Source organism: Lissotriton helveticus, chromosome 5_1 (genome assembly GCF_964261635.1).
Source record: "Lissotriton helveticus chromosome 5_1, aLisHel1.1, whole genome shotgun sequence".
Lineage (NCBI taxonomy): Eukaryota > Metazoa > Chordata > Amphibia > Caudata > Salamandridae > Lissotriton > Lissotriton helveticus.
In genome coordinates this window covers 1,773,177,044-1,773,249,132 of record NC_136065.1, presented here as the reverse complement: position 1 = coordinate 1,773,249,132, position 72,089 = coordinate 1,773,177,044, and the positions used below count along the sequence as shown (strand labels likewise).

At 45.6% G+C, this 72,089-nt stretch overlaps 1 protein-coding gene across 1 annotated transcript; it reads left to right on the top strand.

The window, feature by feature from the left end:
* Window positions 1–34,024: 34,024 nt before the first annotated feature.
* MYL4 (myosin light chain 4) lies at window positions 34,025–70,135 on the top strand. Its single transcript, XM_078645043.1, has 7 exons — window positions 34,025–34,172; window positions 56,963–56,990; window positions 59,729–59,878; window positions 62,963–63,136; window positions 63,923–64,000; window positions 65,672–65,721; window positions 69,845–70,135. The coding sequence occupies exons 1-6, from the start codon at window positions 34,056–34,058 to the stop codon at window positions 65,698–65,700; spliced, it is 576 nt and encodes a 191-aa protein (XP_078501169.1). The 5' UTR covers window positions 34,025–34,055; the 3' UTR covers window positions 65,701–65,721; window positions 69,845–70,135.
* Window positions 70,136–72,089: the final 1,954 nt, after the last annotated feature.

Genomic DNA, 72,089 nt, shown 5'->3' with positions numbered 1-72,089 from the left:
AACCTCCGCCAAATAAAGCGTATAATATTTTAAATACATAAAATAAATCGTGAAATGTGAACTTGAACGGATGCAGGAGTAGGTGAGATGCAAGGGGTGTTGCGCTTACACCATGCCATGCAAGCTGCAGCAGTTTAAACTTAACTACTAAAGAGGGCGGTCTCACAGAGACTACCATAGTTGCCATCAGATCCTCTTTCGAGTCAGAAAACAAAACTACGCAGAGTATTTTCAGAAAATAGACTGACCTTTGGGATTTGCTACCGGTTAAAGCGTTGAAAGAGGATACCTCCCTTACTGCACAGGGAGAGTTGGAACGCAATTCGATTGCTCCGCTTTGCCTGGGGTATTTCCTGCTTCCCCTAAGGGCTCCATCCCTAAGACCCTTCATGGGGGTAACTGCACACATGTGGCCGAGGCCCAGCTTAAAGATCGAAAGCAGAAGTAGGCGCACTTGTAATCATCAGGTGACAAGAGAAGGGAAGGAGAAAGAGAATTGGAGACAGGGCAAGGGGGCAGGAACCGGGAGACAGGGTGAGGGAAAGGAACAGAGAGTGAGGCAGACAAAGGCAGCGACAGAAAAGATAGAGAGAAGGGACAATGGGGCAGGAAATGGTGGGCAGAAGGACAGGGGAAAGACAGGGAGAGGGACAAGCGCAGGTGGATGGATTACTGTAAAAATGTCACCAGTGGTGGCAGTGGGACCAGGCAAGGACACAGAACAGGACAGGAAAAGACAGATAGGGACCGGGAAATAGGAGGACAGGAACAGAGAGACCGGCCGGGGCATATGGATAGAGAGAGAACGACGGGCCCGACGGGGACACATACAGAAAGAAAAGAGAGAAATATGGACAGAGACGTGCGGGGCTGGAACGGAGGGACAGGTATTGGGAAAGGGCCAGGGAGAGACAGACAGAGGCATGGGCGACAGGGGCACATGCAGAAGGAAGGGAGGAAGTGATGGACAGGGGGACATGGAGAGGTACAAGCTCTGGGAAACAGGGATGGAAGACGGGACGGGGGAGGGTCAAGGGGAGAGAGAGAGAGAGAGAGGAAGGGCAAAGGGCACGTCCTATTACTGGGGGGGGGGGTCAGGGGTGCTCTTCTGAGGGTTGTGGCAGCAGCAGGTGGTGCGTGGGCAGGCCATGTGACACGGGGGGCAGAATCACCGATGGCAAGGGTGGGGACTGAGCCTGTGAGTGCAGATGCGGTGGGAACGCGGCAGACCGGGTGGACCCGGGGGACCTTATTTGCTAAGGGTGGTCGCCCTGGGAGAGGCGCGCTTCCTGTCTGCTGGAGCTCGGCTCTGGAGACAGGCCTGTGTTTGTCGGGGGTCTGCCTCGAAGGGCGTGGTGTATGCTCAGGAAGCAGGAGGTGGTCTGCTGGTGGTGGTGTGAGGGAAAGGAGGCAGGCGGAGGGAGGTTTAGCAGTAAGTCAGCGGATGGAGGCACGTTACAGACGGACTGAAGGGAGCTCCCCGGGCACAGCACGCAGCAGCAACAGCGCCTCCTCCCCTGACACATCACAGGCCGTCAGTGTGCAGCCCGAACCGGCGAGAGGTAGATGGTCAGGACTCTGGAGCCCGCAGTCCCGGTAAGGATGGAGCAGGTACTGCAGGATTGGGACTGGTACCGGGTGGAGAGAAGGGCCGCTGTCGCGCACACTAAACTTGCTGTCAGCTGCCTGTATCTTAGCCCTTGAAGTGAAGGTGCTCTCTGGATCGGTGACCCTGTGTGTCGACTCCCATCCCTGTCCCCCTGCGCTTGCCATGTCTGATATCACATGGTGCATCAGCCTTTTCAATATAACTCTTTTTGTAACGCCAACCCAGGGATGTATTCTTGGCGAGGCTTCGAAGAAGTTTGTTAGTTCGTCTCACATCTTTGTGCTGAGTCAGGTAGTTGGTATGCCGTGTGCAGTGCACTGCAAGTGGCACAAGAGCTGCCCTCTCACCCCAGTTACAAGTGGGGCCGGAGACACAGACGGCGGGAAGGGGGGGTGGGAACGGACAGCGGGAGGGGGGCGGGAACGGACAGCGGGGGGGGGCGGGAATGGGCACACGGAGGCAAAGACGAAGACGGATACGGAAAACAATGCTGCTTACCTGATCACAAATGGAAAGTACTTCCTGGCAACTTCAATCTCGCAGCCCACCCCTGCAAAAGACACTTCGTAACTGACCAAAACATGACGAAAAAAAAAAAAAAAGCAACCGCCGCATGACACATGAAAATGGGCGGGATGAGTAAAAATCGCCGGAACGCCCACGAATCTGCTCGGGGAATGAGTGACGCATTTCTGTTCCAATGGCTAGCCTCCATTTATGGAGCTAGCCAATGGAACAGAGAGGCGGGACAACACACACATACTGTTAACATAAGATTTCGCCTGCGCGAAACGCTGCTGCGCAGCTGTTTGTTTGCCAGGCGAAACCGAAAAATGAGGACCTCACCCTTCCAGTCACACACCCCACACAGCGCAGGCACTTTAGTGCCCCATATTGCGGTAGTAAGCGCTATATAAATGCTGCAATACAATACAATACAGTGTTTGTGAGGCACAGAGATTGAAGATGGGCTACCAAAGCAGACACCAGCCAGAGCTGTCCTGAACAAAAGAGAAAGCCAGCACTACGGGTTCTCATCGTAGCCTTCTCATCACTAATAATAGAAAAGCAAGCAAATGCATGATGTCGGAATTCACAAATGGGCGCTGACACCCACTGGTTTGGCCAGAGCTTGCTTATACTGTCCTGCTGCACTCTCGCATTAAGCCTCTGAGTCAGCGAGCTCTGCCAGCGCTGACAGAGCCCAGGACTGGTGGGGGCCCTTTCACTCAGAAGCGAAGCTGCTTCCCAAAGCTTATCTACAGGACACGGACGGTGAAATGGTCAGGTAATAGTAGCAGATGGTCAACTCTTGAGGAATCAGCTACAATTCCCATTGATATGGCTCCCAGTTCTGTGAAACCGCAGTGATCACGCCTAGTTTATCATCCACGTGATGCATTGTGGTACTCGTAGTCCTGCATTCCCTGTTGACGATGAAGGTACACGTACACAAATATATTATTCACGAATGGAAAATGAGGCGCTAAAACCGCACTGTTTATATGATGCTCATGTGCTCAAATCATGACTCATCTGTACAAAGGATGGGATAGAGGATTTATTTTTTAAACTGCCTGGGAGATTTCAGCTGGATTCGTTGCAGGATACGGTATCTTGGGTGTGCAGAAATGATAAATACAAGGCCCTATGCAAATGTGTATATAGGTCCCTCCCAACAGACCGAGTGTTCTATGAGCACTGTGACCGAGTCAGTAAAAGTCAAAGATTGGGTAGGGATGTCGTTTCGTCAATAATGTGAGAGGTTGTGCGAGTCTGAGATTTCCCACAATATGTCCCCAGATAAAACGGCTTCAAGCAAAGGGGTTTTTCGGGGAAGGGGGGTGTTGTCAGACAGTAGATGGGAGAATTCATTTTCCTTGCAATTTATGGATCACAGATTAAGAAGGGGTCCAGGCCTGGCGAGCACTGGAGCAACTCTGCGCATGTTCATTCCCTGCCAGCCCTACTCGCAGGGAGTGCGGGTTTGGGGGCTCATGTGTGAGAGGAGTGCAGGGCAAGGGAACGGTCTGGCCCTGCTCTCACTGCTGGGGGAGGCTCCCTAATCCCGGGGTTGTGGGGAAGGGTGGGAAAACCAGCACTAGAACCCCTTGTGTGGGGGGTGCTGTCCAGGGATTGCTTCCTATGTGTGTAAGGGGGTGCTGTCCAGGGATTGCTTCCTATGGGTGTATGGGGGGGCTGTCCAGAGATTGCTTTGTATGGGGGTACTATCCAGGGATTGCTTCTTATGGGTGTATGGGGGAGGCTGTCCAGGGATTGCTTTGTATGGGGGTACTATCCAGGGATTGCTTCTTATGGGTGTATGGGGGAGGCTGTCCAGGGATTGCTTTGTATGGGGGTACTGTCCAGGGATTGCTTCCTATGTGTGTAAGGGGGTGCTGTCCAGGGATTGCTTCCTATGGGTGTATGGGGGGGCTGTCCAGAGATTGCTTTGTATGGGGGTACTATCCAGGGATTGCTTCTTATGGGTGTATGGGGGAGGCTGTCCAGGGATTGCTTTGTATGGGGGTACTGTCCAGGGATTGCTTCCTATGGGTGTATGGGGGATTCTGTCCAGGGATTGCTTCCTATGGGTGTATGGGGGATGCTGTCCATGGATTGCTTCCTATGGGTGTATGGGGGATTACGCGCAAGTGAATCTCTGGTATTTTTGACCGGCATTGATCTTGACCCACAACTTGATCATGTGTCGAGGTCTTCTGTAGTTATGGTTTGTGACCCAGAGAATGGTCTGCAATGGTACACCGTGTGTGCCTTCCATAGTAAGCGTGGCTCCTGGTCTAAAGGAGCAGTGGTGGCAGCATTGATATTATCATCAGTGAGGCAGGCCTATTTCCCGATACTGGCGGAGTGCGAGTATCCTACTGGCGTATAAGTGGGGCGCAGTGTGTGCATGGCAAGATGCATAAGGAGCATGACTGTAATGGATGACTATAGGCACAGTTTGGTGTCTCCACAGTGTAGATGATATGAAAAATGGAGGTTGGAGGAAGCCTGACAGGCCAGCAATGAATTCCACGAGCATTCTTGACGTTTTCTGAAGTGTGCTTCAGTGTGTGAGAGGAGTCTCTATTGAAGTGCATGGAGAGCCTTTGGCCATGACCGGCTCTTGTGTTCCATTCAGGGGTCACCCCCATCAGGTTAGTAGGTGTTGTGGAAGGACTGGGGAGAGCGGTCTTTTCAGAAGTGCAGGGACAGCATTTTACCAAGCCCTGTTCTTTTCTTCCCCGAGATATGCTGCTCGTAAATGACTGATGAGTGTAATTTAAAGTGTGGAGGCTTCCCTCCCTTTATGCCTCTGTTTTGAGTCTCTGAGAGTAGCAGCCTCTCAGATCTACTCCTCCTTCCTGCTGGCACAAAAAGACACAGTCTGCCAGTAGAATCCACAATCTCTGCCTGAAATAGGGGCTTAATAAGTCATCTGAATTGCTAAATCATTGTCCTAGGACTTCTCACTGACTAGTGCTAGCTACACTGATACCTGGTGAGGGAACATCACCTGGGAAGTCTGCAACTTTCTGTTGGAGAGGCTGAGGATTGTCGGAGGAGCTTCGCTTGCTGCTGAGAAAGGGAGCTGGCCCTGCAGGATGGGGCTGGACAGTTGAGAGCCCAGCAGTAGCATCTCTTTGAAAGGTCTTCCCACAGATGAGGACCTGTTATGAAATCACGAGTGACATTGACACTACTGCGCCTTTTTTGGAGATCAAGGCTCCAAGAGACTTTGGTGAACCTGTGCAACCTGCCTGTGTTATGCATGTCCCTGCATACCCCCTACTAAGTCTCTGGTTTGCTCAGCTTTCTTACAGCCACCATAGTGGACACCAAAGACTTATTGACAGATCAGAGGGTAACAAAAGCCAAACCATTTGCTCATTCAAGACAGTGTGAGCATTACCTGCTTATTTTCCAGTTGTTGATTATGGCATTCCTGTATCGCTGTTGTGTATTTGTGTTTTCCTACCTAAGATAAAGCATTGGCTCCACAATTGATTTACTAAAATCAATATTGGGTGTTTCTGAGTTCTGAGTCTCTAACCACACACCACCTTTCTGAGTACGCATTGGACTACCTGACCCACTGCCCTGAGAGCCAAGTGCTAAAAGATATTACATGGTGCTCAGTTTTCAAACCTGATAGAAGGACTGCCCATGGGCACTAGAGATAAATTAACTCAAGCCCCAGTGCGTGAGGTGCAGGAGAGGCCGCAGAGTTTTCAAGGTGCCGGAGAAATTGACAGGATGTTCAGTTCACAGGAGGGACCCACAGGAGTCAGGGTGCAGGAGGCAGCAGTCACAGGAGAGACCTGCAAGAGGAAGGCGCGGATCCAGTCGAGGGCCTTGAATCCCTGCGTCGTGGAGTCTGTGTATTAGGGTGCGGTGAGAGACTGTGTCGAACGCAGCTGAGAGGTCGAGGAGCATGAGGGCTGCTGTTTCTCCTTTGTCCAGTAGGGTGCGGATGTCGTCTGTTGCGGCGAGAAGGGCGGTTTCCATGGTGGTTTTTTTTTTAAGCCGGATTGGGAGGAGTCGAGGATGTTGTGCTCTTCGATGAATGTGGCGAGTTGGCTGTTGATGGCTTTCTCAATGACTTTCACTGGGAAGGGGAGCAGGGAGATGGGTCTGTAGTTTTTGAGGTCGGTGGGGTCCGCCGAGGTTTCTTGAGGAGGTGGTTGATCTCAGCGTGTTTCCAGTCATCGGGGAATGATGCGGTTGGCAGGGAGCGGTTGAAGGTGTGGCAGAGCATGGGTGCGATGGTGTCGGTGGCTCTGTTGAAAATTTGGTGGGGGCAGGGGTCCGTGGGGGCCCCGGAGTGGATTGAGTTCATCGTCTTCAGTGTGTCTACGGTGGTGAGGGCTGTCCAGTTGTTGATCATTGGCTTCATGGTGTCAGGGGTGGTTGGTGAGGGCTCAGTGTGTTGGTTGTGTTCATCGAAGTTGTCTTAGATGCTCTTGATTTTGTGGCGGAAAAAGATGCTGAGTTTGTTGCAGAGGTCTTGTGAGGGTGGGATGTCGGTGGACTCGCTGGAAGTTTGGGCGAACTCCTTCATGATGTTGAATGTTGAAGAGTTCTTTGCTGTTGTGTGCGTGGGTGGAGATTCTGTCTTCGATTGCTTGGGATCAACTATTCAGGTCAAAGGAAATATAATAGATTTGGACCAGTTGACTTTTAGTCCAGTCAATTCCCCATAGCTTACCACTTCTGTAATCACTGGCAAAATATTAGTTTCCGGGTCCCTTATATACAATAGTGTGTCATCTGCATAAGTAGATATGATGAAGTTATTTCTCAGGAATCAGATCTCCCTTTGGCTATGATATTCCCGTAGTGCGCAAGCCAGAGGTTCTGCCACTAATGCATATTGTAGCGGCGATAGGGGATATCCCTGACGCGTTCCTCTGGATATTTTGATGGGGGCAGTTACTATGTCATCAATTCTCACTCTGGCAGAAGGCATATTATATAGGATTCCCACTAACTGCAAAAAGATTTCCCCTAACCCCATTCTGTGCAACACCGACTCATAAAGGCCCACTCCACCAAATTAAATACCTTCTCTATATCTAGAAAGACAGCTACTGCCTTAGTTTCTGGTCTAGTATGTTGTACAGCTCCGAATACCATCCTTAAATTATAAATCAGATGTCGCCCTGGTACAAAGCCTGCCTGTTCTGGTTTCACCAACAACGGTACCAAAGGGGCCATGCGGTTGGACAGTATCTTGGCAAACAGCTTCGTGTCCATATTAAGGAGCGATCTAGTAATTATCAATACCTCCCTCATAGGCATCTGACCCTCCTCACTCATCTCTTCAAAGAGCGTCTTTAGATGTGGGATAAGCTGCTCTACAAACGCTTTGTAAAACGTAATTGTTAGTCCATCCTATCCTGAGGGACTCCCTGCTCTCATTGTTTTTTTAGCGTCGCTAGCAGCTCAGTTGTTTCCAGGGGCCTCTTTAAATACTCTCTGTGTGCGTCTTCCAACCATGGAAGCTTTATATATTCTAAATATTGTAGTATCTCTTCCTCAGCGTGTGGAGAAGCGTGGCTCAGTGGTGTGGAGAAGCGTGGCTCAGTGGTTAGAGGCGGCAGACCCGGAAGCTGAGATCGGCTGTGGACCAGGGTTCGATTCCCCGCCTCGGCGGGTCTCGGGCTCAAAAATTCCACGGACTCGATAATTCTCGCTCCGGTGCCTACTTGACTCACGGGGTCACACTCTGCAACTCTGGGCAATAGCTTGCTTAATCTCCACTACGGCCCCTCGTGGCGGGATGCCTGGCTTTCACCTTGTGGATACCCTGCCGGGGTATCTCACAGGGGAATACCAGGACGGGTTCCCTAAGCAAGCGCCTTGATACCTTCGGGTGATACGTGCGCTATATAAGTCGCAATACTCTTGAACTATATAACTGCGACTAGTACTGACTGAATCTGGTGGCTACTTCTGCTGGTTCCCTCGGCTCTTTCCCGCTATCTGTGTTTATTTCAGTCATCCCTGACCAATCTCGCCTACTCTTTAGTAGTCACGCCAGGACCGCGCTTGGCCTCTCACCCTCGCTGTTGGTCTGTGCTGTAGCATATTTCCTCATGTGTTTCACTTCTTCATCTGCTACTTCGTGATATTCTGTCAGCGTAGTTCTCAGCTCCTCGCGAGCTTCCTCTCCCTCACCGTCTTGTATCCGTCGCTCTATCTCAATCAGGCGGCCCTCTAGGGTACTCAGGTGACCTCTAAGTGCTTTTAGGACTCCTGAGTGCTTAGTTATTGCCACCCCACGTATGTACACTTTAAAGGCTTCCCATACCGTCAAAAACGTCTCTACTGAGCCAACTTTCAAGTCAAAGAAGTCATCTATGGCTTCTGCCATTTCTGCCTTAAATGCAGTGTCAAGTAGTGAGTGTGGCCAAAATCTCCATGTGAATAGAGCAATTCTCTTCTTGGGGCTTTCTATGGTCAGGCTAATCGGGGAGTGGTCCGAATACGAATGTGGATGTACCTCGCAGGTCTGAATCCAGGTATTTATTGCCCAAGAGGCGAACCAGGTCCACATATGTTGCTGTTGGCATTTCAACCCTCTGGTATAATTACTTAAAGCAGGGTCATTATCAGAACAAAAGAAAGGACAGGAGACACCAGAAGATTGGGTACAAGGACTCACAACCGTAGATGTGTCAGTGTTAGTTGTGTGGGGAAGCCTCTAGCTCCTGCTAACCATGAGCACGTAGCAGGGGTTTGGGGTGCAGGGAACCACACCATAGGTGTGTCAATCAGAATTGCGTCAGAAAACGTCAGCAGTCAGACAGCAAGTGCCAAGAAATTGAGGTACAAATTATCCACAATCATTAACGTGTCAGTCCTAGTTGCATGGGAAACCCTCAGCAGACCGTGAACAAGTAGCTTCCAATGATTACTGGCAAGATGGCCGGATAGCTCTGATTTCAGAATAAAATGCATGCAGTGTGCATGCAGGCTGGACCCGTCTACTCCTTCTCAGCCTGTAATAGCTGCTCAGTGCTTGGAACTGAACTCAGACAAGACGGAAGTCCTCATCCTGGGACCATCGTCCTCCGCCTGGGATGACTCCTGGTGGCCTCCCGCCCTGGGCACCGCTCCCAAGCCAACAGACCACGCACGCAACCTGGGCTTCATCCTGGACTCCTCCCTCTCGATGACCAGACAAGTCAACGCCGTCTCCTCATCGTGCTTCAACACCCTGCGTATGCTCTGTAAGATCTTCCGATGGATCCCCACCGAGACCAGGAAGACCGTCACCCAGGCACTCGTCACCAGCTGACTGGACTACGGGAACACCCTCTACGCGGGAACCACAGCCAAACTACAGAAAAAACTCCAGCGCATACAGAACGCCTCCGCCCGACTCATCTTGGACATCCCCCGACGCAGCCACATCTCCGGACACCTGAGGGACCTGCACTGGCTCCCCGTCAGCAAAAGGATCACGTTCAGGCTTCTCACCCACGCACACAAGTCTCTCCACGACCTGGGCCCCAAGTACCTCAACGACCGCCTGACCTTCTACACACCCACCCGCCAGCTACGCTCTACAAACCTCGCCCTCGCCGCCGTACCACGCATCCGTAGAGCCACCCCCGGAGGAAGATCCTTCTCCTACCTGGCAGCCAAGACATGGAACTCCCTCCCCATCCACCTCCGGCTGACACAGGACCACCTCGCCTTCAGGAAACAACTCAAGACATGGCTGTTCGAGCAGTAGCAACCCCCTCCCCCCAGCGCCTTGAGACCCTTCCGGGTGAGTAGCGCGCGATACAAATGCCATGATTGATTGATTGATTGATTGAGTTGCAGTGAGAAGGGATCTACAGGATGCGCGAGGAAACCACTGGATGCTTAAGGTTCGGGAAGGAGTCAAGAGATAACCAGATACAAGAAGGAGTCACAGAATGCTCATGGTGCAGGGTACATGTGGGAGCTATAGGATGCTTACGGTGTTGGAAGGAACTTCACAATGACCTTAGAGCAGGATGCTCGTGCATTAAGACATTACAGAATGCTCCAGGTGCTCATGATGGAGCCGCATGGTGCTCCAGGTTCAGTAGGAAGCCACAAAATCCTAGGCTGCAGAACACCTCCTAGGATGCTCAACTCGATGTGGGAGCTGCAGGATCATGAGCAAGGAGCAGGAAGAGCTTCAGGATTCTCAGGGGAATGAAGGAGTTGTGCGATGATAAGCAAGGTGCAAGAAGTGCCGAAGGATGCTTAGATGAATGAAGGAGCTGTGAAATAATAGGCAAGGTGCTAGAAGAGCTCAGGTGGATGAAGGAGTTGTGCAATGATGAGCAAGGTGCAAGAAGTGCTGAAGGATGCTCAGATGAATGAAGGAGCTGTGCAATAATAGGCAAGGTGGTAGAAGAGCTGCAGGATGCTCAGGTGGATGAAGGAGCTGTGTGATGATAAGCAAGGTGCAAGAAGAGCTGCAGGATGCTCAGGTGGATGAAGGAGCTGTGCGATGATAAGCAAGGTGCAAGAAGAGATGAAAGATGCTCAGGTGAATAAAGGAGCTGCAGGGTGATAAGCGAGGTGCAAGAAGAGCTGAAGGATATTCAGGTGGATGAAGGACCTGCGCAATGATAAACACTGCATAAGAAGAGATGCAGGATGCTCATGTGGATGAAAGGGATGTATGACATTACAACACATGCATTTACATTGCATGCCTTTACAACACAAGTATTACAACGCAGTCCATTACAACGCATAGTGCTTTGGGGTGCTGGATAGTGAATAGTTTAATTTACTATTCCAACTCCAGTCCCCATGGACACTAGGGAAGGTTATTGGATAGTAAATTAACCTATTCCCTATCCTAGAGCACCCCCCAGAGCAATGCGTTGTAATAGTTTGCGTTGTAATGGTTGCGTTGTAAAGGCTCTGCGATGTAAAAGTTGCGCTGTAAAGGTTGTTTACCGGATGAAAGAGCTGAGCGATGATAAGCAAAGCTCAAGAAGAGCTGCAGGATGCTCAGGTGGATGAAAGAACAGTACAATGATAAGCAGGGTGCAAGAAGAGTTGAACGATGCTTAAGTGGATGAAGGAGCTGTGCGATGATAAGCAAGGTGCGAGAAGAGTTGTGGAGACTCAGGTAGATGAAGTTGTTGCGCGATGATAAACAAGGTGCAGAAAGACCTTAAGGGTGCTCAGGTGAATGAAGGAGCTGTGGAATGAGAAGCAGGGTGCAAGAAAAGTTCAGGATGCTCAGGTGGATGTAGAAGTAGTGCTATGATAAGCAAGGTGCGAGAAGATTTGAGGAGGCTCGGGTGGATGAAGTTGTGTGATGATAATCAAGGTGCAGAAAGAGCTTAAGGATGTTCAGTTGGATGTAGGAGCTGTGCGATGAGAAGCAAGAAAAGCTGAAGGATGCTCAGGTGGATGTAGGAGCTGTGCGATGATAAGCAAAGTGCGAGAAGAGTTGAGGATGCTCAGGTGGATGAAGAGCTGTGGGATGATAAGCAAGGTGCGAGAAGAGTTGAGGATGCTCAGGTGGATGAACTTGTTGTGCGATGAAGAGCAAGGGGAGAAAGAGGTTAAGGATGCTCAGGTGGATGAAGGAGCTGTGCGATGAGAAGCAGGGTGCTATAACAGTTGAGGATGCTCAGGTGGATGAAGGAGCTTTGCGGTGATAAGGAAGGTGCGAGAAGAGTTGAGGATGCTCAGGTGGATGAAGGAGCTGTGCAATGAGAAGCAAGGTGCAAGAAGTAGAGTTGAAGGATACTCAGGTGAATGAAGCAGCTGGATGTTCAGGCGGGTAAATGAGCAGTTCGATGATAAGCAAGGTGCAAGAAGACTTGAAGGATGTTGAAATGAAATGAAATGAAGGATTTATAGAGCGGGACATAACCCGAAGATATCTAGGCGCTAATGACACCAGAGGACAGTTATTTCCAGAATGATGGTACTGATAAAGCCAGGCCTTTAAGCGCTTCCTAAATTGGAGCAGATTATGTTCATTTTTCAGGCACGTGGGCAGGAAGTTCCAAAGTTTAGTGGTGATATAGGAGAAACGTTTGCCTCCCCATTTTACTTTTAAAATCTTGGGGATGGTGAGGTTGCCACTATTTGCCGATCTAAGTGATCTGCCTGGGATGTAAGGTCTGAGGAATTGCGATTGTTCTCGTGGTCCCTTGGCATGTATGGCCTTAAATGCAATGCACAAGGCCTTAAACTGGATGCGCTTGCTTATGGGCAGCCAATGTAGCTCTGCGAGAGCCTTAGAGGCTGAGTTGAAACGAGAGAGCCCAAGCAGAACTTTAGCCCGGCCTTTTGAGTAGTCTGTAGTTTTTGTAGACTACGTTTGCTTGCACTGGTCAGAAGGGCATTGCAGTAGTCCAGTCTTGAGCCAATCAAGGCTGTGACTACTGTTTTCTTAAGTTCTAATAGGATAAATGTTAATATTTTCCTCAGGATTTTAAGAATGAAAAAAACATGTTGATGTAGTATAGTTGATCTGATGTTCGAAGGAGAGCCTGGCATGAAACCAAACTCCCAGGTTCTTGACCTTATTCGCTGGTGTAGGGGGAAAGCCCATGTCACTTGGCCACCAACTGTCTGACCAAACAATAGGTGTGTTGCCAAAAAGCATAACTTCTGTTTTTGAGGTATTGAGCTTAAGACAGCTTTTCTCCATCCACTTCCCCATATGACTTATACAGCATTTAAACTGGGATGCAGTGTCCCCAGACGGGCTATTAACAGACACTGTGATTTGCGTGCCGTCCGCATGGGACACCAGCGTAAATCCAAATGTTTTTATCAGTTTGGCCAACGGGGTGACGTAGAGATTAAAAAGAGTGGGGCTTGATGACGAGCCCTGAAGCACTCCACAAGGGAGTGTGAAGTCTGGGGAGACAAATAGATCAAATGCTACGGATTGTGTCCTGTTTGACAGGAAGGATCTAAGTAGGAGGAGTGCTTTGTCCCTGATTCCCAGCGAGGCAAGGCGATCGACCAGCACATCGTGGTTAACAGTATCAAATGCCACTGAGAGACCTAAAAGGATCAGGGCAGCACTCCCACCTTTGTTAAGTGTGAGCCTAAGTTCCTCCATAGCTGTAATTAGGGCCAATTCCATACTATGGTGGGCCCGTAAGCCAAATTGGGAATTATCTAGGATATCACCTTCCATGAAGAAGGCGGATAATTCCTCATTCAGATACTTTTCTATGATTTTAGCTGGGAACGGTATCCTGGAGATTGGTCTGTAATTGGAGGGGTTGTCCGGGTCCAAATTTGTTTTTTCAGGAGTGGCAATATAGAGGCTCTTTTCCAGTCAGTGGGAAAGCCTCCTGACAAGATCATAGAGTTAAAGATGGGCCAAAGAACAGGTCTCACAATTTCAGGAACCAGATGTAAGACTTTGGGTGGGCAAGGATCAGAGGGGGATCCTGACTTAACTAAGGAGATAAGTTCAATAGTAGGGGTCAAGAGAAATTAGTGGAAACATAGATAGGATGGTGGTGGGAGGGCTAGCTGTGTTGATTTGGTGGGATGAATTGACGCTTGGGTTTTTATCTGTGAGTGCAAGCGAATTGACTTGGCGGATGAAACTGTGGAAGACTTGGTTTACTTTTAATTGGAAAGCGTTTGCTAGATTGTTGCAGAATTTCTGGCTGTTGCCTTGACTTTGGACTTCAGGGAGCTTGGAGAGTTTTTTTACCGTAGCATACAGTTTCTTTGCGCAGCCCTTAGATGCTTCCATATTTTCTATGAAGAAGTCATATTTGGCTTTAAGAATGGGCTGCTTATAGGTTTGCATGGCCAATCTATATTCTGATTTGGTTTGCTCATTATTGTCTAGTCTCCCATTTCCTTTCCAGTTTCCTACAGGTCTGTTTTTGCTCAGGTGGATGAAGGAGCTGTGCAATGATAAGCAAGGTACATGAAGACTTAAAGGAATGCTCAGGTGGATAAAGGAGCTGTGCTCAGGTGGATGAAAGAGCTGTGCGATGATAAGCAAGGTGCATGAAGACTTGAAGGATGCTCAGGTGGATGAAGGAGCTGTGCGACGATAAGAAAGGTGCAAGAAGACTTGAAGGATGTTCAGATGGATGAACGAGCTGTGCGAGGATAAGCAAGGTACAAGAAAACTTGAAGGATGCTCAGGTTGATGAACGAACTGAACGATCATAAGCAAGGTGCAAGATGACGAAGGATGCTCAGGTGGATGAAGGAGCTGTGCAATGATAAGCAAGGTGCAAGAAGACTTGAAGGATGCTCAGGTGGATGAAGGAGCTGTGCGATGATAAGCAATGTGCAAGAAGACTTTAAGGATGCTCAGGTTGATGAACAAGGGGTGCGAGGATAAGCAAGGTGCAAGAAGACTTGAAGGATGCTCAGGTGGATGAAGCAGCTGTTATACATTGGTCCAGCACTCTACAAAATCGTTATAGCTCAAATAACAACAATCATTTCATGCATTAACACAGCTTGTTCAAGACAAATGGTAAGAATTCAGTGGAGTTATTTGTAGTGTATTCTTTATTTATTCCATGAATTTTTCTTCCAATAAAACCAGATCGTAGCCGTAGCCAACGCGTTTCGTCCTTCACAGACTTCTTCAGGGCTACAAATAACATATATGTACAAATTATTTAAACACTGAGCACACACAATTCTATTCAGTTTATACAGCTTTTACACATTACAATCTTGCTACATATCACAAAACTGTACAATAATTACAAAACATTCTACATAAAACGACACTGTCCTAATTCACACTGCATTACATTTGTAATTCCACTGAAATCATTTTATGACAATATTCACACTCTAATAATCTAATAAGATATATATTGCGAACCGGGGAAGCTTTCCTTTTTCCCTGCTAACTAGTTATTTTTCTTTTTATGAGTCAGATGGGCTAGAAACCATACATATTTTGATGATAATTCTTTTTCTAGTATCAATTAATAGAAAGTTAGCATTCCTTACCGAAAGATATAACTTCCTGTGTTCTTTATAGTTTTATTTAGGGTCCTCCTGGTTAGGTCCAATATGACACTAGGCTATCTGTTGTATAAGAAAAGTTAAATTTTATTTAGCTTCGATGTCCCTATCCTCAATATGCATATGTCTCACATCTTATTCTAAACCAGTTATTAAATGAGGATCCATACCTTATAATTATTTTGTATTTCATGTGTATCAATCACAAGGAAACTCGTGCATTGGTGAAGCAGTCCCGATAAACTGTCCTTATTCCTCAATAAGCTATGGAGGAAAGAGATATAACAATGTGTGCATCCTTACTAAATTTCAAAATCATGACCAAAATACACCTCACTCAATATTTTTATTTAACATATTATGATTTTTTGTAAGCCTGTAATTTTTTATTAATGCAACAAGCATGTATGTATAGCAATATAAAGTCAGCAAATAGGGATTAGTAACAATTTTACTATTCAGGGAACATATGTCCTAACATTTATCCCTTCTATTTAATTTGAAAATGCTAAATGTTGGCGTCGCCCCAGATGCATTTTATATCACTAAATAACCACGCACTGTCATATGAATTGGCAGGCCTGCAGGTTTTGTTCACAAACCGAACAGTAAGAGTGCAGTGTTGTCTATACACACAGTGTCATACGATGCAATATTGCCTTAGGCAGCCCTAAATCAAGTAAGCATTGGCGAGCCTGCAGGTTATGTTCAAAACATGAGCGGTAAGAAGGCAACATTATTTATGACAACAACCCATATATAAGTAACGACTGCCGGACTACATTATCTAGGGCTAGCAAGGAGAATTAACAGAGTGGCGGTTAAACTTACTTTAAAAAGGTTCTTGCCGGCTCCGATGCGTGGCGTCCATCGCGGTTTGCGAAAGACAACAGTCACGGCCGGCATTCAAATAGCCCGCTGCAGTAGGTTAACACAAATCACCTGGGTTCGATTTGCGAACCATTACGAATTATGACATTTTAAAAACAGAATTGGCAGCTTACCAAGTGTATTTGAAAGAAAAAAAGTTGAAAAAAATACTAAGAGATGAAAAGGACTATGCTAGTGGGCGTATATGCACTTTCTCTAAAAAATATGATGATGTACCCCCTAAACAAGCATCTGGTGAGGGAAATACTGAAAAGGCAATCAGTATGTCCTCAAGCAGCACCTCACTTTCATCCATAGATAGTGATCCTGGTGAGGGTACTAGCAAGTTAGAGACTTCAGCCTCTTCCCTTTTTTTAAGAGAAGTACAGCGTTACAGACTGGGAAACAAAAAGAAAAATCAAAATTCAGAATCAGAAGGGGAGGGAAGAAACACAAAGCCAGGAATACAAACAAGATTGCAAAGCAAGACACAATTGAGGAAGTAAACGCTAATATTGGTGAAGATTCTGTATCTAATGAATTGCATATTGTTAATTTGTCAGATAGAAATGTGTCTGCTCATGAAGAAACTGTTCTACAAAGGGGTCTGAATTTTTGTGTTACAAATACATGTAATTTTGTTGATCTTCATGTCGATCTTTTCAAATTCGTGAGAAAGTTAAGATTAAAAAAATTCTTTGAACATCAACCAATTGTGCATGATACTTTATCAAAAACGCCTAACTTATCTGCCTTATCTATTGCTGATTTACATGTTACTCATTTATTGTCTACTCTGGATGATGAGGACGATAATATTGATATCACAGATACTGCAAACATGTTAGAGATCACTCTGGATGTAACAGATGATAGTGGCTTAAAGGCTACTTTTATTGATGAATTTTACACTAATGTGACACGACAACTATATCAGTTAGAGGATAAGCATACCCCGATCTCACACTGTAGACATGGTTTCAATATTTCTAAAAATGACAGGGACATCATCACTGCATTTAAAGAAGATCATGAAATAGTTATACGAGATGCAGACAAAGGTGGAAACATCGTAATAATGAATCGGTCTGACTATCTGAAAGAAATAGACAGGCAGTTAGGCAAAACCGATTGCAATATGAAATTGAACGAAAATCCCACCAAACAGATTGAACGGAATATCAATTCATGTTTGCGAGACTTGCATGAATCATGTCTGTTATTTGACACTGAATACAAATATCTACAGGCACGGGATACACAATATCCTTGCATCTACATCCTCCCCAAAATTCATAAAGGGGGGGAGGTTCCCCCCCGGGAGACCTATAATATTAGGAAATGGTGGGCCTACAGAACATCTCTCTGAATATGTAGATGGACATTTACAGCCTTTTGTTAAGAATCTACCTTCATATTTGAAGGATAGTAGAGATGTTCTTTGCAAACTGGAAGACTTCAGTTGGGATAGTTCAGATTTACTCTTTGTCACACTTGATGTGGAAAGTTTGTACACGTGTATCAAAACTGAATGCGGCCTGGCTGCCTTGAAACACTTTTTGTACAAACGTAATGCGTGCAACTTGGAACATACTTTGATGTTGCTTGAGATGACTCGGATGATACTTGATATGAACGCTTTTCTGCATAATGGCGAATCGTTCCTACAAAGGCAGGGTATGGCCATGGGATCCAGGTTTACTCCATCTTATGCAAACCTCTTCATGGGTTTGTATGAGGCGGAACATGTCTGGGCACCAGTCTCACGAAAGTGGAATGACAACGTCATATTCTATGGTAGATACATAAATGACGTACTGATGATTTGGAATGGAGGGACTCAGGAATTGATGGAGTACTTTGAATGTCTAAATAAGAAAAGATTTAATGTTAAATGAATTATTCGGACGAATCTATAGATTATCTGGACTTAAAATTGTATATAATGGATAACATAATACATAGTGACATTCATAAAAAATCCACAGCCGGCAACAGCGTTTTACACGCTGAAAGTGCTCACCCCAAAAGTACAATTAATGCAATACCTTATGGGGAAATGATCAGAGCCCGGCGTAACTGCAGTGAAGATAAGAACTTTCACAAGCAGCTAAGGACTCTTAAACGAGACTTTGGAGAAAGGGGATTCACTAAACACTGTTTGAAGAAGGCAGAGTCCAGGGCCTTATTAGTGGATCGGAAGACAACCTTGAAGACTAATGAGAATATTCGAAGTCAGGATAAGGACAAGAAAAGAGATGAAGTTCTCTTTATAACAGAGTATAATGCTTACAGTGACCATATCTATAATATTCTTCGCAAAAATTGGTGCATAATTACTACTGGTCAGATGCCTCCAAGAACAGTTCCAACGAAGCATAGAGTAGTATATAGGAAGGAAGAAAGTTTAAAAAAGATACTATGTCCAAGCTATGTCAAAATCCAAACAATGAGTCAACAGTCACAAATTGGCTACCCGGTAAACCAGTGGGATTTCATGTCTGCGGATCCTGTATAACATGTAAATTGGGCCTCAATAGAAAAATCAAATTCAAAGACAATACCACCAAAGAGTACACAATCAGGGCATTTATTAACTGTAATACTACATATACGGTATATGTATTAGGATGTGCCTGTAATAAGATCTATATAGGCAGCAGTATCAGAAGTCTAAAAATCAGAATTCAGGAGCACGTAAGAGCAATCAAGAACAAAGACGTGAGATATCCAGTGGCGGTTCATATACAGGAACAACATCCATTAGAAAGAAGTATATGGTTCCATGCTTTGGAACATATACGGGCTCCCCTTAAGGGTGGTAACAGAGAAGAAGCACTAAGGAAGGCAGAGGCAGGATGGATTTGCCGTCTTAGGACCACTACATTAGGATTGAACACGAATAATGAATGACATCATTTTTTATAAAAGTGGTCCTTCGGTGCTCATGCTATGTATGTACTGATCCTAGTCTCTTCTAAGGGTCTATATACATAGGTAGTGGTGACTGACACTTACTGTGTATATCTGCTTTAGACTGCACAATAAAACAGTAGTATGGGACCATTTTCAGATTTTGTGCATTGGCTAGCTTGGATAAAGGGCTCAGAATTTAAGGGAAGCTACATGAACTGTCTGCATCTCTGTACCAATAACTAGCAGACTTTAAAAATTATGGAAGTATTCTGGATACTGGTACCTTGATCCTTTAACATGAACCTTTTCTCATTCAAATGAAGCTTTTTTGAAAGAATGGGACAATTTTCTATGTGTCGACATGCCATCGATGATGGCGTTTACACTCAGGGACACTTTCAATGTTTCTTATAAATAACTGCAATGCCCAGATTGAGGCATACTGTAATTTTTATAAATCAAGCCTCTTCGATATATAAAGTAAAATAATTATACGAATATACTCTCTTCTTGTCTACTTTATAGGTTTTACGGCTATGGAGTAGAAATAACGATATCGAGTTATTCCGTTCTCGTTTTTTCCTCTTTAAAATTTTTTTTTATATTCTGTAATTTCTGTATGTTTGGCATTTGACATATTGATAATGTCTTGAAATATCGCAGTACCTCTTGTACTCAGATCCAAATATTAGGATGCCAAACGTTTTTAATGCATCATTCGGGTTCTCAGATGTTCCGGCTCCCACTTCAAAATGGTGCTGGATAGTCCCTTGTTTGTTTTGATGAAGCTGTGATATTTCGATTTAGTGTCATCACAACGTAAGACATTATATGTAAAGCGATGTTTGACTACTTGACATTCGCTTATATTTGAATATAAATCTTTTAAAATTAATAATTTATAAAAGGAGGTGGGAGGCGGATGGTCTTGAAATCGATGAAGAAGAGTGGAAATGTGCGCTGGCCGCCCCTAAGGAAGTGGCTATCTCGTCCAGACTGCGACTTATCCAACTAAAAATTCTGCACAGAGTGTATATTTCTAGCACCAGGCTGAAAAGAATGGGTAGGAGTGAGGAGGATGGCTGTAAACGGGCGTGCGGGATGGAGGGTTCCTTTTTCCACATGGTCTGGGAGTGCCTGAAACTGCAGATATATTGGAAAAAAGTGGTACGATGCATGCAGGAGGTTTGGGGGTGGAGTTGCACCCTGAGGGGAAATGTTGTATTTTGAACATCTGGGAGCCAACAGACTTGCCAGCGAGGGGGAGACTCTGGGTCACGCTTGGCCAAGTGGTAGCTAAGTGCAACATTGCAAGGCATTGGGGGGGGCAGTCCCACCCCCTCGACTCACCGAATGGAAGCGGGACATGGACTGGTGCATGCTCCAGGAGAGAACTGTGTACGTGGCCCGGGGGTGCCCCAAAAAGTGGGGGGAGGTGTGGGACAAATGGAATGACTACAGAGGTAACATTTGTGATTTTTCTTAATTTATTTTGGAATTACGTTCTTAGTTATACGTTCATTAAGTACAAAATTTACTTTTGATAAAAACGGTGCCGAAACTTCCCCTTAAAATTCTTGTGACGATACATGAATAAAACAAAGTAATTATTGTGTTGATAAATAAGCTCTGCAAAAAGAACACATACTATTCAGTTAGCGCATGAGACTATATACTGTGGATATAACCAGGTTACGATAGCGCTGACGACAGGGCTGGAATTTTCTCTGGCTCGCTAATCGAACCCAGGTGATTTGTGTTAACCTAGTGCAGCAGACTATTTAAATGCCGGCCGTGACTGTCGTCTTTCGCAAACCGCGATGTACGCCACACATCGGAGCCGGCAGAGACCTTTTTAAAGTAAGTTTAACCGCCACTCTGTTAATTCTCCTTGCTAGCCCTAGATAATGTAGTCTGGCAGTCGTTACTTATATAAGGGTTGTTGTCGTACATAATGTTGCCTTCTTACCGCTCATGTTTTGAACATAACCTGCAGGCTCGCCAATGCTTACTTGATTTAGGGCTGCCTTAGGCAATATTACATCGTATGACACTGTGTGTATAGACAACACTGCGCTCTTACTGTTCGGTTTGTGAACAAAACCTGCAGGACTGCCAATTCATATGACAGTGCGTGGTTATTAAGCAATAAAAAATGCATCTGGGGTGACCCCAACATTTAGCATTTTCGAATTAAATAAAAGGGATAAATGTTAAGACATAGGTTCCCTGAATAGTAAAATTGTTACTAATCCCTATTTGCTGACTTTATATCACTATACGTACATACTTGTTGCATTAATAAAAAATGACAAGCTTACAAAAAATCATAATATGTTAAATAAAAATATTGAGTGAGGTGTATTTTGGTCATGATTTTGAAATTTAGTAAGGATGCACACATTGTTATATCTCTTTCCTCCATAGCTTATTGAGGAATAAGGACAGTTTATCGGGACTGCTTCACCAATGCACAAGTTTTCTTGTGATTGATACACAAGAAATACAAAATAATTATAAGGTATGGATCCTCATTTAATAATTGGTTTAAATAAGATGTAATTAGATGTGAGACATATGCATATTGAGGATAGGGACATCGAACCCAAATAAAATTGAACTTTTCTTATACAACAGATAGCCTAGTGTCATATTGGACCTAACCAGGAGGACCCTAAATAAAACTATAAAGAACACAGGAAATTATATCTTTCGGTAAGGAATGCTAACTTTCTATTAAGTGATACTAGAAAAAGAATTATCATCAAAATATGTAAGGTTTCTAGCCCACCTGACTCATAAAAAGAAAAATAACTAGTTAGTAGGGAAAAAGGAAAGCTTCCCCGGTTGGCAATATATATCTTATTAGGTTAATAGAGTGTGAATATTGTCATAAAATGATTTCAGTGGAATTACAAATGTAATGCAGTGTGAATTAGGACAGGGTCGTTTTATGTAGAATGTTTTGTAATTATTGTACAGTTTTGCGATATGTAGCAAGATTGTAATGTATAAAAACTGTATAAATTGTATAAAATTGTGTGTGCTCAGTGTGTAAATAATTTGTACATATATGTTATTTGTAGCCCTGAAGAAGTCCGTGAAGGACAAAACGCGTTGGCTACGGCTACGATCTGTTTTTATTGGAAGAAAAATTCATGGAACAAATAAAGAATACACTACAAACAACTCCACTGAATTCTTACCATTTGTATTGAACAGGCTGTGTTAATGCATGAAAGACGCAGCGTTTACCAGCGGCTGTGTGGGGCAAGTCACCGCAGGGGAAACTACTGGACCCAGGAGGCTACAGTGGAAAGCACGAGACCAGCGGCCTTGTCACCGGGGGCATTGAAATTGACCTTGCGCCTCCCGCTTCGCGGGAGACACAGCGTTTACCGGCAGCTGTGTGGAGCAGGTCACTGCAGGAGAAACTACTGGACCCAGGAGGCTGCAGGGGCAAGCACGAGACCAGCAGCCCCTCCCCCTTGTCACCGGGGGTGATTTAGCTAAACACCATTTCCTGTCCCACAGGACGCGCGCCGGGCCAAGCCCGGGCAAAGGGCGGGCCGTCTGAGGCTGTCCGAGACGGATGAGGCTGGGCTGGGCCAGACCCCTTGGTTTTTCCAATTCAGGACACCTCCACAGCAAAGAAGTAAGACTTTCAAGTGCCACTTTAGTTTACGTAAAGGGACGATGAACCTTTTGTAGTGGACTTGATTATTACTCTCCCAATGTTAACAATTCGAGGTATTTTGGTCCTCTTTTTAGCATTTCAATCATATTAGCTTCGTGTACATTTGAAATTAATTTGTGTTTTGTTATCTCCTGCAACTATGTCAAAGCGGAAGGGAAATAAAACCCCCCTTGAGCAGGCTAGTGCAACGCTCGATAATTATCTGGTGAGAGCAGTAAATGTAATTAATAATGAAATTGATAGAACAGAACGGCGACTTTCATTGGGTTCAGGTAGTTTGCCACCAATGCCCTTAACACCATCACTAGTCCCTCTTGTAGTAAGTAGGGAGTCTAGTAATCTAGTTAGTACATCTCCAAAGGTCTCAGCCCAAATACCAATAACACCAACCATACTAGTTGATATATCAAATACTTCAATTCAAAGGTCTCCAGTTCCTAAAACAAGGAGGGGCTGTAGAAAAGCTCAAACCAAACGAGGTGGAAATAATAATAATAAGGGAGCTAAAACACTGCCCAAAAGCATATCAGGTAGAGAGGAGCAAATGGGTATCCCTAGTACAGTAAAATTAAATGACGGTCAGATTGAGCAATTACTTAATATCATTGGTGCTAAAATAGAAAGCTTAATTAAACCTTTGTCCGAAAAGCTTGACTCCCTTTGTAGAGAAGTCTCTAGGCTAGGTGATTAATTATTTGCCCATAGTGAACTGGTAAAAAGTTCAAGGGAAGCAGCGGAAGGACACAGGGTTAGTAATGTTGCTCCAGGTATACCTAATACTGTGGCCCGACGTAGTGGGGAGATGGACACGATAGTAGCAGGAGAGCATAATCCCCAATCTACCGGTGGTAAGAAGAACCCGGCAGCTGTAGAACCCAAGAGTGGCCAGACATCCATCGAAGTCAAGCGGAGCCACACTATCAATCTACCTCCCGATCGTGCTCCGTATGTGGCTGTCTTAACAAATGTTTCACCCTTGGAACAGAATAAGAACCAGGATCAGCCGGAATCACATGATTCTCTTAAAAATAAAACGATGTTCTGGCTCAATCGACAATGTGGGTTCCCTATGAATTATTCTAATCAGATCCTCACCACCAGAAGAGTTAATTGGATTGGCAATTCCAGAAAGAGTATTGAGGGTGACTGCATTATTGTTAATTTTAAAAACCCTCACTTTGCTGCAACCACCTTCATAAGAGAGGCCTCGTTACCATACTCTGATAAAGGTATTAGTTTACGCCCACTTGGTTTTTTCTATAGCCACATTATCCATGAACCCATTGATAGAGATAAGAGAGGTTTTTTGCCCCCAGTAGACATACTGACCCATATCCCGTGTTTGAGGTACCTGTGTTAAACCGGTACCAAGCCCTAAGTACTTTAGATGCTAACGATTGACTTAACCCGGATTGTTATATTAGCACAGAGGCGGTGCCCGCTAGCCAGGTTGACAAAGATTGGGAATTATCTGAAGACCCTGGGCTTCTACATACAGCTAACCCAAGTATGGTTGTAGATGAAAGGAGTAGCCAAGATAACGATCAAAGTGCAGGGGACGTACAACTAGAAGTTCCCACCCCAGAAATGATCTGTGGCAAAAATGGGATATCTATCGTTAGCTGGAATATCGCTGGGTTGAACTCTAAAGGTGATATTTTGGGCTGGATTAATTTAATTAATTCAGACAACATTATTTGTTTTCAAGAAACATGGTGTACGGATCTTGTTAACTAGGAGGGTTGTGTTTCATAGAACTTATTAGCACAGGGTTCTGTGTCAGGTAGAGCCAAAGGTGGTCTTTTGAAATTAGTTTCTATTAATCAGTCTCTGATTGTGGAGAGGTATTTGAGTGTGGGGTCCCACGTACAGATTCTCTGGTTGCGTGAGAAGCACGGTCGTAATGTACTTATACTTAATTTTTACAATAACATCTTTGATAATACTCGACAGCATGTTGTGAAGGATTTGGCCGTTGCTATTGAGAACTTGATTGCAGAATCAAATGTTTCCTTTGATTTTATTTGGGTGGGTGATTTTAATATCCCGATATGTGAAATGTCTACCCAAAAGGTCTGTGGGGTCAAAAGTAACACTGGAATGGACGACCTGCATTTTCGCCATAATACTTATGGCGAATTACTTAACAAATTTATGGGAGACAATGATTTGGAAATTTTACAATACTTAAACGATGAAAATGGCCAGATTATTCCTACGTTTAAGAGTAGGAACACAAGTTCTATCATTGACCATGTCATTGTGTCTTATAATATCGTCCCCTATTGTTTGACTCCAAAGGATTGAAGTCACCTCCTTGAGTGACCATAATTGTATCATCCTAAAAACCACAATTTGGGGAGGCAGGATTGTCCACCCTGGGAGAACAGTGGTGAACATTGAACCACACAGGCCGAATGGTGTAAGACTGAGGTGGAAAGGTGAAAATCTGAGGGACTATTAAGTTACATTGTTAAAGGGAGTTTAGGAGAAATTAATTTTATCCTAAACAATGATAATGATCCAGATCGGGTTTTAGACACTTTTAACGGCATTAATCAATATAAAGATGCTATATTCACCAGGCCTGGTAAAGTGAAATCCAACCATAGACTGGGTTGGTATGGCCATACCTGTACCACACTCTTGATTGAATTAAAACATGCATTGACGTTAAGGCCTAGGGATCATAAATTGATAATCCAGTTGAGATTAGATTACAAATTTGCCCTAAAGCATAGAAAGAGAGCGCTCAAACAGCAGGCTTGGGAAACATTAACACAGGCTGCTGAACTGTCCAATTGTGCCCTTTTTTGGGCTATGGTCAACTCTCCCTTCCTTAATGATGATTCTATCCCTGAGCTTATTTCTAATGTCTTTAGTGAGGCGTGGGTATCCCATTTCTCCACTATATTTAAATCCGATTATTTTTATGAAACTAATCGTAGTTCCTGGCCGATTGTGCCTTTGGATATTACTGTAGCGGAGGTAGAACTAGGCATTTGTGCTAGTAAGGGGGAAGAGGCTCAGGGGCCGGATGTGGTCCCTATAGATGTCTACGAAGCCATTCCGACGCTGTGGAGCCCTAAATTAACAATTATTTTCAATGCAGCGGTATGTAGCGGGCCCCCATGGCATGGGGAGAGTCTATTATAATCTGGATTTACAAGAAGGGTGATAGGTCGGATGTTAAAAACTACCGCCCCATCTCTCTGTTAGACTCCTCAGTTAAAATCATGAGTAGAGTACTGCTCGTAAGGTTGGAAGAATGGGCGGAGGCTAATGGGATCTTGGCTAGTATCCAATATGGCTTCCGAAAAGGCCGGGGCACACTCGATCAATGTATAAATTTAGATTTGTTGATCGGGAAATATACCCAGGCCAAACAGGGTTCCCTTTACCTCTGCTTCGCAGATTTAAATAGTGCTTTCGATCTGGTGGACCATTCCATCTTATGGTCAACCCTGTTACAGCTTGGGGCCCCGGAGGGTATAATTTTCTTTTTGGCCCGGCTTTACGAAAAATTACAAACTAGCGTGCGCTACGGCATTAAAGAAGAGTGTACCCCTAAATTTAGTGTAAAAAGGGGTATTAGACAAGGCTGTGTCCTTGCCCCCCTGCTTTTTACTTTCTTTATTAATGAAATTGATGTAGTTTTAAAAACTATTAACGCCAATGCCCCCCAGGTTAATGGGGTTGAAGTGCCGGTATTGTTATATGCGGACGATGCCGTGCTACTATCTAGGACCCCTATCAGTTTACATCGACTGATTGATAGATTTTCTGTTTTAATCAAGGACAGGAAATTGGTTATCAATAGAGAAAAAACTCATACCATGACCTGCGGGGCAAGTAGAAAGAGGTCAAACGCATTTTTTATAGACGGTCAAAAAGTGCTACAGGTAGATAAATTCTGCTATTTGGGAATAACTTTCACCAAAGATCGATCATGGTCCAATGAATTTACTAATGTCCGTAATAAGATGGCTAAAAGTGCTCACGGGGTTTTTAGATTTGCGGCCAAGATCGGCGATAGACGTATCAGGGATATGTTAGAGATCTACCAAGCCAGATGTGTGTCAATTGCCTTATACGGGGCCTATACGGGGCCAGAGTATGGGGATACCATCCTGATAGATGTTTGCAAACGGAGGAAAATTCTTTCCTCAAACAGCTTTTATGTTTGCCTGTCTCTGCCCCAACTGAGTTAATCCATAGAGAACTGGGGATTAACTACTTGACAGAGTTGATATCCCTAAGGCCCCTTATGATCTGGCGATCCATCTGGCTAAAGGAGGAGACAGGTTTTAATAGATCTGTTATAGAGGGTTGTCTCGCATTAGACAACTATTTAAAAATTCCCTGGTTAAAATACATAGTCCATAGTTTTTTGAAAATATTTGACATAAATATATTGGTTGATCTGCGTGCTGCTGCCGCAATACCCAAAAGTGAGCTGAAGTCAATATTTCTACTGTACAGAACTAAGAGGCGAGCAATCAGGAATGGGCTACTGTCTTCCACTCTGTTCTATAACAACTATATTGTTAATGAAGGCTATCCATCATATCTATCCCAGGTGACTCTACCATCCCATAGATTTGTACTTATTAGACTTAGGTTCGGGCTGGCACACCATCTGGTGGCTTTTCCCCACCTTAAAAAATATCCGACCGGACCCTGTCCATGTGACGGTCTATCTAAGCAGAGCACTTTGCACTTTCTTATGATATGTAAACTTTACATGAGTTTTCGTATTGTCTATTTAAAACCTTTGTTTATTAAATGCGGACTCCACTCTATTAATGATGCAATGAAATTAATTTTTAATATGCAATCTTCTGATGTTTGCTTTTTTACTGCTACATTTTTATACCAATCTATTAATGCCAGGAAAAGCATGATGTTTTAATTTGGATGTATGTATATTTTGTATAATTCTGCAATATTTGTTTTCTTGTGTTTATCTCATGTGCTTTTATGGTCATTTTTATATGTACCGAATAAAGCTTATGAATTGAATTGCATGAAATGATTGTTGTTATTTGAGCTATAACGATATTCTAGAGTGCTAGACCAATATATGTTGTTTCAAAAAATAAGATGCGATTGTCTTAGGAGATTTAGGGGTTTTGAATCTCTGGTCCGTTGCACCTAAATTAGAGACAAAGGAATCACTAGGGATAGGTGCAATTGTGCTTGGGCCCAAACCCCAGGTTGTGGTGTTTTGCGGATGAAGCAGCTGTGCAATGATGAGCAGGTGCAAGAAGCCTTGAAGGATGCTCAGGTTGATGAACGAGCTGTGCGAGGATAAGCAAGGTGCAAGAGTGCTGCAGGATGCTCAGGTAAATGAAGGAGTTGCGTCATGATAAGCACAGCGCAAGAAGAGCTTCAGGATGCTCAGGTGAATGAAGGAGCTGTGCAATGATGAGCAGGGTTCAAGAAGATTTGAAGGATGCCCAGGTGGATGAAGGAGCAGTGCGATGATAAGCAAGGAGCAAGAAAGCTGCAGGACGCTCAGGTTGATGAAGAAGCTGCACAATGATAAGCACAGTGCAGGAAGAGCTGAAGGATGTCTATGTTATGTTATGTTATGTTATGTTAGGGCTATTTGTATTGCGCACGGCTGCTCCAGCGAAGGAGCGTCCCGGCGCACCGACAAGGTGGCGAACACAACACAACAGAAAACAGAAAATATTATTTAAAAATGGGGGTATGGATTTTAACATAACTCAGAGAACAGAAGGGTTTTAGCGGCCTTGCGGAAGGAAAGCAAGTCGCCAAGGGTCCGGAGTTTCAAGGGGAGAGCGTTCCAGAGCGCGGCTGCCCGCACCCTAAAAGAGCGACCCCCCGCCCGACTGAGTTTGAACCGAGGGGCTGCCGCTAGTTCTTGGTCCAACGAACGCAAAGTGCGGCCCGGGATGTAAGAGCACAAAAGTTGGCACAGTAAGGGAGGCGGTAGGCCCTTCAGAATCTTGAAAGATATGCACAGTACTTTAAAATGGATCCGCTGCCTAACGGGTAACCAATGCAAGGCTCGCAAGGTTGGACCGGCCGAGCAAAACCTAGGAAGACCTACGATTGCTCTGGCCGCTGCGTTCTGCACTCTTTGAAGTCGGGTTAGCTCGGCCTGGTTTAACCCTATGAAAAGGGAGCTGGCATAGTCCAGCCGAGCCAAAACCGTTGCTTGTACCACAAGTTGACGGGTTGCGGCATCAAAATATTTAAGGGCAGGTCGCAGATTGCGCAAGATGCCAAAGCAGCACGCCGCCGTCCTTTTAGTGTGACCAACAAAGTTGAGGGAAGGGTCCAGCCAGACACCAAGATTTTTGATCTCCGCAACCGGAGTGGGGGTGGGACCCAACTCAGGGGGCCACCAGGTATCTCCCCAAAGGTCCGTCCGCTTCCCAAAGACCATCACCTCCGTTTTTTTGGCGTTAAGTTGGAGACAGTTGGACGTCATCCAACCAGCCACCGCCCTAAGTCCTTCTCTGAATCTTGGGGCATCCACCCCAGAGTCCCCGCTGATCGTGACCGCTAGCTGGGTATCATCTGCGTATGACACCATGGTCATACCACAGAGCTTCACCACCTCAGCCAGCGGCCTCACGTAGATGTTAAACAACGTGGGACTCAGCGAGGAACCCTGCGGAACCCCAAGAGACAGAGGATGACATTTGGACTGATAGGGCGGGGACGCCACACAGAAGGAACGATCCCTGAGAAACGAACGAAACCACTGGTGTGCAGTGCCAGTCACCCCTATCTCCTCCAGCCGCTGCAGGAGAATTTCATGGGAGACCGTGTCAAAGGCGGCGCTTAGGTCTAACAAAACAAGCGCCGCCGTTTGACCTGCATCCAGAACTGCCCGCAGGTGCTCGACCATCTAGGTGGATGAAGGAGTTGTGCGATGATCAGCAAGGCACAAGAGGAGCAGCAGGATGCTCAGGTGGATGAAAGAACAGTAAGATTATAAGTAAGGCTCAAGAAGAGCTAAGGATGCTCAGGTGGATGAAGGAGCAGTGCGATGAGAAGCATGGTGCAGGAAAGCTGCAGGATGTTCAGGTGGATGAAGGATTTGTGCGATGATCAGCAAGGCACAAGACGAGCTGCAGGATGCTCAGGTGGATGTATGAGCTGCTGGTGATAAGGTAGGTGGAAGAAAAGTTTTGGATGCTCAAGTGGATGAAGGAGCTGTGCGATTGAAAGCAAGTTGCAAGAAAAGCTGCGGATGCTCAGGTGGGTGAAGGAGGTGTTCGATGATAAACACACTGTGCAAGAAGAGCTGAACGATACTCCAGTAGATAAAGGAGCTGTACAGTGATAGGCAAGGCTCAAGAGGAGGGGCAGGATGCTCGCGTGGATGAATGAGCTGTGCGATGATAAGCAAGGTCCAGGAAGACCTGCAGGATGCTCAGGTGGATGAAGGAGTTGTGCAATGATGTGTAAGGTGCAAGAAGAGCTGACGGATGCGCAGGTGGATTAAGGAGCTGTGCTCAGGTGGATGAAGGAGCTGTGCGATCATAAACATGGTGCAAGGAGAGCTTCAAGATGCTCAGATGGATGAAGGAGCTGTGCGATTGAAAGCAAGGTGCAAGAAAACCTGCTGGATGCTCAGGTGGATGAAGGAGCTGTGCAATGATAAGCACAGTGCAAGAAGAGCTGAAGGATACTCCAGTAGATAAAGGAGCTGTACAATGATAGACAGGGCTCAAGAAGAGGGGCAGGATGCTCACGTGGATAATTGAGCTGTGGGATGATAAGTAGGGCGCAAGAAAGCTGTAGGATGCTCTGGGGGATGAAGGAGCTGTGCGATGATGTGTAAGGACCAGGAAGAGCTGCAGGATGCTCTGGGGGATGAAGGAGCTGTGTGATGATGTGTCAGGTGCAAGAAGAGCTGCAGGATGCTCTGGGGGATGAAGGAGCTGTGCGATGATGTGTCAGGTGCAAGAAGAGCTGCAGGATGTTCAGGTGGATGAAGGAGCTGTGCGATGATGAGTAAGGTCCAGGAAGAGCTGCAGGATGCTCTGGGGGACGAAGGAGCTGTGTGATGATGTGTCAGGTGCAAGAAGTGCTGCAGGATGCTCTGGGGGATGAAGGAGCTGTGCGATGATGAGTAAGTTTCAGGAAGAGCTGCGGGATGCTCTGGGGGATGAAGGAGCTGTGTGATGATGTGTAAGGTCCAGGAAGAGCTGCGGGATGCTCTGGGGGATGAAGGAGCTGTGCGATGATGTGTAAGGTCCAGGGAGAGCTGCAGGATGCTCTGGGGGATGAAGGAGCTGTGCGATGATGTGTCAGGTGCAAGAAGAGCTGCAGGATGCTCTGGGGGGTGAAGGAGCTGTGTGATGATGTGTAAGGTCCAGGAAGAGCTGCAGGATGCTCTGGGGGGGGGGGGGGTGAAGGAGCTGTGTGATGATGTGTAAGGTCCAGGAAGAGCTGCGGGATGCTCTGGGGGATGAAGGAGCTGTGTGATGATGTGTCAGGTGCAAGAAGAGCTGCAGGATGCTCTGGGGGATGAAGGAGCTGTGTGATGATGTGTAAGGTCCAGGGAGAGCTGCAGGATGCTCTGGGGGATGAAGGAGCTCTGCGATGATGTGTCAGGTGCAAGAAGAGCTGCAGGATGCTCTGGGGGATGAAGGAGCTGTGCGATGATGTGTAAGGTCCAGGGAGAGCTGCAGGATGCTCTGGGGAATGAAGGAGCTGTGCGATGATGTGTCAGGTGCAAGAAGAGCTGCAGGATGCTCTGGGGGGTGAAGGAGCTGTGTGATGATGTGTAAGGTCCAGGAAGAGCTGCAGGATGCTCTGGGGGGGTGAAGGAGCTGTGTGATGATGTGTAAGGTCCAGGAAGAGCTGCGGGATGCTCTGGGGGATGAAGGAGCTGTGTGATGATGTGTCAGGTGCAAGAAGAGCTGCAGGATGCTCTGGGGGATGAAGGAGCTGTGTGATGTTGTGTAAGGTCCAGGGAGAGCTGCAGGATGCTCTGGGGGATGAAGGAGCTGTGCGATGATGTGTCAGGTGCAAGAAGAGCTGCAGGATGCTCTGGGGGGTGAAGGAGCTGTGCGATGATGTGTAAGGTCCAGGGAGAGCTGCAGGATGCTCTGGGGGATGAAGGAGCTGTGCGATGATGTGTAAGGTCCAGGGAGAGCTGCAGGATGCTCTGGGTGATGAAGGAGCTGTGCGATGATGAGTAAGGTGCAAGAAGAGCTGACGGAATGTCAGGTACAGGAGAAGCCGCAGGTTGCTTGGGATGCCCGAAGGAGCCGCAGGTGCCGGAAGTAGTTGCAGGATCCTCAAGGCCCCGGGAGTACCTGCAGGATGCTCGGGTGCAGGAAAGAGATATAGAAGGCTCATGGTGGCGCCGCAGGGGTGCTCGTGCTGCTGAACGAGGCTGCAGTGAACAGCTGGAGGATGCTGGACGTATTGTACAAGCTGCAGCTGCTTATAGTTCAGGAGTGGGGCATGCGGGAAGGGATGAAGCGCGCCACGTCTCAGACGCCTGCGAAGGGGGGGGCACAGAGAGCAGCCTTGTACGCCGGGTATGTAGGCGTGCGTGCAGGGGGGAGCCTCGGGTGGAGGGCACAGCCGCAGCGGGTGTGCTGGTCCCTCGGCGAGGAGGAGAGAGCGCTGCGGGATGCAGAAAGCATCACTGCTGCCGCAGAGAGCCGATGAGACGGGAGCCTGGTGAGGGACATCGCACCAGTAGCCACGGGAGGGATCTGGGGGTAGAAATGCAATTTTCGGTTCGCTGACAGCTGCCTGTCCTCTGACGTCACCCTGTCTGCACGTGCCCCTTCATTAGCAGGCGGAGAGCCCCCACTCTCGCGTGCAGCCTCTCTGCCCCCCCTCCTGCGACGGCAGAGCTTCTGCAAACAGCTGCCTAGATCCGAAGCAGGTTAGTGGGGACCAGTGATCCCTCCCCCTCCCCCCGCCGACTCCCACACAGATGCCTCGGATAGCGCCGCGTCCACAGCAGCGCTCTACTGAGGGGGAGGGGTGGACATTTGCAGAGCTGGGGAAGAAGGTTTAATGGTGGAGTGAGGGAGGGCAGAATGTGGAAATGGTGGAGTGAGGAGGGCAGAATGTGTAGATGGTGGAGTGAGGGAGGGCAGAATGTGCAGATGGTGGAGTGGGAAGGGCAGATTGTGGGGATGACGGAGTGGGACGAACCGCGGAGCACAGATGGGAAGGCGGCGGGGGAGGGTCGCCTGCCGGAGCGGATGAAGGCTGGAAGTGGAGCTCGCTGAGTGGGGCTTTCTGAAAGGGCAGTGCGTGGAGATGCTGTAGTGAGGGCGGCTCCCCCCTGCCCTGAGGGTGAGTGGGATGCTGATGAGGCGAGTCAACGTGAAGATGGAGCAGTGGGGGTGCTGGGGGCGGGGACAGAATGTTGAGCGGGTGACGGGAAGGGTCATCTGGTGAAGGTTGCAGAGGGCATAAACCCGGATTAAAACATTCCGATTTTCAGTGCACATTTCGGGGCTGGGCCTGCGGAAGGAGCCCCGGGCTGTGGCCGAGAGAGCGGCCAGCCTCTTGCTTCGGAGATTTCCTATCTCAATGCCATTATATTCACCCGAGCTCTCGCTCGCCTCTATGAATACCTCGCGTCTTTTCCCATTTTAACACTTCTAGCCTTTTTCCTTAAGGTTAAGTGGGCTATTTGCAGAGTCCCCTCCCGAGTCCAGGCCCCCCTGTACACGGGCGCTGTGCCCGTGAGCTATCTATAGCTGCCTCCCGGCCCTGCTTTGCGAGGGTATTATGTGCGTGCCCCACCCCTCCGGGATGAACCAACAGCTTGGAGGTGATGGGGGCTCTTGACAAAGGACAATTGTCACCGCCCGCGCCCCTCCTCTGCCGCCAGGCCCCTCTCTCCATGCCGGCCAGCCTCCTTTTATAGTCAGCCGGAGTTGCTCCTGCGGCTGGTCCGCCCCCAGAAGCCTGGGGCTGGAGGTATATAGGGGCGCAGCGACGTCCCCTGCTGTCCTGCTCACCTCTGTGCTCTCTGCTCCTCCTCTTCTCCATTCATCTCGGTATTTCTGCTCCTCCTTTTGTGCACCCATTCTTCATCCCCTGCTACTCCTCTACTCCCGTTCATTTCTCATCAATGACATCAGGGCAACTTGTTCCTCCTTTTTTCCATTATCCTCATTAGTTTTTGCTCCTCCTTTTCTCCACTCGTAGCGGTACTTTCCGCTTCTTCTTTGACCTCACCACGCCATTGTCCTCCATTTACCCCAAGACTATAATCTACTTTTCATTATTCACCCTGGTGTGCTACGTCCCCGTTTTTGTCTGCTCGTCTTTTTCTTCAGCTGTCAGTATTCACTGCGCCTCATTTCCCCCCACTTGCCTGGCTTCTCTGCGCTTCGTTTCAACGCTCCCACTACTCTGCTCCTCATTTTCTCTGCTGATTTGAAAACTCGACTTCTTTTCTCCTGCAGGGGGTAGTTCCCACAGACTCCAGGCCCCATCATGCCCCCCAAGAAGATTGAACCCAAGAAGGACGCCAAGGCGGCTCCTGCCGCAGCCCCTGCGCCCGCCGCCCCCGAGCCCCCGAAGGAGCCTGCATTCGACCCTAAAAACATTACTGTGAGTATCTCGTATATATTGAATTGCAGTATTATTCTAGGCTGGCTGTGTGGGAGAGACATATTTCATTGGCACTTGTCGGATGTGAGATGTACCGAGTGACATGAAGCTTACAGGTCCTTTTCTTGCCTGGATCCCTTCCTGCTGTGCACGTGTCTGGTATGTGTGCGCGCGGGCGGTGCTATGCCCTCGTATGCATTTCTAGGTTTATGGGTGTCACGCACAGTCACAGTGTTTCCAGCTCGTGCTCTCTTGCCCTGTATTTGCTAGTTTTTGTCCTGTCTTGGTTCGCCAGATGTGTCTGTTTCCAGCCGTGAGGTCATTGTTCGCCTGTCTTGGGATGTGCCTGTACCAGCCCATGACCACTCGCCCTGCATGATCCCGTTATTTGCCTGTCTTTCTGATGGCCAGGGGTGCCTGTGTGTGCCTGTCATTAACCAACAGTCACTGCACGCGTGCATTTGTTTATTGTTTTCTTGTCTGAGGATATCCAGATGCGCGCCTTTGTGGCTTTTCTAGGCCTGGTCACTTGCCCCGTATTTGCTTATTGTGTGCCAGTCTTGGGATGCGCAGACGGGCTTGTACAAACCTTGCAGCTGGTTTTATGTGCAAGGACAGAGCCTACAATAAACAATCCATGTGATGTCCCCTCCCCCCCTGTGCATGTTTAGCCCCCAGGTCCCTGTGCAAGAGGGGCTCGTGGGAGCCATGCATTCACTCTCAGTGCACAGTGCACACCACCGGAGTGAGTGCAGCCACCCTGCAAGCGTGCACCGCACACATTTTCACTAAAAGCCTGTGCCCCGCTGGGAGCTCACAAGAGAGTCCCCTACAGGCCAGGAGGCACCGGGCGATGAAGCATGCCACCGGCTGTGGGCGAGGGCAGCCACCCTTTATTAATGTCCACCATGGGCTATAGTATCACGAGGGCCTTATCTCAGTCCACTCATCCGGATTTGCCTGCCATGTCTGAAGCATCAACCGGGCACTCTGAAAACTTTATCTCTTTCACTGTCTTGGGATGTGTCGGGTTCAGGCCATGGCCTCTGGTCCTATATTTAATCATTATTTGCCTGCCCTAAGATGTCCAGATGTCCCACTCCCCGGCTCCTCTCTCGTATTAGCATATTACACTTTAAACTAGGATAATCCTCAATATCACATTTTGAAAGACTCACGTGGAATTTATAACTCTCTAAATCTAAACATGTCTCTACAGCAAACCCAGTGCCCATGGGACACCGGTCAGACAATGATGAAACATAAGTTAAGAAATGAAATGAAATGAAATGAAAAAGAAATTTATAAAGCGCTCTGTGGCCATGCGGCTTCCTGGCGCTGAGGAACACATCGGAAACTGCCTAACTGGTGCGAGAGAGATTAGCCCGGGAAAGCCTGAAGAAAGAAAAAAGTTTTGAGGGCTTTCCGAAAATGAGAAAAAATGGGAATGGAGCGGATAGAGAGGGGAAGAGAGTTCCAGATTTGTGGAGCACGCACAGAGAAGCGGGTGCCCCCTGTGCGGGACTTACGGAAGCGGGGAACGTGAAGAAGAGAGAGGGAGGAAGATCGGAGGGAGCGAGGAGGGGCATGGGAGGAGATCAGAGAATTGATGAAGAGAGGAGCGGACCGGGCCTGCGCCCGAAAGGCCAGGCAGGCAAGTTTGAACTGGGACCTGAACTGAACGGGGAGCCAGTGAAGGGTTTTTAGGGCGGGAGTGATGTGAGAGAACTTAGGTAAACGAAGGACAAGACGGGCCGCCTGGTTCTGGATGGCCTGGAGACGACGGGTCTCGTAGGCAGGAATGCCTACATACAGGCCATTACCATAATCCAGGCGGGATGTGATGAGGGCAGTGATGATAACTTTAAGGGCATCAACAGAAAAAAACCGGGAGATCTTACGGATGAGGCGGAGGGAGAGAAAACAAGAGGATACGACAGAACTAATGTGCGCATGCATCGAGAGGTCATTGCTGACCTTGATGCCCAGAGTCCGGACAGAGGGAACCGGGGAAGGTGGAGGACCAAAAGAAAGGGGCCAGTGGGCCGAGGACCAGGGGTTAGAGGGGCCACCAGTGAGGACAAGCTCTGTCTTGTCAGGGTTGAGCTTCAAATGATTGAAGCTCATCCACTGAGAAATAAAGACAAGAGTTGACCTGAGCTTGGGAAGAGAGTGAGTGGGAGAGGATAGATCAAAGACGAGCTGGAGGTCATCAGCGTAATTATACACTGAGACCCCCAGCTCAAGAAGAGAGGAAATGAGGGGGCGGATATAAAGGTTAAAGAGGAGGGGGGAAAGAGAGGAACCTTGGGGTACCCCACACGTGACCGGGAGGGGAGGGGCCGAGAAAGAAGAGAGGTGGACTGCCTGCGAGCGTCCCTGCAGAAAGGACGCGATCCAAGAGAGGGCAACGCCCTGAATGCCCGCTGCGCTGACACGGTCAAGAAGAATAGTATGATCGACCGTGTCAAACGCAGCGGACAGATCCAAAAGGACTAAGGCCTGAGGAAGGTTACCATCGGCCTTGCCCTTCAGTTCGTCAAGGACCGCAAGGACCACGCCCTCAGTGGAGTGGCCCGGTCGAAAGCCGGCCTGATGGGAGGCCAAGATGTTATTCCCCTCGATGTAGGAAGAGAGGCAAGATGTTACATGGCTCTCGAGAATCTTCCCTAGATAGGGGAGGAGGGAGATCGGCCTAAAGTTCGATGGAAGGGAGGGATCCAGGCCAGCTTTCTTCAGGATGGGAAGCACGATGGCAGACTTGAAAAAAGAGGGGACAGAACCCAGAGCCAGACAGGAGTTGAGGAAGGTTAGGGGGGGGGTGGGACAACTAGTGAATAAGGTTCTGAGGATGCGAGCAGGTGCGCAATCCACCGGAGAGCCGGACTTGACCTTAGCAAGGAGGCCAAGAAAAAGCTCAGGTGAGATGGGTGTGAAGTGATCAAAAACGGGGGAAGAAAGGGGGGGATGGTCCGGTATATCAGGGGGAGGAACAATCGGGATGTTGGCCTTAATGATGGTTATTTTATTGATGAAATAGGTGTTCAAGGAGTGACAGAGGGATTGCGAAGGAGCAGGGGAAAGACCAGCACAGTCAGAAGTGGCCAGGCTACGGACCAGAGAAAAGATCTCGCGAGTTTTGTTAGCCGAAAAGGCAACGCGGTCCGAGAAGTATTTGGATTTGGCTGTTAAAATAGCGGATTTGTAAATATTGAGCAGGGCCCTATATTTCAGGCGGAGAGTGGGGCAATAAGTGCGGCGCCAACGACGTTCCGACCGTCTGAGCTCAAGCTTCAGAGATCTGAGGTCATCGGAAAACCACCTATGGGCGTCGTGAGGACGGGCCGATCGAATCTTTTTAAGAGGGGCGGCCAGATCACAAGCCGCGGAAAGCCAAGTGTGGATGGCATCCGCCTGATTCTCCACAGAGAGGTCAGTCAAAGCGGGGGCAGATAGAGAGAGAGAGGAGGAAAGATCATTAAGATCAACCTTATTCCAGCACCGAGCCCAGATGTTCTTGGGCAAAGTAGATTTCTCGGGCTGACCTAAGGGGATTGAAAAGGAGATCAGAAAATGATCAGACCACCCACAGGGGGAGATAGAAGACACCAGGGGATTGCAACGGAGAGACCAGATCTGGTCAAGAGTATGACCATGGATGTGGGTAGGGGTCAGGACGTGGGATGAAAAGTTGAGACAACAGAGAGTAGCAGAAAAGTCTTTCGAAAGGGGGTCCTCCTGCGGGTCGCCCGGCCAGAAATTAAAATCCCCCAGCAGAATTAGCGACGAATTGTCTACAGCCAGGGTGGCCAGGAGATCCTGCAAAGAGGACACAAAAGAGGACATGTACTGAGGGGGGCGGTACAGAAGAATCACCGTGAGGGGGACCGGGAGGTTGAGAGAGCGGGCCACCAGAAAATCTACATTGGTAATGCCAGGATGCGAAAGAAGCTGGAATTGCAGGAATCGACGGACTATCATCGCCACGCCGCCCCCAGGTCTTCCATCTGGACGGTCGGCACGGAGGGCATAGTGAGTTGCAGGGAGAATGGCAAGAATGTCAGGAAGTGAATGAGAGGAAAACCAAGTCTCAGTGAGGAAGAGAAAGTCCGGGGGGTCCGTGTCCAGTAGATTGAAGAGAGCGGTTTGATTTTTTACGGCGGAGCGTGTGTTCAGGAGAATAGCAGAGGCATTAAGGGAGACAGGGGAAACACAAGGAGGGGGGGACGGAGAGGAGATCGGAGAAGACAAAGGAGGCAAGGCGACACCGGACAGGGGGGGGGCGTAGATGCCATGCGAGGATAAGTGAAGAGCTATAGATGGGGAAAGAGGGATTGAGGCAGAGAAAGATGAAAGTTGGGCCGAAGAATACGCCAGACGAGGAGCAGAGTCTGTGGCCCCTGGTCCCGGTCGGTCGCGGACGGGCGCAGACGGGCTTGCCTTAGGCGCGCCTTCGGCGCGCAAGCGGCGCGCCCGCTGCGCCCGTCCGCTGCGCGAACGGTGGAGGCACATGTTAAGTAGTGAGAGTGGGAGGTGAGATCCGAGAGGCGTGGCCAAGAAGTGGGCGTGGCCGGGAGGGCGCCCGCTGAAGGCGGGAAGCGAGTGTGAGGGCTACCGCTGCAGCGTCCAACTCGGCTGCGCGGGAGGGAGGGAACAAGGGCAAGGACCCTGAACAGGTAAGGAGAGGGTGGGTTTAAAAAGCGCACTCAGGCGCTGAGAACTCAAAATAATCAGGGCTGATAAAGTTTGGCTGCTAAAAGCTCCCGCGGAAGGCAGGGGGTGATCCTGTGGCGAGTCAGCTAGCACTCAGCTGCTAAATAGTGTCCAAGGGGGCGTGGCCAAGAAGTGGGCGTGGCCGGGAGGGCGCCCGCTGAAGGCGGGAAGCGAGTGTGAGGGCTACCGCTGCAGCGTCCAACTCGGCTGCGCGGGAGGGAGGGAGCAAGGGCAAGGACCCTGAACAGGTAAGGAGAGGGTGGGTTTAAAAAGCGCACTCAGGCGCTGAGAACTCAAAATAATCAGGGCTGATAAAGTTTGGCTGCTAAAAGCTCCCGCGGAAGGCAGGGAGTGATCCTGTGGCGAGTCAGCTAGCACTCAGCTGCTAAATAGTGTCCAAGGGGGCGTGGCCAAGAAGTGGGCGTGGCCGGGAGGGCGCCCGCTGAAGGCGGGAAGCGAGTGTGAGGGCTACCGCTGCAGCGTCCAACTCGGCTGCGCGGGAGGGAGGGAACAAGGGCAAGGACCCTGAACAGGTAAGGAGAGGGTGGGTTTAAAAAGCGCACTCAGGCGCTGAGAACTCAAAATAATCAGGGCTGATAAAGTTTGGCTGCTAAAAGCTCCCGCGGAAGGCAGGGAGTGATCCTGTGGCGAGTCAGCTAGCACTCAGCTGCTAAATAGTGTCCAAGGGGGCGTGGCCAAGAAGTGGGCGTGGCCGGGAGGGCGCCCGCTGAAGGCGGGAAGCGAGTGTGAGGGCTACCGCTGCAGCGTCCAACTCGGCTGCGCAGGAGGGAGGGAACAAGGGCAAGGACCCTGAACAGGTAAGGAGAGGGTGGGTTTAAAAAGCGCACTCAGGCGCTGAGAACTCAAAATAATCAGGGCTGATAAAGTTTGGCTGCTAAAAGCTCCCGCGGAAGGCAAGAGATTGCTTTAATAACCCATGCACTCCTATTGTAATCATGTATTATTTAAGCTCATCAGCTTTGGTGTCAGGGATACATAGAACACATTTTTGTGATCATGTTAGGTTTTTATTAGCATCCTGAAGAAGCCTCTTGATTGGTTGAGCCATAAATGATGGAAACCAAGGCCCCAAGGTTTGCTTCCTGGGTCTGCTGCTGATCCCTCCAGTTGCTGGTCGCACGGGGGCATTGAAGGCAAGGGGAGTCAAGTGGCTTTGAGCCCTGCCGGTGGTGCAGCGGATTGTGATGGTGCAGGATATCGAAGGAGTGGCCCCAGGGCCTGTGTGGCTGGGTCCCTCGCGTGCTCCTTGTGCAGGGCTGCAGGGGCAGAGCTTATGCCTTAAGGTGGTGCTCTAACCAGTAAGACTGTGTCTTCACGATTTCATCTCCTCCTCCCTGTTGCTCTTCCGTTTCCTGTGGGATTGCAAGGATGAGCTATTCATGCTGTCATCTTTGACTCCGAAGAGCAATTACCTACACCAACTACATTTCCAACAATGTGCACCATTGATCCAGTAGCGGAACCAGGAGTGCTTTCCCACCAGAGGGATTTAGTGGTTTTCCACCTTCTCCTATTTGACTTCGCAGTGCTTTGCCTTTTGCTGCAGAAGTCTTTGCCTGTCTGTGGACAGGCTTGTTACCATGCAAGTCAGGATCCTGTAGTTTACGGGTGAGCATCCACATCTCATTGGGCAGGTACCATCAAGAGACGTTGGACTGATAAAGCGGGAACTTGGTGCCAGCGTCTTCAACTGTTATTGTGGCTGTTTCACTCTTTATCAGGAAGAGCCTGATGAGTTTATTTCTTTGGACTTTGTAAATATGAACTTATTCTATTTTCATCTGTTTCGTGTCTTGCAACACATACATGAACAAACTTGGACTACTGGAGTTTTTCATATTGGTATTTTGATGATTACTTTGTCTTGCAGTGACTTTGGAATGGTAAACAAACTACGTACAATACCATTCCAAGATGGTAGCCATGTTTAGACTCAAATAATGGCCCTTTTGTTGTCTAACAGTCAGTCATCAGTGTGTAATTATAGATAGGCTACACTTTTCATAGGAAATGTAGTTTTTGTTTTCCAATAACATTAGCACTGCTTGAGGAATCCGCATGAAACTTTCGAAGAAAAAGTTCACCAACTTTGGCTTCTTCATTGAATGTTTTTCTCTGATTCGTCAGGTGGGGCCAAGAATAAGGGGCGGGGGTCCCAAAGTGCTATTTTCCGTTTTAATTCCAATTGAAAGGTTTGCTCTCGGATACAAAAAAACCCAGCTGAACCAAATTACACCAAATTTAGTACAAAGGCAGAACTTTACTCAGAAAAGTGCGTTTTTTGATTTTGTGTAAATCTGTTCAGCTGTTTTTGAGAAATTAGCATTTAAAGAGGGTCTTGGGCTGACATGAAGGGGTTACACTCAGAAAAAGTTATAGATATCTGGACCATTGGGTACTAAAGCACTCATGTGGTACCAAAAATAAAAATAAATAGTCACATATAATTGAAAGTGTAAGCTTCTACTACTGTCGGCCATTTCGGTAAAGCGGATCTGGAGTAGGAACCATGGCAATAAAACAATGTGATTGACTGATCACACCATAACAAAATGTTGCAGCCACCATTAGAAGAATCAGGGACTCAGTCATCTAGTCCTGAAAAAATATTTTTAAAATAGGGCACATAAGGCGATCTCAACAAATAGAGGGGGGACTAGGAGCTAGTTATGGTCCAGTACCCGTGCTCCTGATGCTAATCATGAAACCAAATGGGGGGTAACTGTTCCAAAAGTGGGGGTGCTAAAGACACCCATTCACCAGAAGTAGGGGAAAACAATGGTGAAAGTAGGTACCTAGGTTTAGAACCTACTAGTAAGAGGCAAGTGCATGTCTTGTCTCTTGTTGCCCTCACACACCCCGAAGGATGTCATGCTTCATCGTCAGACGTTTGCTCCCCGTCGGGCTGGTGCTGCAATTCCCACGGGTCCCTCGAAGGGTCACTTTAGCGGAGATCTTTTATAGAACAGCTGTCTGATGCATGCAGGTGTGTGGGGTGAGGGGGAGTACTATGTGAAGCGTGAATGAGTGTGTTAAAAGATAAAACTGGCTAAGGGATATCAGGAGTCGATACACTTATTGTGTGGGTACCCTTATAAGAATAAAGGACTCCAAAGGTCCTGAGTTACTCCAACAGGCGTAATGTGCCCAAGTAACTAAAATTGACCTTTTAAATTTAGCGACTCCCGGTATCCCTTAGCCAGTTTTAACTTTTCTGTGTGAGGGCTACAAGAGACAAGACATGCACTTGCCTCTTACTAGTGGGTTCTAAACCTAGGTACCTCTTTTCACCATTTTTTCCCCCTACTTCTGGTAAGTGGTTGACTTTAGCACCCCCACTTTTGGAACAGTTACCCCCATTTGGTTTCACATAAGGCGGTAGCCTTGATCTCTCACACCCATGTGTGATGGGTTTCCCAAATGGACCCTCCATTAGGTTAAAATAAAATATATATTTTTTGTTGTGGGAACCACAGTTGCAGCAGCGGTATCAGTCCCTGTTGTGTGCTACTGCAGTTCCTACCCATTATCACAGTACCAAACATTTTTAAAATTTAAAAAGAGTTAGGAGGGTCTGCAGATAACCGCCATTATGTGGGACGTAGGCCATGCGAAGTGGGGTTGGATTCCTGAATTGGAATGGGCTTTGGACCAACTCCCTACATGCATGGCTGAAAGCCTTAGACAGCAGGGGATGGGAGTGGCGGTCCATGGGGAGTTATCAGGAGGTTGCACACAGGAGTTCGGCACACTGCCTGGCCCATTGCTGTGCCCTGTGGCCAACCCCCAGCTGTGCATGACCAAAGGCTATGCGCAGCATAGCTGGCCGTCTGCGGGCGGATGAGTGCAGGCTCACCGTGGGGTCGGAGGGTTGGCTGGAGGACCTGGCCAAAGGCCATGTACTGCAGCAGGTTGGGCACAGGGCCAGCCCACACTGCAATTTACTGACGCAGCTATAGGGTCAGCTGCCTTTGCAGAGTTGCCTGGAGGGCCTGGCCAAAGGCCAAGCCCTGAGGCCAAACCTCCTTTGCACGCAGTTTATGTAATCATTGATGCCATCAGTGATGTCATATGTGAAGTCATAAGCAGTGCAACAAGGCACGATAGTTGGTTAACTAAATTATAACCGGCAAATTTAAGTTTTTCACTATTTTTTATGTTAGTTCGTATATCATTTCAATGCCTAATTACAATGTCACTTTAACCTTTGTTTTTTAGTGAGAATAACTTAATATATATATATATGTCTCAAAACAATACCCTTTCAGACCTAGAGCTTCACACAAATTATGCAAAAAAAGGAAGCAGAGAACTCTTGGTAGTTCCCAAGTTTAAGGGGAGAGCAGCTCCTGTATAGAGTACCCCACAACACCAGCAACACTGAATCTGCTCACCTCAAATGTCTGCTTTTCAATTAAAGTTCTTAAGAATAGGATTAATATAGTGCTATCCATGCTGAGCTAGAAAGAGACACAGTCTTTTCGCATTTCTACAGCAAAGTCTTTAAGCATAGGATTAGTTAGTGTCATCCCTGTTCAGCTGTAAAATAACAAAAGCCTTTTACCACCCGGGGCACAGTATTACCACTTTGGATTGGTAAAATACCATCCAACCTAACCTGAAATTAATAAAAAAGCAACACTTGACTTGTGTTTTGCTGTTGTTACAGCTCTTCAGAGAGGTTTAACTTTGTCCAGATCCAAAGAAGCACCCAGTATGACTCAAAACAGTACTCTTTCAGACATAGAGCACCATACAAATTATGCAAAAAAGATTTGCAGAGAATTCTGGGTAGTTCCCAAGTTTAAGTTGAGAGCAGCTCCGAGATAGAGCACCCTAAAACACCAGCGACAATCTGAATCTGCTCACCTTAAATGTCTGCTTTTCAAGCAAGGTTCTTAAGCATAGGATTAGTATAGTGCTATCCACGCCGAGATAGAAAGAGACAAAGTCTTTTCTAATTTCCATAGCAAGTCTTTAAGCATAGGATTAGCTAGTGTCATTCACGTTCAGCTGTAAAATAACAAAAGCCTTTTACCACTTGAGGCAGAGTATTACAACTTTGGATTTGTAAAATACCATCCAAGCTAACCTGGAATTAATAAAAGCAACCTTTGACATGTGTTTTGCTGTCGATACAGCTCTTAAGAGAGGTTTAACTTTGTCCAGACCCAAAGAAGCACCCAGTATAAGTCAAAACAATACCATTTTAGGCCTAGAGCCCCGCACAAATTATGCAAAAAAGACAGCAGAGAATTCTGGGAAGTTCCCAAATTTAGATGGAGAGCAGCTCCTATATAGAGCACCATACAACATCAACTCAAATGTATGTTTTTCAAGCAAAGTTTTTAAGCATTTGATTAGTATAAAGTCATCCATGCCAAGCTAGAAAGAGACAACGTCTTTTGCCATTTCTACAGCAAAGTGTTCAAGCATAGGATTAGCTAGTGCCTTGCATGCTCACACTCCTGGATGTGTTTTGCAATTCTTATTTCGTGGCAACGCGTTTGGACCTTATGGTCTTCCTCACTTTGTAAGTCTCATATACATATCTGAGGTACCTCCCTGTAGGAAAAAGAAAGGCATGGTAAGAGGACTCTGGTAGGCCCATAATCATGCCTTCATGGGTCTTGTTGAACCTTTCAATAAGTCCATTGGCAAGAGGGTGATGGCGTGTGGAGAACTTGTACATCACCCCACACTCATCCCACATTGACTTCAAGTAAACTGACATGATGTTTGTGCCCGTGTTAGACAGTACTTCTCTGGCAATCCCACTCGGGTCAAAATCCCCATTAAGGCCCTAGCCACTGAAGGTGCAGTTAAAGTCCTCAGAGGTATGGTGTCTTGGTATCTAGTGGCATGGTCCACCAAAACCAGGATAAACCTGTTGCCTAAGGTAGTTTTCGGTCTAGGTGCACAACAATGTCAGTGCCCCGCCTTTTAAAACGGGTGTTAATGACGCGTACAGTAACTAGGGGAGTGGCCTTGTCTTTACTGCCTGGCAGCAGGGCCGGCTCTAGGGCGGTGCGACCAATGCCACCACACCGGCTGCTGACTTTAGGGTGCGCCGTGTTAATTTTGGTTTTGAAAGCACCTGCTTCCATGTTCCGTGCCTCCAGTAATTTGCATGCAACAATAAAAATGTCAAGATAACTCTGGTGATTAATGTTCTTCCTGGAGAGTGATTAGAGCTTTGTCTAGTTGAGGTTTTGACTGATCATAAAATCGCACAGAGGATCAATATGCCTGCTGCAAAGAACTTGTACTATGCAGATCACAAAGTGCATATTTTTATTTTATTTTACGGAGTTTTATAAAGCGCAAACTTGACCCGAATCAGAGCGCAATACATAGCACCAGTTGCATTACATGAGGACACATTCATTTTTTTTGTTAGGCACAGGGAGATTAAGGGATTTGCCTAGAATCACAGGATGTTCAGCGTCATTGCCGAGACTCGAACCCGGTTCCCCAGATTCAAAGTCAACCGCCCTAGCCGTTAGGCCAACTCCTCTGTCCTAGGAGAGGAGTTGGCCAGTGGGTTGCTGCTTTTCTAAGAGACGTCCTTTTGTTACTTGCAGTTTATAAGTTAAATTCCGAATATAGAACAGAGAATTATTGATTGGCATCAAAGAACTGCATGCATACTGCAAAGTATAGATTAAAGCATAGATTAATGTTGAAGAAAGGGCTAATTTGTGTTGAAATCGATTCTTATTATTGAAAAGAACCTCCAACCATGGTTTTCCGTTTTCAATTCTGAGTTTGTGCTTCTCCAGACAAAGCACTATTAAACTACATACTACCTACCAGTATGGATGACATATTACTCCTACACCTCATAGTCCTCTGGCTTATGTAACATTTCCTATAAGTTGATTTACCCACGTATGATTGATTGTCCCTATGTAATGTGTGTGTTAAGCAACGTGCTCTGACTGACACCCTACACCGGTATGAGTGGTGCTATATAACTAAATGCATCTGGGCCCCGCAACATTGATGCTGCAGCACCTGTGTGATTTAATTGTTGTTGGATCATTGTCGTAATTGTGATTGAATTTATGAAAAAGGACTGGTTACACAAACTTCCAGAGTGGAGCTAGATGCATTGATCTATGTTTTTGATGCATTCAAATTTAGGGGCCGATTATGATTGCGGATAATCCGCATCCTCCGGGCCGGCGGAATCCACCGCCGGCCCGGAGGATGCGGATTATCAGCTGCGTACAGGAAAAAGACCCCCCACCAGATTAGAATGGCTGGGGGATCTTTTTTCCGTCCGCCGCTTTTCCGCTGCGGTCGCCTTCCGACCGCAGCGGAAAAGCTCTAACATGGCTGGCGGTGTCTCTCGGACACCGCCAGGCATATTAGGATGGCTGCGGTTGTATGCCTTTCCACTGCGGCATTTCCGCCGTGGAAAGGCATACAGTCTTTTGTTAGGGGCTCGTTGTTGGCCCCCAGGGGTGGAGGGGGGGTGGGGGTTGCACCTGTGGGGTACCTATGGTACCCCCCTGCCTTTGCGTGCACGAAGCAGCAGGCACCACGTGGTGCCTGCCGCTTCGTGCATGCAAAGGTAAACATGCATTTTTTAACATTGCGGCGGGTGTTGCTTGAAGCAGCATCCGCTGCAATGTGAAAAATACAGGATGTGACCGCCAGGGTGGCGGTCACATCCTAATTGCCATGGAGGGACCGCCGCTGCCCCTGCGGACGGTCCCTCCAACTCTGGGGTGGCGGACGGACGCAAGTCCGTCTGCCATCCTAATCGGCCCCTTAAGTAGATAATCACAAGGTCACTCTATCATGAGTTTACATTTTGATGGACCCCTTTTTCTTTGGAACCTAGGTAAATGATTTAACACTACATGCCTGTCTTGCCTTTGATTAATACGCATATATGTACTTATTTGATAGATTCTTCTTCGATTAATGCTACAATGTCACCACTTTAGGGACATACTATTCAACTGATTCTTTTGATTCAAGTAAGAATGATTCCCTGTCAGCATAGTACCCTTACCTTGGATTATGCCCAAGCTCGCAAGGGGTTACTGGGTTGCTCATTTCTTTTTCAATAAAAGTATAAAGTGCAGTTCGTAGCCATCTAGTCATGCTAGACCGAGAGAAAGTCACAAGTTCAGGCCGACCGCGATACAGTGAAGGCCGGATACAGGACCAGGTTAGTCCTGCTGAAAAAGTTACCTTCTCAGAGTCAGGCGCGGTGAGTCCAGTGCGCGATGAAGAGGCTGCGGATAGCAGAGAGAGCGTTGTGGAACTTCATTGCTGTAGCGTGAAGAGCAGGCCTCGTGGTGCGGACAGTTGTCACTGTAGCACCAAGATCCGGCCATGTGTTGTGGATGTTAGTTGCTGGAGCTTCGCGATGGCGGTCATTGCAGTCTGCCGTTGCTGTAGGCGGAAAGCAGCTCTCGCATTGCTGGTCATCACTGGCGGTCACTGAGCACGAAGAGTCTGGTTCATTGGAGCTTTGCATTGGCAGTCATCATAGATGGCTGAGTCTCAGCGCGAAGGGCCCCGTTCACAGTCGCGAAGAGACAAACACTTTAGGATTTCTCTTTTTCTTACAGAGATTGCATCTCTCCTTCAAGCAGTTAGCCAGGCCTCAAGCAGCAGGGCAGTCCTCTGAAGAACAAAGCAGGCCACAAGCAGCAGGGTAGTCCTCTGGTAGCAGCGGGCAGTCCGCTGAGAAACAAGTCAGGCCTCTAACAGTAGGGTAGTCCATTCAGTACAAGGCAGTCTTTCTGAATTCTTCCACAGGTCAACAAGTGTACTGAAGGATTCGTCTGAGGGTCCGATATTTGCCAGCCTTTGAAGTGGGAGAAATGTCTGGGCTCTATCCACATCTGGTTCTGGAAATATCCTTTCTCCTGTCAAGGGTCCAAGGGGCCTCAGGTGACAAGGCCTGGTGTCAATTTCTTTGTGAGTCTTCTGGAGGCAGTCCTTTGAAATGCTATTGGCGCACGGAACAGGTGTGCCACGCCCATCCTGCCAACACCTAGTCCCCCTTTGGCTCAGTGTCTGGGAGAAATACACAAAGGCCAAATACCATTCTATCTTTGAATCTTATTATTGGTCTTTTGAAAAGGTACAGAAAAGACAGAACATAAAGCAAACAAGAACCAATAATGGCATCAAGATGTCATCTTATGAGCCCTCCCTCAGGGAGTAATTGTACATTGCACAGTGTAGACATGTGGGACTACTTGGTGCTTGGTGCCTGGTATGGGAAATGCGTCGAATATTGTTGAGAGCTCTGGCTGCCGAAAGGGGGAGGTTGGGACAATGGGGGTTGGTACATATTGTCAGGGAGTCGTGAAGAGGGGTAAACAACAAACCCAACTGCCATTCTAATCACATTCATGTGACCCAGAATACAGGCACCAAATGGTTAGAACAAGAAAATTTCAACTTTCGAAAAGTGGCATTTTCTGAATTGTGACTTAAAATCCAACTGTACCATTGAAGAGGATTTTAAATTATAATTCTTTTGAGACCAAGCATGACATTTCCACCTGTTCCCAATCATAAGTTAACACTTATTAAATGTAATAAGGAAACCCAATGTTATCCAATGGGAGTGGTAGACCTTGCAGCGGTGAAAAACAAATGTAAGAATTTTTCACTATATGGACATGTATAACTTAAAAGTAAACACACTTTATCCTGTCCTATAGACTGTTTAGGGCCTACCTTTGGGGTGACTTATATGGAAAAGGGAAAGTTTACCCTTGCCAAAAGGTACATTATGCCAAGTCAAATTGTCAGTTTAAAACTGCACACAGGTTGCAATGGGTTTCAGGCTATTTAAGTGAGTGGCACAATAAGCGCTTCAGGCCCTCTAGTAGCATTTCATTTACAGGGCCTGGGTACATGTGGTGCCATTTTACTATGGACTCATAGGTAAATTAAATGTGCCAATTGTGTGTAAGCCAATTTTACCAAAAAGTGGTACATCTCATCAGAATGAGGCCCAAGTAGTATCTTATGCATGGTAAGTTTAATAGGGCTCAGGTGAGATCATGTCCAATCCTATAGGAATGGGGCTTGGACAGTGACATATGCATGATAAGTTTAATGGGATAATGGGACTCAGGCAGCATCATGTGCAGTCTTATCAGAATGAGACTTATGCAGCATCATGTGCAGTCTCATCGGAATGGGGCTGAGGCAGTATAATGTCCAGTCTCATCAGATATTAAGCCCCGCTGCACCCCTGCTCCATATCCTTGTGTGAATGAGTCTCGTTTCATGGTGCTTACCTTGACACCGCATGTCCTTTTTCCCTGGACACTTGCAGGGCTTTGGAAGACCATAAATATTACTTAAACTGTGATCCGTAAAATACTGATTACTAATCAGTATCGATCAATGTCACGTACACTTTGGCTCCCAAGTTGGGCTATATCGTCTTCCATCGAATTGATCAATATCCATCAATTTTTTAAGTCTGCGAATTATTGTTGATTGTAATGCCAGTTTTAATGGTTTGCCCCAAACCAAATGTTATGGTGAATAGCCATGAATAGCAGGATTGTTAAGTCCAATAATGCGGTTCCCAGCACAGTAGACCACGAAACGGCCATGTAAGGTACACAGCGCTGAGGAGGCCTTGGTTCTGGGGTGCAACATAGCAGACTCTGAACACTCTATGGCAGTTATTAGATGATTGAACTTCAGTACCGCCTCCGGTTATTGTAATGGACCTGTGGGGATAATAGTAACTTAATTTTAATATAGCATTTCTACCACTGCTAAGCACAGCAAACATTGTAGTACTACTCAAATTAACGGTATTCGCGTAACTGACCTTGGTAGAATAGAAGTCTATGGTCCTGTTTATGATGGGATGGTGGTAAGGTGCAGTTCATTGTACCCTATACAATTTCCAGGATTCCGAATTTGTCAAGTGAGATAAATGACACCTATACCACGCTTTTGACTAATAACATGCACAGCAAAAACTGCATGTCACTGTAAATACCATACACTTTTCCCTTTTCGAGGTTTGACCTGCCAGAATTTAACAAAGAGTGAGGACTTCATTGCACCGGGTGCAGTAAATGCCACACAATGTGTAATTCTGATGCCTCAGATAAACTCAGATTGAGGGTTGTATCAGTCTTGCTGAGATTGGAACACTCATCCTTTAGAAGTTAGTGAGCGTTAAATTATAGAGCCCTCTTGCTTAGGGGTTTGTCTTCGTTCAAAGATTTCTTTACACTGCACGGATGCAAAAGGGTTATTATAATGTTGGACTGAACAGTGGCATCTCAGGGTGTTCACAACTCTATTGTTTGGTGTTATGTTATGCAGCCGCGGTCGGTAGTGGGTGTACCTGCCGGGCGGTGACGTGGGGAGGGGGAGTGGCAAGGTGGGGGGTTGTAATCTATGGATTACGGAGCTTTACAGGTAAGTAAACATATATATAAATAAAACGAAATTCGTTGCATGCACTGCATCGCATTTGGGGATGCAGGGCACACAATGAAATTAGTTTTATTTATTTATATGTTTACTTACCTGTAAACTCCATAATCCATAGATTACAACCCCCCACCCTGCTCCTCCCCCTCCCCACATCACCGCCCTGCAGGAAAACCCACTACCGACCGCGGCTGATGTTATGTTATTCTTATTTCTATAGCGCGCGAATCACCCGGGGACATCTCAGTGCTTGACTAGAAATTTTGACCTGAGACTGGAAGTCGAGATTATAATTAAAATAGAAATGCTTTTAGATGTTTCCTGAAAGTACTGTAAATAGAGATTTTTCGGAGGGGAACAGATACGAGAATGCTTTGCCTCATGTGCGGCTCAATCGTATACGCGGCACTCGTGGGTGGAGTGAGATCTTTGAAAATAGTTTGCAATGGACATACATCATAAGTTGCAAGATTCAATTGTACTGAGAGTGTGTGGGAGGAATTTGGATGTCGGATGTTAAAGAGTGCATCTCATGGTGCACCCATTTTTAGGTTTCGGCCACCAGACAGCTTGTGTCTGTTTGCAAAGAGCCTATTTTGGGCATACCAAGAACTTACAGTGGGCTTACAGCCCGTCTATGGCTTACAGTAGCTGGCTTTATTGTCACTCTTATTTGCTAGTTTCTTGTTTAGAGGGTTTCGTTGTTCCACCTTGCCCATCTTATGTTTTTTTTCCTGAAACATAGCTTCTTTACCTTCCTTTTGATTGTTTATCTTCTTTGGGCACTGCCCGATTTTATAGAACTTATTTTTTCATTTTGATTGAGCACATGTGTTTTCCAGCTCGCTTCCTTGTGTACTTACCCAGCCAAAAATCTGCCCCCATGCACTATATTGCTGTCTTCCTTAACCCATTGGGTGCTTATGACGGAATCACGCCGTCATGAGACACGGGCGGCGTGTGCTCATGATGGCGTGGTTTTGCCATGCCGCTGCCGCTCTGCCCACGTGGCACTAATTCTCAGCCTGTGCGGGCGAATTAATGAGCGGGCAAGGTCATGACGGAACCACGCCGTCATGAGCACACGCCACCCGTGGCTCATGAAGGCGTGGAGCCGTCAAGAGCACCGAAGCAACACGCTCACCCCCTAGCCGTCCCGCACCGCGGCGGAATTCGCCGTGCAGGGAAGGGGTTAAGTGGTTTTCTCTCCCACTGAATGGCTACTTTTCCTGTCATCCCCCAAATGGCTATATATTTTATATTTGTTTATTTTCATCCGCCTACTCACCATTGCTTTCCCCTCACCCACTACTGATCACGCTCCTCTAAACACCCCGTCTTTTTTCTATTATAATTTTTTAAAACATTTTTTTTAAACGGCACAGCAGCATATTGCTGCCAGCCCTCCTGCCTTCTAAAAAGCACTTGCGCACTACTCTAGTTTCATTCTTTTAAAATTTACCACTCCATCTTAGATTAACAGAGACACCACAAAATGGCTCAGTCTACTTTCCATCACGGATACGTATATTTACGAAATGATGTGGCTGCATGGCCACATATTCGCACTTTAGCTTCCTTTATTTTTTTTGGTCGATGCTGCATCAGTAACAATGTTTTTCCCGATGCTGTACAGAATGAACATTGGCAAATCCAATAGGTCCCAAAGATGAGACCCATTGGTTTTGCCAATACATTTTTTTCATTACATATTTTATTGAGAGTTTTCTTGTTGGTCACATTACAGCAGTATACCGGGACATTCCGCCCAAGAAACAGCGAGATCGAGTAAAGGAAACAAGAGAGAGGCAAGAGGAAGCCACTATGACCTCTCAGTGTCCTAGGCTGGCAGGGGGGAAACATCCACCGAGCCCCCCACCCCAAGGTCACAGCTCCATGAACAATTTGTCACATGTTTGGGCCATCTCCAACGAACACCGGCCCCTCTTGGCTACTCTGAGCCATTTTCCCTCCATTATAGCCTGCCCATCGCAGCAACTCCGCTCTACATTTTGAGACCTGCGGATCCGTGTATTTTTCCAATTAACCGTTATTTACCACTTTATCATGGCAAGGCCACTAAACCTCATTGTTACCTTTTGTTTAGCTGGTCTCTGGAACAATCCCATCAGACAGGCCACAGGCGTAGTGGGCAATGTTCGTTCTGTGACTTCATTCACCAGGGCTACTGCCCCCATCTAAACCCCCCCAGATGAGGAAAGCTCCACACCATATGGTTTCCCCCCCCAATTATGCTACATCTGGGGCACTGCGAGTGAGCGGGTAAGGTGCGCCTTATTAATGTAGTAAAAATTAATCAATTTGAAACGCACATTATGGGAAATTCGGGGGAGCCCCACCAGGAGTTTAGCCTCGTCTGCGTCCAAGATAGGAGTGTTGATATCCTCTGTCCAGGTGTCTCTGAGGGCACCAAGGGAAACATTGGTATCCACCCTGATTGCCGCATATAATCCTGTGATTGCCCGGTGCCTAATAGGCAGTTCTGTGACAAATTAGCAGAGTTCTTTCACGATAAAGTAGTAAAAGTTTATGACAAGTTAATTTAGATGGGCCAAACAAAGATAGAGCGATTATGCAGGTCTATTTACAAAAATGTAACTCCTTAACGCCAGACCGAGTCGAGAAGCTTATAATGTCAACAAAGTCGGGATCTCCATTGGATCCTTGTTCTGCTATGGTCCTTCATACAGTCCCTAACATAATTGCGGACCATTTAACACCCCTTCTCAATAACATTCAGGATGCAGGACACATTCCTGTCATCTGGAAAAAATCCCTGGTCAGGCCTATCTTGATGAAACCATCCCTTGATCCTATGGAGGTTATTAATTATCGGCTCATCTCCTGCTTACTATTCCCACAAAAAAATCCTTGAAAAGCCGTAGATGAAGAATTGCTGTCTTTTCTAGAGGCGAACGATAAACTTGACCCAGCGCTACATGGATTCTGGCCTCTGCATAGTACAGAGTCGGCATTGATTGCAGCCACAGAGGATATATGTGTCCAACTTGACGAGGGAGGGAAAGCCATACTGATTTTTCTTGACCTCTCGGACGCATTTGACACGGTTGATCATCAAATACTCATCCAGCGTCTGGCCAAAATAGGGATTGTAAGCAAAGCTTTGGATATTCTTTGATCCTACCTAAACGACAAAGAACAAACTATAGTGATGAAGAACACAAATCGCACCCCTACTCTTTGCCGTGCAGGGTGCCCCAGGGATCTTCACTTTCTCCAACTCTGTTTAATGTTTATGTCACCCCATTGGCCAAACTCATATGCTCTCATGGCTTCACTGCCATTTGTTATGCAGACAACAGGCAAATAGTTGTGTCTTTATCATCTAAGCCGGAGGATGTGGCAACAAATTTTAATAATTGCATGAGTCATATCAATAGGTGGATGCTAGATAACTGCTTGAAGTTAAATCCTGGCAAAACTGAACTGGTTATTTTTGGCAGGGATACTTCCCTTTGGAATACCTCCTGGTGGCTGGAAGCAGCTGGGCTCTGTCCGCGGCCTGTAAAAAAGATCAAAAACCTCGGGATCATGCTAGATGAGCATCTATCATTATCTGACCAGGTCAACAGCATCACTTCATCTTGTTTCTTCACGCTAAACACCCTTCAAAAGATTTTATCTTTTATTCCTGTGGTCCTCAGAAAAACAGTCATCATTGCCCTAGTGATATCTAAAATTGATTACTGTAACACTCTCTATCCTGAAGCAAAAAAGAGTACTATACGCAAGCTGCAGACACTACAGAATGCAGCGGCTCGCCTGCTACTTAAGATTCCCAAATTCAGACCTATAAGCCAAGGCATTCAAGATCTGCACTGGCTTCCAGTCCAGGCAAGGATCCAATTCAAATCTATGTGTATCCTGCACAAGACACTGAATGGGGCTGGGCATGCCTATCTCAGTCAGCATCTGTTATGTTATGTTATGTTAAAATGAATTTGTAAAGCGCACACACACCGGGGAGGTGTCTTGGCGCTAATATGCTTAGAACCCACGTCCAGATGCGCAATTAGAAGGCCTGACGAAATAGCCAGGTTTTAAGACAGCCTCTAAAACTGAGGAAAGTGGTACAGTGGTGTATTTTGGAGGGAAGAGAATTCCAAAGAATGGGGGCCAGAATGGCAAACCTGGCACCACCAGTACGCTTTAATCTGAAAGAGGGGGTGGACAGAAGTAGCTTGTGTGCTGAGCGAAGATTTAGCTAGGAACGTGCTTGTGGATCAAGTTGTTCTCAGATTTAGGACTTCTCCCATTGAGTGACTTAAAAATGAGGCACCCAACCTTGAAGGCGCAACGCTGGATTACCGGAAGCCAATGAAGTTGCTTCAGGAGGGGAGTGACATGAAGGTGTCTGGGTTGATGAACAAGCAAATGAGCCGCCTGGTTTTGAACCAATTGTAAACGTTTTGAAAGATAAAGGGGAATACCAAAGTAAAGTGAATTGGCATAGTCAATGCGAGACATAACCATAGCAAGAATCACCTGAATCCGAGCTTCGTAGGTGAGAAACCTACAGATCTTTTTTATTTTCCTGAGTTGGAAGAACCAGGTAGAAATCACTGACCCTATCTGAGGCTTCATCGTGAGATCCTGACTGATGATTACCCCGAGGCTCTTGGCCGAATTTGATGGAGAGGGAGGCTGGCATAGTTTCCTGGGCCAAAAGTGAGGGCCCCAGGGATTCTTAGTAATGCCGCCAGTAAGAACTAACTCCGTCTTGTCCGGATTGAGCTTAAGGTGGTTGCTGTTCATCCACAGACTAATGAACAGCATGGTGGACTGAAAGGTGTGGACCGACTCCGGGGAGTTACTAATAGGGAAAATAAGTTGCAAGTCATCCGCGTAGTTGAATGTACAGACTTGACGCTCTTTCAGGGCTTGGACAAGAGGGAGAAGGTACAGATTAAATAGCAGGGGAGAGAGCGATGAGCCCTAAAGGACTCTGCAGGAGATGCTTCTTCTGGGAGCGGTGAACGGCGCTGTACTAACTGCCTGCAACCGGTTTTCCAGAAAGGAGATGATCCAGCCAAGGGCAGGTCCCGTGATTCCTGCATCTCTGACACAATCGACCAGAAGATTATGGTCGTGTCAAAGGCCGCAGAGAGATCAAGCAGGACAAGAGCCTCGGGAGCCACCATCAACCTTGTCACGAAGAGTGTCTAATACTGTGAGGATCACCGCCTCGGTGGAGTGTGCAGGGCGGAACCCTGCTTGATGAGGATCACAAAATTCAGATTCTTCCAAAAAGTCAGTGAGACATCTTGTGACATAGGCTTCTAGGACCATCGCAAGGTAAGAAAGAAGAGAGATTGGGCGATAATTTGTTAACATTTGAGGATCTGCCCCCGGCTTCTTCAAAAGGGGAATGACAATGGCCTCCTTGAAGGTAGCGGGGACAGTGCCCTGGGATAATGACTGATTCAGGAGATTAAGTGCAGGGCTGGGAAGGGTAGTAATAATTTCTTTCAAAATGCTAGGAGGGCAACAGTCAGTGGGAGAGCCCGTTTTAACCCTAGAGAGCAAGTCCGCAAAGGTAGGCTCGTTAATACTTGGGAATTGCATAACAGTGCTATGATTTTGGGTGGAGGTCAGGCTGAAAGCCAGATTTTTACAAACTGGAATGCTGGACTTTATTTTTACAATTTTATCAATGAAAAAGGAGTTCAGAGTATTACAGAAGTTTTGGGAAGGGTCAGATTTGATAGAGATTCTGTCGGATTGGACAGCTCATTTACTATAGAGAAAATCTCTTTCGTACGATTAGTTGTAGAGAAAATGTTTAAGGAGAAGTATGCTGCCTTGGCGGTCCAGATGGATTTTTTGTAGGTTTTCATGGTATATATATAGAGACATTTGTCTTCCGGTAGATAGTTACGTCTCCATGTTCTCTCCAATTGCCGTAAGGCTAATTTCTGTTTTTTCAGCTTATGGGCATCGTGGCAACGGGGAGCATGTATTTTCCTTGAGAGGCGCAAATTTGTTGCTAGCAGCCAACAACCAGCTGGTATATATCAAGGGGCATACTCCACAGCGAAACCTCAGATCCTCATTGGTCTCCTTACTCGTGGTTCCTAGCGTAAAGACAGTAAAATGGGGTGGTAGAAGTTTTCTCCATCTGGCCCCTAAATTATGGAACACATTACCCATTAGTCTTAGAAACCAAACCAATTGACAACTGTTTAGGAAAGCACTAAAAACATGGCTATTTGTCCCAAAACCATGACCGGTGACAGCTTGCGCTAAGACGCCTAGGTAGGTTCTATGGAGACACTGTAAATGTCTTATATCATTCACCATCTGACTTTATTACCATACAACCGAAAATCATTTTCCTACAGGAGATTTAGGTGCTATTGGTCTACTGTGAATTCTGACAAGCAATCAAAATGCAATTTTTTGATAACTTTCTTTCTGAAATGTGATTAAATGTATAATAACTTACTACTGTGATATACCATGTCTTTAACCTGAAAGTCTACTAATAATAATTTTAGTAATAATAATGCCTGAAGACTCTTGAAATTCAGACCACCTGTTCCTGATCTCTCCTTCTCTTCATCTAGATCGAGTACACACCAGACCAGATAGAAGGTAAGAAATCGCCAACATCCTTTCAAACTCATTGTTTGAGTCTGCTGCTCAGGACCAGGATAGACTTGTGTAAAATGAATTGTTTACAGTGCATGTGTGTGCATGCCTGCATCCAATTTAGACAAGCTGTGACAGTGGTGTACTAGCAGAGTGTACACCGCTTGCACAGCTTAGTCTGTGTGCCACATTAGTGTCAAACTACAGTGTAGCGGCCCTAAGAACTGCTCATTGCAGTTGGAGGTAAATTTGCTTGCACTGGACTTCTGTACTAGAGTACAGCACAATTGCAGTAGAAACTAGAACAAGTGTACCCAGTGTCTATGATAAAGATGGCTGCCATCAATCCAGTAACTGCTGATGTACACCTGCATGCACCTACTCCCAGCCCACCTGCAAATAAATCCTTCCAGAACGAATGCATTCTGGGAGCAAGAGCAGCCACTGTACTTTAGAGGAGCACAGTCAGAGTCATCTTAAGGATTTTTGAAGACTTGAACAAGACATATTTTGGGGCCCCGTACTCACAATAATTTTACATTTTAATGCCCATTTTCTACAATTTTAAGATTGCATTCTGCCAACCAATATTGAATTATATGTTGAAATTTCTGAATTGGGGTCACAGAAAAACAACTAGAATATGTGTTGCCGTGGGCTCCAATAATGGATGAGAAGGAGAGACAAAGAGAGAGGCTGCAATTGAGAAATAGACAGACATGGGCCAGACAGAAAGAGAGACTGTTTAGTGACGGCCGAGTGTTTCTTCTAACACCACGTCATTAGTGAACGGGTACCAACATATTGAAAGGAAGCTAATCAATATACCAATCCCCTTGTGACCATTACAAATTGAGGGGTAGGCGTAGACGACAGAGAGAGCCCATTTTAGAGAGAGAGAGACCGGGTGGGGGTGGTAGACTGTTGAACCAACAGACTTAAGTTCAAGTACAAGAAAACACAACACACCAACTTGCGTGATCCTGGGAAAATCATTTAATATCTCTGTCCCTCAGCTGCAGTGGCTTCACAAAATGGAACACTAGTAAAGTACAGTACAAGAAGTGGTTTAACAACTGCCCATTTACATTTGGTACTGTGCCCTTCTTTCATTTATTTATTTGCGATGGTACTTCTCCAAAAAGTTAACACCTTCCGGCACCTGTACGTTTCTTGCAGGATTGAAGGGTCACCCTTCAGACACAAAACTTAATGCACTTTCTGGACATATAGATCCAAGCCAAACTCTCTTGTGAGCACCCCTTTTATTTTAGTCACCTACACCAAACTATCCCAGGACGGTAGTAACTTTTAGTGATCACAGAGGTAGGGGGCCTGACTGAGGCACTTTGTGAGAAGAGCTTGGTGTTAGCCAAGTCTTTTTTTGAGCAGGTGTTCATGGTGATGAAAGGAGTAGCCAGAAGATATCACATACTTGAACCATACCTCTAACTATACCAAGCTTGTGAAGAGCAAACCCGAGTCTCCTGAGAAGAGTTCCTTTAACCCTTTCGTCCTTCTTCCATCATTTATCATCCACCCACCTTTCATCCTTCTAACTAGTCGGTCATCTATCCCTTCATCTTCCCAGCCACCCATTCATCTACCCACAAATCTGACATATCAATCTGTCTGCCCGTTCAACCACCCTTTCATTTATACACCAATCCGTTCACCCATTCACCAATGAGTATATCCACATATCCATCCATACTTTCACTCTTCCTTCTTCCATCCTCTTACTCATCAGTTCAGTATAGCATTCTTTCTACCCTTTTACCCATCGATCCTTTCATTCTTCCACCCATCCTTTCAACTTTCTGTCTTCTTTCACCCTCCTATCTTTCCTTTCACTGTTCGTTGGCCCGTTCTTTCAACACTCCTTCCATTCATTATTTCATCCTTCCTTCATTTTACACTTCCATCCTACCTTTCACCTTTTCTTCCTCCCTTCCTTCTTCCTGCCACTCTATTTTGCCATTCCAATCCATTCCTCATTTTTCTCTCAGCCTTACGTATTTTTCTTACCTTTCTCACTCATGCTCACTTTTTCTATGTTTCACCCTCTCTCTTTTTCCCTCTAGTTTCACCATTTCTCTTTCTCGGTACCCTTCACTGTACATGTCAAAAGTGTTATTTATTTATGAGTACTTTGCCCACAGAATTTCAGGCAGACGAATTCGATAAACAATTAATTAATGTTTTAGTGGGACCCAGCTGACCGTCCTCCAGGCCGAGTTACAGGCCCTGCTTACATTGCTAGAGTGGGGGTTAATTACACCACTGACTGTGATGCAAACGCTCATACCAAAGATATGGAAGCGTCTCTTCACCAAATTCTGTTTGTTGGAGGCAGTGAGCAGTATGTGGATTTACTTTGTGGTACATGAATATCATCTACTCATGCATCTAATCACCCCCTGTATTCGAGTTGTGAACCTTACTCTACAGCATCTCCAAAAAGGCTTTTAGTGTGAGTTAGAAACATGATTAACTCCCAGTGAGGCCATTGACAAGCATTGATTTTCAGTATGTGATTATTAGAAAGTTGACTGATAGATGTCCATGATATGGGACTCCTCTAATGCTAACATGAGAGGGTCCTAAATTACACGGGCTGCGAGCCACCATGGGCAATGATCATGGAATAATCAGGTTAAAATTCTTCTGACTTGCTTTGTTCCCTTACAGCCTTAACCGATGAAGGAATTTGCTGACTCTTGGTCTTTACCCCTTTGCAGAGTTCAAGGAAGCCTTCATGTTGTTTGACCGGACGCCCACAGGCCAGATGAAGATCACCTATGGCCAATGCGGTGATGTCATGCGTGCCTTGGGACAGAACCCAACCAATGCTGAGGTCTTGAAGGTGCTGGGAAGACCCAAGCCAGAAGGTAACTACAGAGACAATCTCCATCCTTCACTACATTTGTGCTTTAAAGACTTTTCCACGTGTTGGAAAATAGGTTCAGTGAAGTAACACTAGTGATCTGCAGGTCATGAATTATAATCCTACAAGGCCCACCCACGCCTTCCTTCCTTCTCTGGTAGGCAAATTAAGAACCATTAGAAAAGGCAGAAGTTGCAATGCAAAGCACTATACAAAAATTTGTTCTGTGTATTATTTTTGTTATTACATTAGAACAATGGGAGTTCCTCTTGTGAGAGTTCCATAGAACAGCAGTGCTCTTAGGTTCTTTGAAGGTCACTCTAGATCTCTGACCCTCAGTGTCTTGTTTCAGACTATAACACACCTATTACCGAGTCCCAAACCATTTCCAGGCCCCACAGGTAGCACAAAACCTCCTCCTTTACTCTTTTTGTCTGTTGCACACCCTACTACTCACAGGAAAGAAACAATGCAGCCAAAACATTCTGATGATCTCGTGTGATCGACCCACCATGATCAAGTATGCCATCCTAATCAAGGGAGGGTCCCAATTTCCTGCCGGCCCGAATAAAAGAGACAAATGAGTAGATCTTCACAGCTTCCCTCACTTCCTTCCTCAAAAATCATGTAGTAGATATGGTTAATACACAACATTTGACAGTTGACTTTACACACGATAGCCCACCTGTCAAAGCTTTCTTATTCCAGTGATATTTTGAAGGAGATACAGAATAATTTTTGCAAGTTTCTGCATGCCAGACTTTGCTTCTACTGGTCACAGGCAAATTCCGATGAAATGTGATTGTGATTTGTTTTTTGTGTTCTCCTTGTATTGATGAACACCGAGTTTTACCAAATGAGTTAGGCCTCTTAGTTGGGTGGTAGTGTATTTGGCCTAAGATCACAAACTGCATCTTGAGGAACTTTTAGTTGGTCTCAAGAGTCCAGAATCCGAAGCCAAGTCTCTGGGTGTTGGATTTAGGTTGGAAATTGGCTTGGTAACTAATATAAGCAAATATAACCTACCTTGTTTAGGTACCAGTTAACGTTCAAGAATTCTTTTAAATTGCCGGAGAAGAATATTTTTGAACACACCTCAAAGAAATGATACCTACCTGGGACAGTCCTGCCAAAGGAGCGCACACCTATAAGCTAAAGTTTCCATAAAATGATCCATTCTTGTCTGTAGTTTTAGTTATACCTCCAGAGGTGCCTCAAACGCCACTTCTAAACCCACTCTGGCACAGCTTTGACACACATGGACAGTCCTCAAGAATGATGTTGTGTCTTTGCACGCTGATCATAGTGCAGTAGCCAGCAGTCTATTTAAGATCTGCACCTTAAAGGTAAACGCTAAATCCGGAGAAATGATCTGCATTTTGAAAGGCCACTCCTCAAATAGCCATTTCCTAATATTGAGTGCAGACAATCACTCTATGTGATGTTATGACTCACTGGACCACTACATAAACTTCGAGCTATGTCAGAATTTTCAACTGTACCAGTAAAAAGTAGGAAATCATGGAAGAACTATTAAAACTGGCAGAGTCAAAGATTTAGGGAAATCTCAGTATGCCAGTGCGGACCCAAATGACCCTGCACAAGATTTCAATCATGTTGTTCAATGTAGGCCCCAGTGAAAAAGGCACTAGGGCAGTATTGGCCCTTAATGCCCAGAGTCCCTGGTAGATTATCAAGATAACCACTAACCGCATAGATAATTTTCCCTTTTGGAGTTAATGTGTGTCAGTTTCTCACATGGGGATATCTTGAAAATATCTCATGGACCTTACCTCGTGGGCCAACATTGGATACCCCTACTCCAGAAGAGGACATGTTGAGATACCAGCTGCAGCATCATCAGTAAAATTACGAAAGTCCCATCTAAGTCCTGTTTACTTTGAAACCAGTTGTAGATATGTCGACCCCCTGTCTGATTGGCAGATGAAGCTCCTGACTCGACGAAACATGAGTGGCTGAAAGTGAACCTACACACGCTTGCGTTTCACATAGAAGAATCTGAATCGTGGCTGAACATGTAGCATCATACGGTCGACCTGCTATAGAATTGTGCTAGTCAGAACACAAAAGACAGGAAAGACACTGTAACTCACAAGAGGGCGGCCAGAGCACCAATTCCAAGGAATCTATAATGGCTGGATGGGGTAGAGTATGCGGTGTCCACCATATACGGATCTTACCTTCAGAAACATGCGTCCTAGTGAGGGAGCCAGACCTGCCATTAAGCAGGAGAGATGCCATGTTGAAGGTTGCATTTACCTTAAGGTATCTCCGGCTTAAAGGCACCCCTGAACCTATGCACAGTTGGGTATGGCAGTGCAGTGAGTGTATGGCTGGTCTGGAAGCGCATTCAGGGTTGGAAAAAGAATGCAAGAGAATGGTATGTGGTTCCATTGCATGCAGTTCTGTGACAGATTTGTGCTTACCATTTCTAGACATTTCAAAATGAATGCAATATTAACTATGAGGTTTCTTTTTTCTCACCTGTCTTTCATCTGTTGTTTCCCTTTCTCCGTACCCGTTTCACTTCTCTATTTCTCCAAACTCTCTTTGCTACTACTCTTCCACCCTTTCCCTTTCCCTTTTCTCTCTTTTGCACCTAATTCTTAACATTGTTGCCCTTCTGTATCTCTGTACCTATTTTTGTGCCTCATATTCCTTACTTCTTTCTTTCATGTTCCTATCTCCATCTCTTTAATACAATCTTCATCAATGTTCTCACTTCTTCTCTTTCAAACACTGTCATTTCTCCTTTTTTTTCAAATATTTCTCCTTTCTGTCTTGCTCGTCCCTTGGGATTTTATTGTCTACTCTTACTATATGGAAAATGTGTTCCTGCATTTTGTTTCCTTTCGCTACTCGCCTCCTTTTATCTTTGTTTATGTTATCCAATTTTTTCTTTTGTCTTTTTTCTCTCATCCTTTTTCTTTTTCACCCACATCTTCTCATTGTATGACCTGGTCACTTCCTTGATTTCACCCTCGTTCCACCTTCCCTACCTTGTGTTTCGCCTTCATTTTATCCATCCTACCTTTCCCTTTTGTGATGATGTATATGACGGCTGAAGACCTGAACTCGAAGTTGCTGGATTTTGAAACCTTCCTGCCTATGCTTCAACATATTTCCAAGTCCAAGGACCAGGGCACCTTTGAGGACTTTGTAGAAGGGTTGCGTGTGTTTGACAAGGAGAGCAATGGCACAGTTATGGGAGCCGAGCTTCGTCACGTACTCGCTACATTAGGTGAGACATTGATTTTAACGATGTAAAAGGCTTGTGGAACAAACCAGGGAGAGCCCTTTGATATTTCATTTCATGTAATAGAAACATTCTTCATTAATCAAATATTAATATTTAAAACACCATCGAAGTGTATCAAGTCCTTGACAATCGAGGACCTAAAGCAACTGGCTTATTGAATATAGAAATTAATTTGAAATTGTCTCTTATCTTATAATGTTATGTTTGAAATCTAAAAGTGATAAAGGTCTGTGTTATTTTGGGGAGACTGCAAATTTAAAAAATGGCTTCCAACCAACCCACGTAAATTGTCCAGAATTAAAGGCTACAACTATGTCTAAATCATGAGCGTCACTTTGGTCAGAGCCCATATATTTAGTGGTTTCAGATTCTTTTTTTCCCAATCAAAAGACCTACAATAAAAACCTAGATACGGTGTAGTGGATGCTACAGGGTGCGAAAGATTGAACTACTATGCAATTAATTCTTTGATACTTACAGGCCATCGGTATTAGTACTGCACAACATATGCATGATTTTAGTTAAAAACACAAAACTTTCAGAAGACCCTAAATTGCCCCAAAAATAAGCGTGTGATTAAACATTTATATGGAGGCGGACTATGGTGGCTGAATTCTGGCACAACTTTTTCTTCGCACGAGTAAATGTTACTGTTATATGCGAGCAGAGTCACCATCCAAGCAGTGGCTCCTATTCCATCAGAATGCCCTTAATCCTTGTTTGTAGGTTGCCAAGTGTGATAAACTGTTCTACTGTTTAATCCTCTAGGGGAGAAGATGACAGAAAATGAGGTGGAGCAGCTGTTGAGCGGCCAGGAAGATGCCAATGGATGTATCAACTATGAAGGTATTTAAATCCAGATTCCTTTCCCAATCCAGGGGAGCTTTGTCCCCCGCGTTGGTTGTCACTGAGGGGATATCAATTGCGCTGCCAAAGATAACCATGTTCTATCTTGTGGAGGAAAAGGATCTTAGCAACCTTTGACTGTTGTTGCCCAATGCTTCTCAATGGGTGCCACATAGCTCTACCCGAGAAGCTGCACTGTTGTGGTGGAAAACTCGGTTTCAATATTTTTATAAAATATATATCTTTACCATTCTTTCAACTTTCTTCCAAGCTAATTATATATAAAATGGCGCAAGGGATGTTTGGATTACTTAATTACAAAACATTTACCAGGGGACAATTTTTGATGTTTTTAGTTGTTGTCAGTTTCCTGGTTTTGACCTGGATTTTTGACACGTTATTTATAATTTAAGTTACGAGAAATTATTAGTTCCAGTAGATTTCTTTAACCATCGTAATGATGTGGTCATGTGTTCTATAATTCCCCAGGAAAGTCTTATTGATTAAATGCTTTGGTTATGTGTAGTATTAGTAATCATACAAATTATTGTAAAATATATGGCAATGCGAAGCACAATATTCTTCCCATGGTCTATAAATATGGAGGTCTCATCAAGTTCAATTTCATAAAGGTCCTTTCAGCGTATTACTATTGCTATTTCATTTTATCAATTCATGCACTGTAATTATAACTTTTTTTATATAAAGCTGCTTATCACAGTGTTTGTCGCTAAATGCTGCAAATAACAGGTTTTACTATACGCTAATATAATGCACTCAATTCATCAACCTTGGAAGGATGGAATGCTGAGTTGGCCTTCTGGGTATTCCTCCTCTTGACCTGTAGGTCACTACAGTTATCAGTGATGAGTGTTTATGTCACTTAGCCATCTTGCAGAATTGCCATCTTTCTGTCTTTATTCTTAAATATGCTCCACTCTTTTCTTAAATTAAACATTGATATTTAGGCGTTTAGTAAACTGCCTCGTAGTAGTAACTGAGTACAGTTATGGTAGAGTTCAACGACAAGGCACTCACGTTTTGGGATTACTGACTACTTTTCCGAGAAGAATTTAATATAGATGTAGTATGGTAAAACCAAGATCAGACTCATCCTGTCTTAGCAAACTCGAAGTACTCTGTCATAAATCTTCAAAATTCCAGTCCCATCATAAAAATCTTGGTGAACTGTACAGTGAGCGTTAATGGAGAGGCTTGATCATAGCCGTAAATGTACTCAAATACAAAGTCATTACACACCTCTGAGCCACTATGACGTCAAAGAGTTTTGACCCCTGACTTAACTCCTCTTTAGTCCGGCCTCCAATGTACTTCTGGGGAGCTAAAACAAGACAAAAACCTGCACAGCATTCTTTCCCCTCCAAGACAGACCTGGGGTGTGCAAACGTCAAGCCAGAGCTAGCAGTTGCAACCCCTGGGCCCCTCCAGTTAATGTGTATCGCTCCAAATGGGCAATATATTGATTTGGAAGGATAGATTATAAATTGAGATGGGAACTGCTTTAGAAAAGTGATATCTTAAAAATGTATGAGTGATTATATTGACTATTAGGATAGCAAACATGTCATGTGCTTTTTTTCTAGTCTGTATACTATTTATTTTGTGGTTCCGCCTTTCTGATATCATTGTCCTTTTTTTCTTTCTGATCAGCGTTCGTCAAGCATATCATGTCTGGTTGAAGCAGCAACACGCCCTCCAGAGTAAGCATGTTACACTTTTGAATTTGTAACGGAATGCCTGGTGTCGAAAGTTCAAATGACGTTGGTAGGACATTATGTTAGATTTCGAATAGACGAGTCCCAGGTCAACACTGGTGATACGTTTCCGAGTTTTGAACCCCAGCTCCTGTGGAGTACCGCTTTGTCTGTGATTTGATGCAACCTGTGAAAGTCAGTCAAGTCTCAGGACCGATCAGAACATGCATTCCTTAATTCTGTCTATTTTTCACAGACAGGCTTCAACAATGAAACTCAAACATGTCCTAGAAAACATAGAAGTGTCACTGGTGCTGCTTCTCAAGTTGGTGGTTGGCTCAAAGCCTTCTAACAGTGTTACAGAACCTACTCATTTTAGCACAGTGGTTCACACCCAACCCAAACACCTTTGCTGTTTAATTTTGATCACCTGAATCTTCCGGTTTTAAGTGATTTAAAAACTCCTTAAGAAAACAAACTTTAAATTGTAGTTGTTTGCCACCAGTGAGAGCAGATAGGCTATGATGCTATTAAGCAAAGACTTAGTCATACCCCCTTAACAGCTAAACCAGGGTGTGTGGTGGTCTTCTGGGCATTGCAGAGAAATGCATACTGTAGCAGTAAACTAACAGAAGACCTCCACTCCATTCCAGCCTCATTACCCAACAATGAAATGCCAACTAACATCTCCAAAATGCTGATTGAAGTTTCAAAACCCATTGTAGCCGATGAGTTGTCATAATCTTATCTAAAGAATACCAAGCTAGAGATGGGAAGGGCACGTGTTAAGTGAAGAAGTAAATGGATTAGACTTCAGCAGGGTCACAGGTTTGAGGTGCATATTTCAGAGTCCACCAGCATTACTGTTGTGAGATGCTGTCTGGGTAGAAGTGGAGACAGAGAAAAGTGCTCTGAGCCTGTCATGACTTTATTAATGCCAAAAATAGGCAGGTTTTTGGTACACCTTTGGCATGCCAAAGTCATACTCATGACACATTCCTGACATGTCCACTGCAGCTTATGAAGATTTTCCCAATATTGCACCCTTTAAAGGTCACTGGACCAGTGAAGATGGCGAGCATCTGGCCTAAAAGAATGTTAGGTGCACAGGAGAAGAGGAGACATGGAGAGAGCCCAGTTTCAGGATGCATGAGGGGTGTTGTCCAGCCCCTGGAATGAGTCAGGATCACTGGCTCTTTCCTGTATGCACTATCATTCTTTCAGTGCGCGCACCTGAGAACATACCGGCCAATGTTCAAGTGGCCTGTGGTGTAGCAGGATGCCAGCCAGCCTAAGATGGAGTGGTGCAAACTACTATAGTAACAAGGTTGACAAGGGAGAAAATGTTACACTCATTTTTATGCCAGCTCCGAAGCCCTGAAACTTGTTCCACATAGGCACCTTGGAGATTACAGACCACTTGCCTTGGTATCACTAGCAATGTGTGCTCTGGCAGGAAAAACGGTATTTGTATTGGAAATGTGCCTATGCTAAGACAAAGTGGAGCTATGCAGTACTTTGCGTCAAGGGGGCATTCCATGAGTGCTACATGGGCGTTCTCATGCAACCACCCATGTGTTTGACTCAAATCAAACAGAACAAGATGACAGACAAAGTGCTGAAACTTTTCAAATACTCACCCTCAGTCACAGATCTGGGTTAAATCCATTGTTCTTTTGCGCACCGTGCCACTCCCCCCTCAGTTTGGACCCAGCCATATGCAAATCATTCTTGACCCTGCTCCTCATAGGAGCAGTCCAGCCCAAACTGCCAGGCCAGTTTCAGCACTCCGTCCATCATCTTGTTGAGTTTGCTATGTTTGACTAAAATCCTCATCTACTAACATTGATAGACATGGATTTGCATCAAGAGCATACTCCTCCTTAAGGCAGGTGTAAAGTTTGGGAAAAGTTTTCTTTTCTCAAAGCTTTTCAAACTTTGCATGTGCACAACACACTACAAAGTCGGAAAGTAATAAAGCATAGTTGTTGTACTAGACTAGAACAACTAGTAACAGTTGTTGTACGAGAAGAAGCCCCTTCCGCTACAAAACCTTGGCTACAGCAGATGCACAACATGCCTTATGCTGCAGGGGTGTGTGTGTTGGCGCATGGCAGACAAAAGTACCCCAGTGCTGGGGAAGAGAAAAACAGCACCATATCTTAGTAGATGTAGTATTCTTTTTTATCTCTCACCATTTGACGCAATGCAGCAACAACATTTTCTTAGAAAATCTTCCCCTTAGAGTGCAAGGACCCTAAGATATTGAACTTATCATGTGTTCTCCTGGTGTGAGGCCGGTAACAGCAGTGATATACTTATAAACACTTTAAACCTTTTACATGGTCTCCCCCACATGTTTAATTGGTTAAATAGCCAAACTAACCCTAAATAATAGATACCAAACGACTACCATAAAAAGGCCTTACATTGAGAGCATTCCAAATCAGTTTCACTTAGATGCTACTCGGTGGTGAAACAAATCGTTTATTTATGGGGAGCAGTTACTCCCAGAATCCGTTTATGATATTTCAAGAACAGTTAAACTGCAGTCACATGCTGGACTAGCTTAGAAGGTCACATCCCGTCTTATCAATCTGTCTCTGCTATAGATACATATCATTTTTATAATAGGGGTTATCCAATCCTGCCATGGAGCCAGTGTGATGAGAACATTAGTCTAGCCTATCCCTACTCTTGCTGACCACACGCCTAAGAGGAATCCTTTATTCCTCTTTCATTCACACTTCATACTTAATGCTGTCAGTAATGGTGACTCAACAACCTCAGGTACTGTAACCCTCCGAGTGTCTAAGTCACACACACATGCACGCTTGCGTGAGCACACACACACACACACACATGCACACACACACATCTAGTGTGTTAAGTCATTCTCTCAAGAATGTAAGGCAGAGTTGGGTTGCAACAATGTTCTTCTGAAAGCTGCACTGGCCATGGTTCTTCCATTCTATAAAGAGGAAGGCCCCAGGCTAGCTCTATCCAAGGAAACAGGGTGACTTGTCAGATGGACCCCTGATAGCACTGGATTCAAATCAGCACCTCAATGAAGAAGCCTGTCATCTGCCCTGTAAAGGGAAGTGCCTTTGCCAAGGAATTAGTGCATGCCAGGTGGTGCAGCCTGCAGGGGCGGTAGAGTGCAGTGCCATTACTGGTTTCTGTAGACTGCTGCTGGGCCTTCTAAATAGAATGCTTCCTTAGTATCACAACTACTTATACTATTCTCTCAGATGGGATACCCAGTCACATCAAGCCCTCTCACACACAGACTTGACCACCAATGCACGCTAGTTTTTTTTAGCATATGCTAGTACATTCCATTGACCACTCATTTCTTGAAGCTAGGTTTGTGCTGAATGAATGCCCCAAATAAAAATAAAAATATTCCATCATATTCTAAAATTCTAATGCCTTCAGGTTCATGCTCAATGTTACACCAGCTAGACTGCTATCTATTGCCACACTTTCATTACAGCATTTACTCTCAAGGTGCAGTCAAACATGGCTAACACAAGCCATCTCTGAGTCTCAGGATTATGGAATGTTTTAGCAGTGAAGTTGCATCTGCACCCTTCATTTGTATAATATGTTTTTCACGGTATGGACCTGAGCTGGGGCATAAACTAGGCCCTTGAGGCGCAGGTGGTAGGGCCAAAACCATTCAGAGGGGCCCTATTCCACTCAAGGCCAGTAAATATCTGTGAGGTATGGCAGACTCAGGGATCTCTCTTCACATTCTGCAGGAGGATGGATGATGGGCCATCATTTTGCGTTATGCCGTTGGACCTGGGAACCCAGCAAAAGCTGTTTTGGTCCCTGAATTACATACTACAATTGTAATAATAATATTATTGCAGCGAAAGGTGGGGAACATATTTCATTTGTTTTAGTAAGTGAACACAGTGCTTTGCAAGGAACTATAGTTGGTCACTCAGCACAATTTAATGTAAACAAATACAATAGACAGCGTGTCAAGGGGAAGTCTTTGTTATATTGGTGGGGTAGGAGTGCATCCTAGAAGGTTAATTTCACTTAACAAAATTAGTTATCTATTGATTGGAATGTCAGATTCCTGATTTCATAGCTATGGTGTACATTTACTTTTCAGATCAATATGGATTTCCTGAACCAATACACACTTTCCGCCTGCCAAATTGGTATTTTGCAGAAAGGGGGCCTTGTGAAGCAGCTTGGATCTGTCCGGTGTCCCAGACGTAACAAACCATATCATTGTAGATAAAGAGTACAAGTGGTGAGGCAATCCACATTCTTTCATCCAGGATCCCATTGGCTTCTATCTGTAAAAGGACTGATGTTTGCCCTGAGCTTCCATTGTCTAATGTATTGTTAATTTATTTTTTCTTTGGCGTTTCACCTAATAAATTTCACAATAAAAGCTGCTTTAATTGCTTCTTTTCAAGAATTTACTGAAAGAGCTGCTGGCAACAGATGTGGTCCTTTTTAACTACACATGTTAAGTGTTCACACGCATCAGCGAGCTAGCACGAGTTCAAGCTTTGGACTAGACACACTCCCAAGCAAGGCATGTGTTAACAGCCCAATGAATAAAGTCCAAGATTTGTGATCGATCATCCCTAATATTAATAAGAAGGAATTAGGGAAGAACTGAATTCTAAGAATCATGTTATCAGAAATGATGTCTCCAGAGTACAGACGCTGTAATATTGGGTGCCCAAATCTTGATTGACGATAGGCTTTTCCATAGTTTGCCTTGGGATTTTATGGTCGTCCATCATCGACGTTTCTAAAGTTTAAAATACTTTATTTAATCCAGTGTATAAAGTTAAACAAATATAACATAATTTAATAATAATGAATCACCAATTAACATCGTGTATTAAAAACCTAAGAAATAGCAATTAAAGTCTTTGTAGTTTTATGAGGAAGGAAGGGAAAGAAGGAAGGGGAACAGGGGAAAAAACAAAAAAAGAGAAAAGGGAACATAACATATTATATGATAATAATAATTGGCAAAGAATAACACCATTTTCATCTAAACTTTACCCTGTCAAACTTAACAGTAACTCTATACAAAAAGCAATAAAATAGCACTTGAAAATAAATGAAGGACAGAGAGAAAATAATCAAGGAGGATAGAAGTTTTCAGACAATATGGGAACAGTTCTGGAAATAACACTCAACTTGGTTAAGAAATGCAGTAAGAGGTAACCATAACAGTTGCACATTATAAGAAGATAAATATTGCATAGTATACATAGCATCTAACTTTTGATGAGATCCTACAAAATCCCACCATCCCTTATACGATAACTTAGATGAAATTTTTACAATATACTGAAAAGCAAGTGTTAATAAAATATCTAACAATTTATCTTTAGGAAATGATGGAATAAGAGAACTAATTAATGTTCCTGAAAAATATAAAGAATATTAAAAGAGTAACTCAAATTAAAAATCGTTTTGATTCAAGACCATACCTTGTACCAGAAAGAAAGTGTATTTGGGCAATGAAACAATATATGTACAAAATCGGCTGCAGGAAACTGACAAGACCAACATTTAGCAAAAGAGTATGAGGGGAATCTGGAGCATTGCAAAGGAGTAAAAAAAAGCCAATGATAAATAAAAAATAAAGACTGTGTAACATTCGCAGACCTGGAAATGTTATATATATACATGCCCACACTTTTTCCAAAAAACCTCTAGATCCTTTTCCCATAAAAGTTCAGACTTGGATTTGGTTTGAGAGGGATCTGGAAGGGAAATGCATTTTAAAATGGCTGATGCTTTAGGTCTTGTTTTCAGAAATTCCGTAATACTGGAAGAAAAAAGAAATAATCTGGAGGAGTCTGGGCAGGAAAAATAAACATCAAGAACCACATTCATCAATGCCAAAAAACGCCTATAAAAAGATTGAGGACAATGATATATAAGACAGAAATGAGGAAAAGCAATAGGGGAATCATAAAAAAGTTGTGATACCCACATAAGACCCTTATCCTCCAAGTATTCCAAAAACAGGTCTATTATTAATCTCAATAAGGGAATTATACCATATCAGCATTTTTTAAAACAAAAACTTAGTCAGAGTAAGTGAAAGGAATGTAGATCGAAGTATCAAAATTGTATTCTGTAAGAGGAGAATGAGGAAATGAATTAGTAGATAGATATGACACTTCTTTAGACGTAAAGGGGAGAAGAGAAGCTTTTCAAAATCTAGCCATAATGGAGAGAAGGACGATGACAAATCCTTAGTCCAAAAGGCTGCTTGACGTAAAGCAAAGGCTCTATGATAACCATAATTAACTCCCACCCACCAATTTTGACTTGTAAAGTAACTAAAGCTGTTCTGGGCCTTTTATTTTTCCAAA

Excerpts from the sequence above, each read along its gene's own strand:
- MYL4 (XM_078645043.1), top strand. The coding sequence starts at position 34,056 with ATGCCCCCCAAGAAGATTGAACCCAAGAAGGACGCCAAGGCGGCTCCT. Across the intron at positions 34,173-56,962 it reads TCGACCCTAAAAACATTACT|ATCGAGTACACACCAGACCA; the intron begins GTGAGTATCTCG and ends CTCTTCATCTAG. Across the intron at positions 64,001-65,671 it reads TGGATGTATCAACTATGAAG|CGTTCGTCAAGCATATCATG; the intron begins GTATTTAAATCC and ends CTTTCTGATCAG.